The sequence below is a fragment of the Anneissia japonica genome, unplaced genomic scaffold (assembly GCF_011630105.1).
Source record: "Anneissia japonica isolate Jap-2015-1 unplaced genomic scaffold, ASM1163010v1 scaffold199_len4679917_cov187, whole genome shotgun sequence".
Lineage (NCBI taxonomy): Eukaryota > Metazoa > Echinodermata > Crinoidea > Comatulida > Comatulidae > Anneissia > Anneissia japonica.
Genome location: NW_022686322.1, coordinates 1,588,811 through 1,640,632, shown reverse-complemented (window position 1 = coordinate 1,640,632; position 51,822 = coordinate 1,588,811). Strand labels below are relative to the sequence as shown.

Below are 51,822 nucleotides of genomic sequence, written 5' to 3'. Positions count from 1 at the left end.
TTTAAACATTTTCTTAATGGTAATGTTCAAAATAAGTGTCAAGGAAAGTAAGTATGATTGTTGGAAAAAATGGTTAACATTTTATTTTGAATTCTCACCCTGACCTTTGCCTGGGCGCAGTGGGCGAAGGTCTAGATCCGCGTCTAGTTAGCATGAATTTTGTAAGCCAGGACCCATAGTATTTTGTTACGTTTCTTCACAGAGTGGGGTTCGTCCGAACCCCCTGAACCCCCCCCCCCGGATCCGCCACTGTAATGTGCTAATATAGCTTTTAACGATGCGAAGCGAAGACGAAGTCCCCCAATTTGGTAATTAAATCGGCAATGCCCTGAGAAAACTTCAAGCAACAAATTTAAATGCTTAAAAAAGAAAGTGCATGTTTTACTAGAGTGCACGAGAAGCACACACACAAGACGAGTGACCATTATTTTTTGTTCACGGTAAACAAAGGGTAGCCACCCTATTCAGTACCCCCCCCCCCCAGATCCGCCACTGATTGGGGTTTTGTATTTAAAAAAAAAGCAACCTATATTTGTAATTGAATTATATAATTTTGTAATTGTATTTATAGATTTACGATTTAGGCCTATATTTGTAAATGGGAGCAACTTTGATTGTGTAATTGTTAATCACCATAGGAATTTAAATTATTTTTACGTATGTATGTGTGTCAGAAGGTGCACAAATGAATGGTGTAGTAGTGTGAGACAAGGGCGATTTTTCACTATTTTTAAAATGTTAATGCATATTAATGGTATGTGCTACTCATTTATCTATTCTGGAACTGTTGTGTGCCCCCTCCCCCCTTTGAAAAATGTTGGATCCGCCCCTGTGACAAGTATCAACAGTACAGTAATAATGACATCATACCAACTTTCTTCTAAAGTTTAAAACCCACTGTTTTTTTTTTAACTTGTGAAAAGGATAACATTGACTAAGTTATAGTAGTATAGTATATAATAGTATATAAGTTATAATATAATTTAAGATATATCATTATTTTTATGAATGTGGGTATGTTTGTTTGTTTATTTATTTATTTACTCTAAGATAGAGATGGCAGGCTATAAAGGAAATTCCTATTCCCAATAGGATTCACTTACCATATACATTCAGAACAAATAGAACTTTATTGTTTGTTAACCTAAAAATCCATTAAATACGACTTGCTATACATAAGGCTATAGGCGTCTTCCCCGGAACCGACTGGGGCTTTCCCCCTGCCTCTCAGGCAAAGCTTGGCTTATACAAAAATAGAAATAATAGAAATTTTAAAGTAATTCGTATATAACTCGCACAGGTTGTTGTTCGCAAAAGTGGATCTTCTTCCGCTCGAACTAGCATCCGCTCGAAAAAAAAAATCCGCTCGAATTCGCCTTCGCTCAAAGTGGCAACCGCTCGAATTGACTGGTTCCCAGGCTGCTGGGACATGAAAGGTTGTTGTTTGTTGTTATTTCGCAATTCGCGACGTCATCAACGAGTACAATACATTCAATCCCGTAACATGATTGGTCTATTTTTTCTAATTTGCATAATGAATTTTTCCAACATTTTTGTCTATTTAAAAAAAAGTGTGTAAGTTATGGAGATGGTAACAATTATAAATCGATTATAAATTTAATTATACATTTTTAGACAAAAAATAAACCCTCTTGGCCTACGGCTCATTTTTTTGACACCATGACCATGCGTAATATTAACCTGTAGTGTATATATACAAAGAATTTTTTATAGTAGTAATAGAGTTGACTAACTGGTACTTGGTGTGGTACTAGGTTTATCGCATTTATGGCTTAGGGACCGCGGTTTACCTCCCTGCGTTTAGTCATGCTGGATCAGGAGTAGTAAACTCAGCGATCGTGGGTTCGATTCCCACACGGGGCAAGTTTTTTTTTTTTAATTTTTTAATTTTAATTTTTTTTTTAAGGTCGTGGGTTCGATTCCCACACAAACCAGTTTTTATTTTTTTTATTTTTTTAAGGCAGTTTAGTTGATGGTAGATAATGATAGCAAACTTGGAGGTTGTGTGTTCGATTCCCACACGAACCAATTTTTTTTTTTTTTTTTTAAGGCTGAAGGTGGATAATGAATATCAAACCTGGTGGTTGTGTGTTCAACTCCCACACAAACCAATTTTTTTAAAGGCGATTTAGTTGATGGTGGATAATGAATAGCAAACCTGGAGGTTGTGTGTTCGATTCCCACACTAACCAATTTTTTTTTTTTTTTTTTTTTTTTTTTTTGCGGGAGTAATTCCTAGACAGGATTGTTCATTTAATTCATATTGAAATTAGTGTTTTGATGGTGAATTTTTTTTTCATTCAATGGGAATTCATATATTTTATGGTATATGCGGAAAATTTATTAGTATTCAGCTTTCCGTTTACTGGATCCGCCACTGATTATAGCTCTGGAGTTGGAACATGACCGAAGTCCGTTTTGTTATACCAAATATACCTCGAGTGGATGCTAGTTCGAGCAGAAAAAAGATTCAATTGTGCGAACAACAGCCTGTGCAAGTTAGTACGAATTACTGTAAATTTTGAGCTAACAATCTGCATTCGGCCCCGAGTCAGGCTTTGCCTGGGAGCCAGGCACAGTGGCGTCAAGAGGGAGATCAGGGGGTCGCTGCCCCGGGGCGCGGGTCTATTGGGGGCCCGGACCAAGATGAAAAATTGATACTGATCTTAATCTTTATGATTGATTTTATATGTACTGCTCACTGCATGCAAAGTGGTATGTATATACTTGTATTATATATATAATTATTATCGTTTATTCATCAGATTATTCTGATACATCTACATTGCAAAAAAATAATCACATGGAATCATATTCATGTATGTGGGTTTGGACAAATAGGGTCTTAAGAGGAGACTTAATTTGGGGAGCGGCCGAGTGGGGGTCCCAAGTGAAGTGGGGGGGGGGCATGTGAGGTGTTGCCCCAGGACCCTTACTGGCTCTCGACGCCACTGGCCAGGCACTGGCGTATCTAGGGGGTACGTGGGGGTTTTCACAGGGATCTTTTGTTTTGTTTAGTACCAATACTTAAGCCTGTTTTCCACTTGGCGAATTTATTCGCGCGAATGGAAAGCGTCGGCTCATGCGCATTCACATTTCTATAGGAGTTTTTGCTAGCGAAAAAAATGCGCAACTAATCAGAACTCAGGAAGCGAACCGACGCTTTCCATTCGCGCGAATAAATTCGCCAAGGTGACATAATCCTTTTTTTAGACCCAGATGCGATCTGACCACCCTCAAAAGTTCGTCCACGACTCAAATATGGGTCGTGACCCATGGGTTGCCGACCGTAGGTGTAAAAATGTATAGACCCGTCCCCTACACTTTTTAAGGACTAAATTAAATATTGAGGTCGGTTACGGTACTGTTCATAGCGTTTTTGTCATTGGACAAAGCAGAAAATTAATACTTGGTAGGATCTTGTGGTAGTGAATGACTACTCTCTAAATGCAGTGGCGTATCTACAGGGGCGCAGGGGGGCGGACGCCTCTCCAAAAATACTCCCCCCCCCAACCTAAAGAAATCAATTGCAAGTAGTTAAAAATCACCTAAAATTACATTATTTTGCGAGTTAGCACCCCTCAACTGATCATCGAATCCCCCTACTTCACCTCGCGCCCCCAATCAGCACCCCCATTTAAGACTTCTAGATACGCCACTGGAGCCAGGGGAAAAGCCCCGGTGGGTTCCGGGGGAGAAGCCTATAGACTTATGTATAAAAAGTCGTATTGGCTGGAGGATCCAGAATTTTTCAAACGGCGGGGTGGGGGCACAAAAGTTTCACAATAGTTAAAGTGAGTAGCACATAACATTAATATGCATTGACATTTTTAAAATTTAGTGGCAAGACGAGGGGGGAACGTGCCTCCCCGTGTCCCCTACACGTCACTGGATCCGCCCCTGTGTCACACTACTACACCAATGATTTGTGCACCTTCTGATACCATATACGTAAAAATTATTTAAATTTCTATGGTGAATAAAAATTACATTTACAGTTACTCCCTTTTACAAATATAGGCCTAAATCGTAAATCTACTGATACTGTTACAACACTATATAATTCAACTAACTGGAGACACAAACCGTGAATTCTACGTGCGAAATTCTATAGTTTTAAAATATAGGGCCTAAGTGCTTTCTAGCGGCCATCTTTTAGTTGGATTTGCCAAGACTGTAATTAAAACATGGAATAATTATCAAAAAGTTCCAAAAACATTTCAGAACTTTAGTGCACAGAGCATTTTTTGCATTTAAAACAAACAAATACCTTGTTGTAGTTCGCACTAAATGTATTCGCTCGAACTGGCATCCACTCTAACTGACATCCGCTCGAACTGACATCCGCTCGAATTGACCGGCATTCATTGGTGGCAGTGGTGCAAATAGTAGTAGGCTAGGATGATCCATACTCAATATAAAAATAAATTTATTATTTTATACCTCCTTTTATTTATTAAAATTAATTTTTTTTAGTTTATACTTCCTTGCACATCTCAATACCGCGCAGAAACTAAGGTCTTGAATGATAGAATAATTATGTGCAGGCCGGGAAGCCCCTGTCCAGGCTCCCGAAAGGCCCCTGTTCTAGATTTGAAATCTTATCTGTAGCAACTCAAAGGATGTGTTAAATTGTTATGTTTGCAGAGTCCTAATGCATGATTTGAGACTCATGGTAGAAGAAGAAGCGCACTGTGGTTAAATCATAAGTAAACATAATTAAACTTTAGTTAAGTCTATTGGGTTTTATCGTCAATGACATTCGTACTTAATTTAACCAAAGAACAGTGTGCTAATAAAAATACATTTCGATTGTCCTACAAATAATGCTAGTCATAGGCCTACAGGACTCTTCTGATGATAAAATTCTAGGATAAAAACTACATTTATTTTCCTGAAGGCGATTGAAGCAACTCAATCGAAACGTCGAGACTTTATCAACTACAACAGTTCTTTTCAGAACTACCTACGTGGTGTACCGCAAGCTTAAACATATATGTTATTACTTCGCCATGCAAACCTTCAAACAATACTATTCTGATGTGCCGCCAAGTTTTGTCTCTGTTGTTTTGATCACTGTGTTTCGTCAATAGCCTTCTTTTCAAATCCTATTCACCACCTCCCCCCTAAATCCGCCATTGCCTGGGAACGAGAGTTCATATGCACTCTGCCCCAACACTTGGTTGGTGAGAAAATTTTGTATTACAACTGGATGCCCGAAAACGTGCCGATTCCTTATTCCCCTTCATTGGTGAATACATGATTGGGGGAGGGGACTAAAGGGCATAGGCCTATCCGAATTTGGTGCGCGAATTTTGGAAAATGGCATAGAAATATCCAATTCATACTTAGAAAATGAATGTCCTTCACTCTTTGTGTGTGGGATCGGTTAAAAGTAATTATATAACGAAATAACCAAATGCATGCATGATTGCCTTGTCTTTATTGAAAGCCTTTGCAGTACAAATATTTGCATGAAGTATATATACTGTCTCTTACATACATATATATATATAACTTGTTTGACGTCACGATCTGACATAGCACTAATACCACACGTGACTAGCCCCCCAAAGATCCATAAGAAATGCCCTCTTCTGATGCGATCGAGACATTTTGCGCGTCCCAAATTCGCTTAAAGAGGGTTTTCTTGGTGTCGATGACGAGTTGGCAGATATCGGTCGCGTTTTTGGCTAGAATAAAGTTAACTTGCTTAAACCCCCTTAAATGAGTTTTTGTAGCTTCCCCTCTCGTACAATTATCAATAAGCTGTTGATTAAGATTACGCAAATGTTCAAGATCTCGTTCAAAATCGTTTCCATATTCAGCAATCTTTCTCCAAAGTGTTTTATTAAAATGGTCATACAGCATCGCGTCAACGCTATTCCACCGGCGGATTTTACGATACAAATCGTCTCCCATGCTTTTCTTTTTTGCTTTCTGACGATTTTGAGAAGCATACATTATATCTTCGAAAGTCCAGCCAAATATTTCTTTTAGAATGAGCAACGATTCATCTAGGTAATCGCCTATCAGGATGAAATCAAATTCTTTATCAATTTCCTTTATCTTCCTTCTCACCAATGTGACATTGTCATGAAACTCATGCCTAAGCCCAAGATCGAACATTTGATTGTTGCGCGAATATTTCCAAAGTGCATTAGATTTTTCATATTTATTACGATAATATACAGGACTTTCCATGAATAATTCGAGTGCTACTGTATCGTTTTCAATTCCCACTACTTCCTTGAAGGCAAAATAACCGAATGCTGACACAAACTGATTTACCGGGTTTCGCAGAATAGTTATATACTTTGTCCTGCTGTCCATAAAGGTTTGAAATATTGCCCTGTTGTAAAGAATGTGCGCTGAAGAAATATTGTATCTGAAGTCTGAATAATTGGTGTGTTTGACACCTCTCGGTGGTAAAAGATATCTCGATGCTATTTTCTCATCCAACGAAGCGTAATAGAAGTGTCCACTTTTAGGAATATTTTTGTTCAAAACCAACGATAAATTGTTTAAATAACCAAAACGTTCAACAATACGTGATACTGTAGTACTAGCTGTTTTGTGGGTCTTGATAAATGCGACGTTTCTTACTACCTCAGACAAAGATGTTCTTTGTAAAGGACGAACAGACGTTGCTGGTTGGAATGTGTCTTTATTGATAAATATTGATTTGTACCTATAAATCAAAGTATTTAAACAAAATGGTTAAATATTTGTATAGATTTTGTGAAGTTTATGCGATAATAAATAAATGCTGGTAGTTGTTTAAGTCACTTACCGGTAACGCTTTTTAAAGTAAAATACACAGAAGCACAGCTATTACTATTACACCAATTTCAGCCCTATGATGTCACTATGGTTTCAGTGGGTGTTAGTGGTAGCAGGATGGGTGTCCAGTCACTTCGTATCAAAGCCAACCCGACCCAAACCAACTCGATCCAAAACCAATTCGTACCAAGAATAACTCGAGCCAAACTCAAATCGAACCAAACCAAGTCGACAGAAAGCAAATCGTTCCAAAACAATTCGACACATCCGACCAAACCCCGAGTCGGTTTTGGTTGGAAGTGTCTGGAAGTCTCCAGCTGCGTAGCTAGGTGCGAAAGGGCTTCAGTGTAAGATTATTTGCCGGGCCTTTTGATGTGATAGGGGAATTCCCTGAAGTTCTCGGACAATTCATTGTAAGAAGTGCTTCTTTAACCCCCTACTTCTAAAGGCCTAGGCTATAGTAATAATTACCAATTGTAATCGGATTCGTAACTATTTTAGGGTATATTCGGTCTCAGCAGCTGTTCTAAACTAATCGGGAAAATTGGCGGCACACGAAATTTAACAATTGCAGTGGCAGGTCAGGGAATTCGAAATAGAGGGGCCAGGGAGGAAGACCACCTCAACCCCATCATGGTTGAAACTGAGGTAAGAAAATTTATGATTATAGCACCTCTCAGACTTAAATTTTGATGTAATTCCCCCTTTTTTCCCATTTCTTTTATAATTTTTGAAAAAAAGTTGGGTGGAGCCGGGCCGACTGGAGTACCCTTGAATGCACCACATTTGATATCACCACAGTATAATTAATAATGAATCCCCTAAAAACTGAATATTATTGAGGGGCCCACTGGCCATTTTATTGTTCAAAAATATTAAGGTGAAAATTAATTTAAATTGTTATTATTCAGTCTATTGATGAATTGACCCCCAAATAGCCATGGGCCCCAGTGCTTTGCACTGGCTGCACTGCCCGTAGCTACGCCACTGGAAGTCACGAGGGTGGCCCTACTGATGTCATGGTAATGGTGAAGAGAATTTTTGTTGTGGTTGTGCTGGTGGTACACTAATGATTATGAGGGTGATGGATTGTGATGATGATGATGATGATGATGATGATGATGATGATGATGATGATGATGATGATTAATGGTGATGATGATGGTGATGATGATGATGATGATGGATGAGGATGATGATGATGGTGATGGTGGTAATAAGGTAGGTTGCAAGTACTTGTAGTTGTGGTGGTTGTAACATAAGGTAGAATACCAGTAACCCGTTTGGGCTATTGTAAAAAATTTAACATTTAAAAAATATGATTATGATGATCATATATACTTACGGGTATCCAAACAGCGTCTTGTCAGTCATGTATATCATTGAGCAAACAGATATTGAAAGAGCAGCTATAATGAAAAGAGCTGTTCCTTTCTGTAGAGAAAATATAACAATTATTTTCCACACATTCCAGCGAAACGCAATTTGACTACTTAATTTAATAAAGTCAAATACGATTGTACTTAAGTTGAATGTATTAAGGCCTGTTTATACTTGCAACGATAGCGATGACGATAAAAAGCTAAAAAGCAATTGTTCATGTAGAAAATAAAAGAACTGGGAGAAGTTTTTACACTAGGACGATTCGATAACAATTTATCGTGTATACGACAACAAAATATTTCGACAAATCAAATTAGATGACGTCATAATCATGGACAAAACGATAAAATCGTTGCTACTACTACGATTTTAACGTTTTCTATGATTATGACGTCATCTGATTTGATTTGTCAAAATATTTTGTTATCGCATAACCGATAACTCGTTATCGAATCATTCTAGTGTAAACACTTCTGTTATTTCTGTTATTTTCTATAGGCCTATGAACAATTGCCCTTTACCTTTTTATTGTTATCGTTATCGTTGCAAGTATAAACAGGCCTTTATACTTAAGTGTAATTTAAACGATATAAGTTGCACAATAGCATTTATATTCTGAAGAACTATTGTGTTAATAATAATATTTAAATTGAGAATTCTCGATAACTCGGATTATACATCGTAAAAATTGGTGTTTTTTTTTTTTGGTAAACAGATAGGCGAATTCCCTAATAATAATGTGAGTTAAAATAAACACGTAGAATATTTAATACTTTTTCCATTTATATTATAATATAATTATTAGGCCTACATTTAAAAAGTACATTGTTATTTTAATTTCGTTTATGTGTTGTAGAGTGGTGGTTGTGGTGGTCAGTAGGCCTATGATCGTGATTAGTTTTACAAATACTGTATGCGTTTAACATGAGCATGATTAGCCGCTATTTTTATGACATCTCGAGCGAGCAGTATTATAATTCTTCCAGATAGAATCTAGTGTTATTTCGACTATGTGTATATCCATTAAAACTATGACCAGAAAAAGAAGAAAAATGAATGCAATTTTAGTTCAGAACATGTAGGTCTATCACTACGTACCCTGAAGAGAATAAAGTGCGGGCAAAATGTCTTCTTGGCTGTAGTGTCCATGGTAAATCCCGATCCGTCAAAGAAATCTAGCGATAGTGTTACTTTCAGTGTAAACTTAAAAAATAACGTATCCACATTGAAGGAACATGATACAGAATATTAATTCCAAACGTAAAAATGTGCTAACCAGTCTTCAATCAGGACAATACTATTTGAAAACTAGGGGTGCCAATTACGTAGTATCATGTAAGCTGTTGACGTTTGTCTGTTTTTTAGCGTTCCATATAGTAGCGAACGCCTATCGGAGGGCGAAGCCCGTGCCCCCAGTCCAAATAAATAAAGGGCCTCAGTATCCCCTTCTACTAACACCTTGCACACTACTAGAGAGCTTTGACATTGAAACCAGTAGGACACCCACAACTAGCAATAAACAGTATAATTCCTGGTTGTTGAACGGTATTGGCATTGAATGCAGTCTTTTCAGCCTAATTATTATTCATAAACTTTTCACGACAGGGAGTTAAATTCATACAGTTCCCCTGCCACTTTTGTGACACTTACATGCATCCCCCTCACACACACACACAGACACACACCCCTACACACACCTTTCCGCCCCGGCCCCATGACGTCCTTATGCCACTTGTCCCGTCCCAGTTTTAATTGTTGGCATGTGAATGAACCCTGTCACTGCAGGATTTCTTCTGACTAAAATAACAACTACACTCCCAAAGTCCCATAAAAGTGTTTATAAAGCATCATTCCATTCTGTAAGTGGCGAGTGTAGGCCTACTTGATGTAGGATGTGAAGAAAATTTTAAAAAGTGGACATCACCCTTTCTTTTAGTGGTATAGTCTTGATAGAAGACAGTGGACGAAAACGGAATGAGTACCGCACCTTTTATGTTCCATTGAAAGTGTGTACCAAGTAAACAAAATAAGAATCGGTAAAGCACTCAACAAGAATAGAATTGATTCTTAGGCCAACACTCACCAAGGAAACACAACTAGTGAATTCATAGGTAAAACAGCGCCTTATTTACATACCGTTATTTATAAAACGTTATTCTCCCGGTCATTTGATCCATCTTTCTCCTCTCATTTGGAGAGTAGTCATTCACTGCCACAAGATTCTACCAAGTATCAATTTTCTGCCTTGTCCAATGACAAAAGCACCATGAACAATAACCGACCTCAATATCGTAGTCTTTAAAAAGTGTAGGGGGACAGCTCTATGCATTTTTACACCTACGGTCGGCAACCCATGGGTCACGACCCATATTTGAGTCGTGGACGAACTTTTGAGGGTCGTCAGATCGCATCTGGGTCTAAAAAAAGGATTTAAGTGTTGGTACTACACAAATAAAAGGATCCCTGTGAAAACATCGAAACTAAACTTGTTACAAAAATGTTTTATAAAATTACTATTTCCAGCGGCGCAGCGAGTTAGTCACGGGCCCCTCACAATTTAGTTGAAGCAACTTTAAAATTATCCTATCAATTGCTTTAGAAATATGCTTTCAAAAACATTTTAGTGCACTGTACCGTGGTACGAAGCATACGTATAACCAACACTATTTTGATTGAACATCCCAGCCCGTTTTTGTGTCTACTCCCCCAGTAGTGACACATTGCTGGCCTTGTAAGAGTAAATCCGGTGGCGGAATGATAGGATGGGTCATAAGTTAAAGATAAAAATAAAAAGCAAGTTTACGGAATATATGATAGCTTGCTGGATAATAACTGTCCTTGTTAAGTTATTAAAATGAATTTGTAATACAGAAAGCTGCTAGATAAGACCTGTCCTGGAAAGTTCACTTAAAAGTCAACAATCTGGTAATGGACAGTTGTTCAAAGTGAATTGCGAAGGCAAGACACAGAAATTGTGGGTCAGTTAATATGCAGTGCTCATCAGCTGCATCATTGCCCAAACATTGCTCCATTAAGAAGTCTACAAAAGCCAAAAATAAAACAAAAAAAAAAAAAAAAAAAAAAATAGAGTCTTATATCGAAAGTAATAAAAATTGAATGATGATGATGTTAAAACCAATTGTACTCAAATTGCAGAGTTCTTGATACAATATTTCACAACATGTTGTTAAGAGACACCACACAATATTTCGATATAATGTTGTATAAATAGCTGGTTTTTGATACGGCATTTCTGAAGGGTGGGGTAACTGGAGACATTGGGTCGTGGGAAGGTATGGCAATTTATGTTGGGTCACAGGATTTAAAAGGGTGCGACAGTAGGTTTACACCTTTCAACATTTTGCTTTAGGGTAAGAAAAAAAAAATAGATAAAATATTTTGATATGAAATTCTCTCTTTATTGATTCAGATAAAATAACGTGGGAATAACGAAGTCATAATGACAAAAGGAATGTGGGGCGCGACAAAACCATAATTATAGTTTACTTACAATATAAGAACATTATTAGCAGTGTCTCACCTTTGCCCCACCCCCCCCCAAAACCCCCCCAAAAAACACAGTTCAAGTTATAACGTAGACTCTAAATCTGGTGCAGATGACGTGATGCTCTATCAAGATAGCCGACTGATGGACACACATGTCCAGGTAAAACTGATGGTACATTCGTAGACGAGACACTTTTTGCATCTAGATGTTTAATTGGCGGAAGAATCTGGTGCAGATGACGTGATGCTCTATTAGGATAGCCGACGGATGGACACACATGTCCAGGTGAAACTGAAGTATAGCTGCTAGGCACATCAAAGTGTCCAGGTGCTGAGTTGAATTGGAACTTATTCAAATATTTTTTTCGAGGAGTGGATCTTGTCTTTAGAGGTTGATCAGCCAGTGTATGAAACACCGAAGACTTTCGTTTGGATCTGGTGCATGTTAGAGGCGAAGCTGGGGAGTTTGTTGTCTGATCTTCATTCGGGGCATTTTCTGGTGCATCGGCTGCTGTATCATCATTTCGTCGAATGCAAAAAAGTGCAAGGACAGCCGTCCAAACACGTTTGAATCTGTCTCTTATACACATCTAGATGTGTATGGCTGCACTGCCCATACCTACTCCACTGCCTAGGACCATTTTCACAGTCAACTAGAGGCAACAAATACGTTTTAGTGGTAGGGGAGTACCTGTCCAAATGGATGGAAGCATACGCTCTTCCAAACCAATGTGCCGAGACTGTGACTAAGAAATTTGTGGAAGAGTTTGTGTTGCGGTACAGGGTTCCTAAGCAGATTCACTCTGATCAGGGACGAAATTTTGAGTCAGCCGTTATTGCAGAAATGTATGTTTTGATAGAGGACCACAAAACTAGGACAACTCCGTATAATCCCAAGTCGGATGGATTAGTTGAACGATTCAAAAGGACTTTAGTGGATAGGCCTATGGTAACAATTAGGCCTATGCTACAACCATACTCCGAATGCTCCGACCAAAGCAATTGGGACGAGATGTTGCCATATGCAACTTTCGCTTACCGGACGACACCACAAGAATCAACGGGAGGGATACTGTTCATGATGATGTTCGGTCGAGAGGCCAGCAGTACCTGTGGACCTAATGGTCGAACCGGCGGAAGGCAATGAAACCACACCAGGAACCGGCTACAAATGGCTGCAGAAATGGCAAAGGACGCTTGAAAACCAGCGCCCGGTGACAGAAACAGAAATACTATTCGTTATCTCGAAATCAGGAGTGGCATGAAACACGTTATATTTTCATTGCGGATTTTTTGGGCCCAGTACGGACTCCAAAAGCATGGGAGTGGTGATATTGTTTGTTTGCTCGGTAGCTCCAGAACTTGTGCTGATATGAGCATGGAAGAATTAGTTTAGTCTGACTATCAACTAAAATAAACAAAGTGTAATTATTAGCTCATTCTTATTAACTTACATCCTGTACACTGATAGAAAACCTGGATCTTTATTTCACTATACACTGTATAATGGACATGGTTAGGCCTAATATATATTTCTGATATTCATTTTTGTTGTTGTTGTTGTTGATGTGATTCTTTAGTGAAGTCAGTGCTGCGACTTAGTCTAGAGCATGTTGCGTTTAGGTTTGTCTTATGAAAGGATATGCCACTTAGGAAAATGATTAGGTTCGCTGTTTGGCATATCCTTGTCCCTGGGCCTAAACAATAAAATACAAATGCAAATACTTTAAATGCAAAAATTACTAAATAAATAAATAATTGAATAAACATCGTACATTGTATCACAACATGCTGACCATTTTTACCTCCGCAAAGGAGGTTTAATTCTCATTCACTGATATTTTTCTGTTTGACAATGAGAGTCTAAGAAAGGCGTGATCAAATGCTGCAGTAAAAATTCAAAGGTCAGTGTCACAGAAAGTTAAAATAATCACATTAATACAGATTACGTAAACTAACGAAATGATCATCATGAAACTTAATGGAGTCGTACATAGTGCCTTAAAGAAGAGGTGATTAAATGTGAAAATGTTAAAAGTTAATGCCACTGAAATTCGAATATTTGTTTTCCCCATTTATTATTTGGTTTTCAGGCACAGGACGGATGTACGGTATGTAGGCCTACTCTAGAGAGCGACCGCTGTGTTGACTTTATAGTCAGGCTCCGGAGGAACAACATTTTTTGATATGTTGTAGAACTGATTTTCTAAGACAGAAAAAAGTTGTTTGACAAAAAACTGGGTAACGGTGAATGAGATACAGATTTTGAAATATTTAAAAACTGGGGGAATAAGGTGTAAAAATGGGCAGTTAACGCCCCCTTTTCCCCCAGTTTTTAAATATTAAAAAATCTGTATCTCATTCACCGTTACCCAGTTTTTTTTTTAACACCTTTTTTCTGTCTTAGAAAAATCAGTTCTACAACATATCAAAATTTTTTTTTCCTCCGGAGCCTGACTTTATAGTATAAAAACACATTGGACAGAATGCAATGTTGTGGGCCATTCTTTTGTCATCGCAGGCTCGTCCGCCGAAGAGAAAATGTCAGAATACAAAATTTGGCAAAACCAGTCGCTAGTAATAGTATGACTTCGAAAACAATATTGTACTGTATAATAAATAGAAAGTGACTACTGTAGCATCTAATTCCAAAATGATTTTCATTCATTCTAACTTTCGATAATGACGTCAGTTACGTGATGGTTTCAAAATGTTCTGCGCGTCCCAAATACGTCTAAAGAGTGTACTTCTTGTGTCAATAACGAGTTTGCAGAGGTCAGTTGCGTTCTTAGCTAGAAGAAATTTAGTCTGTTTGAACCCTCTAAAATGTATTTTCGTAACTTCTCCGCTGGTGCAATTATCAATAAGCTGTTGATTAAGATTACGCAAATGTTCAAGATCTCGTTCAAAATCGTTTCCATATTCAGCAATCTTTCTCCAAAGTGTTTTATTAAAATGATCATACAACATCGCATCAACACCATTCCACTGGCGGATTTTACGTTGCAAATCGTCCCCTATGCTTTCCTTTTTAGTTTTCCGACGATTTTGTGAAGCATACATTATGTCTTCGAAACTCCAGCAAAACATTTTTCGTAGAATAAGCAATGATTCGTCCAGGTAATCTCCTATTAGTATAAAATCAAATTCTTCATCAATTTCTTTTATCTTTTCCTTTACCAATGTGACATTTGTATGGAACTTGTGTTCAAGTCCGAGATCGAACATTTGATTGTTGCGCGAGTACCTCCAAAGGGCGCTAGAATTTCCAAATCTGTTTCGATAAAACGTTGGCCTTTCCATAAATATGTCCAGTGCTTTTGAATCGTTTGCAATTTTCACTACTTTCTTGAAGGAAAAATATCCAAATGCTGATACAAACTGATCTATAGGGTTGCGTAAAATAGTTATATACTTCGTCCTGTTGTCCATGAAGGTTTCGAAGATTGTCCTATTGTAAAGAACGTGTACCGTAGAGATATTGTATCTGTAATTGGAATATTCGGTGGACCAGTTACCTCTCTGTGGTAGAAAATATCCTTTTCTTAGTATTTCATTCAACGAAATGTAATAAAAATGTCCGTTTTTTGGAATATTTCGGTTCAAAACGAACGATAAATTGTTTAGATAACCAAAACGTTCAACAATACGTGATACTGTAGTACTTGCTGTCTTGTGGGTTTTGATGAATGCGACGTTTCTTACTACCTCTGACGAACATGTTCTTTGAGGCGGATTAACAGATGATGCTGGATGAATGACCTCATCAATAAATTTCAAAGTGTGTCTATAATTAAAAGCAATTGGTATGAATACATCAATGTTGGTTTTTTATTCTCTTTAAATATTATTATTATTAACAGTATAAGAGTCACCTTACTGTACACATCATTATAAATTAGGGGTATTTTTCAAATAAAAATAAATCATTTGATATAAAAATGAAAACTACTATTATAACGGTAGTGTGTTGGTGATAATGATATGAATAATAATAAATTGATGATGAATCTAAAAATGCACGGGGGATGGGGATGACATAGGCCCTATGACATTTACATTGATTATTATTATTATAACATTGTCATATCATAAAATAAATTCATTAAACTTATTTCTGAAAATCTCATTGAATTACTGAGAAACAAATCATAATGCTGTTGATGAGAATTATGATGATGATGATGATGATGACGATAATGTCGTTCCTGATGATGAAGATGATGACGAACACGATAATGATGATGACAATTATATTGATTATTAAAGACATAAGGAAAAGACGGTCATGATCATCGTCATCATGACTACATGAAAAACTCATGTAGGATGGTTATAGCTGCTGAATTAGATATGCTGATGGTGATTACAAATAATGTGGATAGGCCCTACATACGTTGCGTTGTGAGTACGTTTCTGGTATATAGACCTAAACGGTGCCGTCGGAGAACACGTAGAAGTTGACAAAAAAGATACATGTAGGCATATTGAAAGAGCAAGTAATGTGACCAAAATAGCTGTTGTTTTCTGTCGACAAAATAAAATGTAAATAACATTTATTACCATTTAATATTGGCTTTTCCCAGCACTTTTCATGCTTGGATCTTTTCCAAGACGTTGGACAAGCATAAACCATATATCAATGATGTGCCTCCTAAAATTTAATGAAAATTCAGGTTGGGGTGTGGATGTGAGGACCATTTAAAAGAAAACAGCTCACATTAAATATTTCAAAAGGAACCAACTGATCTGAATGAAGCTTTAACTATGCTTTAACGAAGCTACAAGGACGATATTAAATTTTAGTAACGATCTAGATTTGGGTGTGAATTTGAGAGTCATTTACATTTCTAACGTCCCAGACCTAAATGTGTCATACCAAACACTCCCTGTATCTTTCACTTAGATCTATGCAGCCGTTTTTGAGATATGTTGAACAAACACACACACACACACACACCAACACCAAAACGTCACACACACACTAAAACGACTGACAAAATACTCCTAACGGAGATAATAATAATAATAATAATAATAATAATAATAATAATACTGATAATTACGATAATAAGTAGAATACTAATTAAAATAATCAAAACAATCATAGAATAAATTTGAATACAAATTTGAATTGAGAAACACGCCCAGCTTCCAAGGTACCGTTTTGTTGTAGGCCTTAGTATAGGCCTACTATACCTGTAATTTCGATGTAATAAAGTACACCGTATTCACTTACCTGGTGCATCTTCTCGCTGCATGGCTCGAATGAAAAAATAACGGGTCAGTTAGACCTGTGGTGAAATATAGAAAAAAAAGAATACAATCATTGAACAAAATGTTACTTTTCATACAGATAGGTCACAAGTTATCAATATGTACAATTAATAACTTATTTCTCGGTGTAATGTTCATGTACTGATGTATCCTTTAGTTTTATAAATGTATTTTATTTTCAGATAAGTACAGTATGTCTTTGAGGAAAATAATATTATATTTTTAAAGCTAGAACTACATCTTGATTAATTTATATAACCAAGGATTCTGATTGTAGGCCTATATACAGATGCAAGAGATAGATTACTTGACCTTGTAAAGTAAAATATTTTGTCATGCAGTCAAGCGGACGGATATGAGCTTGATTTGGAAAAATTAATTTTAGGACTAGGCTATCTGGATATAATATAGGCCTAGACCACAGACCTAGACTATGGATCAAATGCAATCATGAAAGGTTTCGAAGATAAGATACTGATATTTACCTGGACTTTATAATGTGTGGGCGAACGGTTAAGTATTGGGCCTTCGACTATTGCATACAATTATGGGCTAGGAAAGGGAAAGGACGGGGACTGAAAATGGACCAGTAAACCGGGGTAACCCCCTACTCTTCTCGAATGATGTACTGGGTTCTTTAAAGTGCACACGAGCCAATTGAGTACACTGGCCCTACGATTTAGAGTCCTTATCCGAGAAGACTTGTTTCACCACCGGAACCATGAACGCCGATAGTATGGCTGTATGTCACGGTTCCCCTGTCTAAACCGCTCGGCCAACCGACTCGCCTTATGACTGAACTAATAACACTCTATTCCTAAACTTATAGAATCAGGTATTTTATTCTCGTTTTGTTGACGACAGAATAGTACTAACTAAAACAAATTATTTCCATCACATTCTACGTCATTTTAATGCTTTTCATAGACAGAAACCTTTATCTTTGAATTAGGTACATTGCTGTCTCTTATACACATCTAGATGTGTATAAGAGACAGACTGTTAATATCTAGGCCTGTTTTTTTATATTGTTTACGGTGCTACACAGTAACTTGATATAACAAGTCATATATATTTTTAAAACAAATCATAATGCCTACTGTATATAGTCTGTTTATTTTTTCATTTATCGTTATCATCATTATCATAATTATCCTTATTATCATTACTATTATTAGGCATATATTTATTTAATTCCTTGTATTGACACTAGGCATAGTAATATTATTTCATTTTTGCTGTTATTAGTGTTCCAGATCTAACCAAGATGCGCCATCGTCTTCGTTAGATTAGATCTTTATTAGCTTAAATTAAAATTATGTATTGATAACTTATTTCTCGGTGTAATGTTCATGTACTGATGTATCATTTAGTTTTATAAATGTATTTTATTTTCAGGTAAGTACAATATGTCTTTGAGGAAAATAATATTATATTTTTAAAGCTAGAACTACATCTTGATTAATTTATATAACCAAGGATTCTGATTGTAGGTCTGTATACAGATGCAAGAGAGAGATTACTTGACCATGTAAAGTAAAATAGTTTGCCATGCAGTCAAGCGGACGGATATGAGCTTGATTTGGAAAAATTAATTTTAGGACTAGGCTATCTGGATATAATATAGGCCTAGACTACAGGCCTAGACTATGGATGCAATGCAATCATGAAAGGTTTCGAAGATAAGATACTGATATTTACCTGGACTTTATAATGTGTGGGTGAACGGTTAAGTATTGGGCCTTCGACTACTGCATACAATTATGGGCAGGAAAGGGAAAGTGAATCTCATTTTCCTGTTTTATGCCTGTTTTACAGTATCTCAATTATCATTAGCCTGTATAATATCTTGAAATTTTGAGCCTTTTAGGCGAGTTTAAGTGTGAACCAGCATTTATGATATGATAGGAATAGATAATCGACGGTGTTATGTTGAAATTTTGACCAGACCTTTTATAATAAAGTCATTACAACTGTACCGGTACCGTATACAATCAATCCGGTAAATACTATTTACCGGATTGACAACATTTATTTTTGAAAAATAAATGTTGTCTGACGTATTGTCGATGTATTATATACTGAGTCTCATGCCTAAATTGATATTGTCATATAGCTAGACCGAATAAAATGTGCAGGCTTCTTTGTAGTACCCAACTCAATAAAGAAAATAAAAATAAGAGCATGAGTATAAAGCAGGTGCAAAAGGATAGCCCATATCTATAGGCGTTTTACGGCATTTCCAATGGGGGTTCTTAAAATGAAATGTAAGAAAAACAAGGGCAAAAACTAAACACCGTACGATATACGAAAGATGCAGAAGCATCCTCGAAACATAGAAACGAGACGTTAAAAATCAACAGAACCTATAGGAAAAAATTTCCCCGTCGTCATTCGGTTCACTCATAACAACTCCCAGAATTTATACCTACCTTTAAAACTCTCCTCTCCGCGTCTGTCCTGCAAATTCAGGCTGAAATAATAAACCAATCAAACTAATTAACATGGAAAAAATCTGTTTGATTTTTACCATCAGATGCTTATATGATCATGTCACCAAGAATGACCTTGGTCAATGTATCAGTCAGTAATAATATGAGGGCGTTTATTAATATTATTATGTGTTATCTCTCTTGTTTACAATAGCTATGTTTACCTGTAAAACAAGCCCAGCCCAAGCATCTATACTGTAATTTAAGTTCGCCACTAAAATGGATGAAGGTAGTTAATAGGCAAATAGTGTACCATGCTAAGATCTTCATGGTGTAGGGCCTATATAAAATGATCAATTTGATGATAAAATTAGTGTTGACAATTATATTATGCCTATTATGTTACTTCAAAATGAGAAATTTAATTTCAAAATTGAATTTACAGGTAAAAGCGACGGATGCGGAAAAAATACCAAACCTCTGCAGTCTGTGAGGACCGAGATTCTTATCATCGCAATGTTCTTTAACAAAATGATTAGCTTCTCCTCGCCAGTGAAGTTCCTTTACTTACCACTTCCACAGGGGGAGAATCCAGGACTTTTCTTTAAAGATAGCTCAAAATGTATATTTAAAAAAATTCTTCATGCATGTAGAAATGTTAGAAAATATTTATTGTCCCCTGATCTAAACCGATAGTCGTTGTAATTTCAGTGGCGCACGCCCCTCCAAAAATTACTCATACTCCCCACCACCACCCCCTCCCTTTCAGTCGCCCCCACTCAAAAAAATCATGGTCAAGTAGTAAAAAATCACCTAAAATCACCTTATTTTATAGCGTCCCTCATCTGATCATCGAGCCCCTCCCCCACCCCCTCCCTCAACTTCACGCCCTTCCCCATCAGCGCCTATGATTTCGAGCGGAAATTTCATCTATTTTTTTGTGTGTAGACACATTTCTCAAGGGGGCAGTAGACAGTCAATGCTATCGTCTGGCAATTGACCTGGTAGAGTAAATCCGGTGGAGGAATGATGAGATGAGTCATAAGCTAAATATTAAGAAGTAAAATAAATTTACGAAATATAATTCTAGTTCTAGTTAAGATATTTAAGTGAATTGCCAACACAGAAAGCTGAGATAAGACCTGTCCTAGAAAGTTCACTAAAAAGTAAAAAAATGTGGTATATACTTGTACAGTTATTCAAGGGAATTGCCAACGCAGAAAGCATGGATGAGTTAAAACACACATTGTTAGTGAACTATTACTATAATACTTCTGTGGTTAAAATTCGCCACAAAAAAATAAAAAAATAAAAAAACAAGAAAAAAAACCAAAAAACAAAACAATGTCAAACAGTAGACAAACGCTCACGCCGGAAGGCTAATTTTATCAAAATAGACATTAAACAATTCACTGTACCAGAGTTGACGCTAGATTATTCCGATCTTGGATCATGGAGTTATAATTATTTTAATTATAACTCTATGCTTGGATGGAGGGGGTAATACAGTTCTCGTATATTGTTTTAGTATTTATCCAAAATTGTTTTCAAGCATTAGGGCACAATATGGCACAAATTACCAATAATGTGTATGCAAAAATTCATAACCAACAGTTAAATGGAAATTAAAGTTTGATTGTTTACAAACTTTCGACGAATTTTATGACGAAAACCAGGCCATTGCAAAGGTTACTTTACAGAAAAACGAATATGAATATGAATTTAAAGTCCGAGGCGAAGGCGGAAGTGCGCACGGCGCACTATACAAAAACTAATGTGAATTTATTTATACTCCATCGCTCCATATGCCCTCTCATATGAACATTCCACGTTCCACGCTCCTACGTTATTATAAAATGTTGAACTATACGATATTATTTAGAAAGTAATAAAAAATTATCAAAACATAGTAAGAGACTATTTTTGTAAACAGATACAATACTATTACGACAAAAATTAAGTTTGTTTTTCAAAATCAATGCATATTATATGCATGTACAGTATATAGAACATTATGCATACAAAATATCAAAACTGAAATTACAATTAATTACGACAACACAAGTACTAACCCGTTAAACTGTGACATACAACAGAATATAATAGAAAAGTTTAAAATATCATATCATGCGGCTTTATGGAATTATTTCCTGCTGGCCTGAAGTTAGAAAGTTAAAGGAAGAAACGATTCTCCTGTTTTCCCGTTTGGTTGTATTTACCATCTAATTTTCTGAGACATCTCACATTCAGTTAAGGTTGAAAAAAATGAGGAATCGCACTCTGTTTCGTCTCGGTCGGAGAGACCGACAGTATCTTATATTTTATTTTCGAATTTCACCGAGTAGGCCTACAGGTGCATATGTAGTAAGTAGGCCTACAGTAGGCATATATTATATGGGAGACAACAATCCTGATGATGACATAATTAATGTCGATATATTGAATCCCAACACGATGGCGTGTATTTCAATACTTGGAGTATGTATTATACTTTCTTACAACAGTTTTTTGTCAAAGAAAATTTGTTAATCTGGGCAGAGCTAAATGAATGTAGAAGCACGTCATTCGGGGAAATGAAATCGTTAAAATGCTTGAAACCACGTGCACAAAAACAATTGATGAAGCTATTGAAGATGTTTGTGATGAGCTAAAAAAAATTCTTAATATAATAAACTCTGTCTCTTATACACATCTAGATGTGTATAAGAGACAGGGCTATGATTCTCGCCCTGAAAGCGAGAGGTCGCAGGTGCGAATCCTCGGAGACATTTTATTACACAATGTATTTACTTAATTTACAGAACAATTTCGTTGAGAGCTATGCTACACGTTGTACCATATGTCCTTTATTTGAACACTGTAGGCCTATTTACCTTTTTTGATGATTTATTAATTAATTACCTTTTTTATTCAGAAGTGACGATAAACTGCACATTTTTTAACTATACTAAAAACCATCAAATCTGAAACTAAATATTGTTCAAAAGAAGAAACTGCGTATGAATTACACTAAAAGGAGGAGAAACCAGATCATATACAATAGACTATTCTGACTAATACAGATATAGATGCCATTTAACGAGAATCGGAAAACATTCTACAGTTACTATTTAGAAACTCAACAGCGCCCTCTTCATAAACGCCATCTATCGTATGTAAAAAGAGGAGCCATATTGAAGAATTATCTGGATTGGTGTTTTGAGTTGGTAATGTGTTTTTGTTTTAATATTCGGCAATTTGTGATTACTATGACCATTTGAAACATCAGTGTTAATGCAACAGTAGTTTTTATTCATTTTGCTGGAAAATATTTGTTTTCCTTTATGATTATTGTAAAAGGCTAGGCACAACATTTTACTCTTCAATCGGGTTCTTGACACTATGACAGCGACCCAAGCCAACTGGGAAGTGCCCAATTTGGTCAACGAACAATAATTGTCCACCACGAAGGGCCTAGCAGTAGTGTCCTAGCCTTAGATAGGCCTAGACTGTGTTAACTGTATGCAACTATAACAGACTGTAGATGGGTGCATTGTGTCAATTGCACATGTGTTTTATTTACTTGAATAATAAGGTGGAGGGGCGCTAATTCACTTTTTTTTGTACTCCAACCTAACCTTAACAATAACATCCTAGCAAGACTGTAGTTGAGGTTAAGGTTAGGGTGGAGTACTAAAGTGTATTAGAGCTGGCCTTAGGCCTAGGCTAGCCTAGTACGCTAACAATGTAGTATGAATTTGCCATGAAATAATTTTTTGCGAAGGTGGGAGGGGGTAGCTAGGCCTAGGTAGGTATGTAGCTACTACAGTAAGCTAGGTCATGTGTTTACTCATTACCCTAGTTCAGCCCACAAATTTCATGTCGGCAATCGGCAATTGCCGAGCCAGAATTGCTACAGGACGTCAATTTTTTGACGACCTAGGCCTAGATTTCTTTGCTTCAAAAACTGCTTGGAAAGTCAAAAACTTTGACTGAAACAGGCTGTAGCAGACGTTAAATTTCATGTACGTCGTCAAACCAAGGAAATTGGTGGTCCATAAAACAGATTTGTTTGTACAATAACTATTTCTAATAGGCATGCAGTACGTACGATTTTTGTACAATCGTCTGGTCTTTCTGTACTGTGTGGATGATCCCTGATCATTCTGGGCATACGCATGAACATGCATGGGCAGTTTTGAAGCAGCCTGTGATGATACGATCGTAGCTTTTAGGAAAGTGATATTTACCATGCCAAAGATAACGATAAAACGAACGTTAAAACGAAATTTAGTTGGCAATTTTCTTATGTAAAACATGTATTATACTACACTATTAAATTTATACTACGACCATTTTTCACCAGCAATATATTGATTTAATAGAGAAATTAAACAAAATCACAATCTGTAGATGACGATGTATAGGTCGAGCATTCAGAAAAATCGTAGTTTATACTATATAGGCCTAGGTTAAAAAATTGCCGAGTCTGCCGACCTCGGAGAATTTGAGGTCGGTAAATTTTTGCCGACCTAATTTTTTCCAAATTTCATGGGCTGCTAATTTGTGTTCTAGTCCAAGCCTATCTTTTCACGCCGATACTGAAGTAGGTCTATTTTATTTGCAAAGGGATACCTCAAATTTGCATGGAAAAATGCTTGGAAAATAGGTGCGCAGAATCATAAATACTATGTAGTAAATAATACATTGGCTGTATATTGAGGAGTAGGCCAAAGCCTAATTTTTTGCAGCATTTGCATCAAATTTGGTCCCTAAGTTTAGACAGATTTCTAGTGTATTTGGGCCTCATTTTACAGTCTGGCATTACTACTAGACCTAGCTCAAGTGTGCGCTAGAAAAGTAGCGAGATAAACATACACAAGATGCTCTTCATAAACTTAAGGCTTTGGAAGTGGAGTTACAGGGGTCCTAATTCTCCCGGAAGTCACTGTAATCAGGATGACCTCATGCAAGCATGCAAGAATCTCCCGGAAAATAACCCATCTCCTGTAAATATTATATTTGCAGGAGAAATAATATTTCCTCTAACATGGGACCCTTGGAGTTGTCTTTCGTCTTCAGCAAAAATCCTGTCACTGACAAGAATTGAACGTAGGACCCTTGGATTGGAAGGCAAACATCTTAACCACTAAGATATAATGAAACTCCACTCCTCTTTGTACAATCCATCTGCACATTTCTGAAGGGCCAACTTTCTTGCAAATTTTGCAGAGAAAGTGGTTCTGATTTTGTGCACCTGTTTTTCCTAGGGAGGAGGTTTGTTGGCATCTCTCCTGTATGTTTTAAGAGTAAATCCGGTTGGAGGAACGATGGGATACGTCATAAGAAACAGTCTTCCAGAAGTAAGCCTACAAAATATGATGCCATGCCTGGAACTGTCCTAGAAAGAACTAAAAAGTCAACAATCTGTTAACTGTACAGTTATTCATGTGAATTGCCAAGGCGGAAATCATCGATGGGTTATGATTTAAAAGTAGCCAAACAAATAACTAATGTAAATGTAACGCTCCTGCTGGGAGCCTGTATTTTCTTTAACTGTTTGTATATTGTTTAGGTAACTATTTCAATTAAAAATCTTCCACTACTGTTGTATTATAGCCTGGTAGAATTTGTTATCTTTCCTGTTGATTTAGGTCCAACGAGGGGGTGGGGCGGGTGAGAGGGGGAATTTTTGAACACAAACTTGCTGATTTATGATTTTTTCCTATTAAAAAATTGTGGAAATTCGATTCTTTATACAGTATTTTTATAATACTATCTTATTTTCAGAATTTCAGATGTCGAATTTAATGGGATATGGCCAGTAAGTAAATTTAATAATTATATTTGCTTTCATTTACTAATCTAAATCTAAATTTAATTTAATAATATGTGATTACTGTATAACATATTTATCTTTCTCTGATTGGCTAACCTACACAGTAGTTAATGGCTGCTTAATAATTAAAAAAAACCAATCCTATTGTTGTTTTACTCCTTAGTTTTACTGTAGTTCATGATAATTTTATAGCACTAATGCTGTTTTGATGGAAATGTATTTTTAATGTGTATGTGTTGGAAATTCAGTGTGGTACTGTATTAACCAGGTGTGTAGTCATATTTTGATGCGAATCATATGCACAGGTTGTCTAGTCATTATATCATGCAGGCTCATTATCATGGTATAGTTTGTACCATAGGCTGGAACATTATTTACATAGCTATGCTTTATATTAGGTTATTATTATGCTAGTTTGCTGGTGTTTTTTTTTTTTATTTATTTAACTTAGAGAGATGTGTGAGTGTTGTCTTATTTATCATTTTTAGGGTGTTTAGTGTACAAATCGTCGCTCACATCACGAACTAACACAATCAAAGTAGATTGTGTTAGTTCGTGAAATCACAGTAGCGCGTCAAAACGAGCGCGTATTGGTTGTCAAGCAATTTTGTATTCTTTACCACACAAAAAGTCCTTAACAATAACAGCGCGTATTTTGACGCGCTTTTTTGATTTCACGAACTAACACAATTGAATTTTAATTGTGTTAGTTCGTGATGTGAGCGACGAAATCTGCATGTTACATTACTTAATACAATAACATATTTTCTATAATTTCACAACCAGATTTGGGTTATCCCAACTACCAAACGATAGGAAAGGCCAGCCAGATTTAAATCAAGGTAAGAAACAAGTACACGTTTTATGATAACTTTTAGTAATAAAGGAAATTTATGTATGACAATATATAAATTACCAGGTCATTTATATAATGTAGATACCTAGAAATATTACAAAGACTGATATTACCACCTTTGACCTTTGAGGAGAATTTAAAAAGATGTGTACAATGGAAAAGGGCATACCGTAGTCTGTAGTAAAATTTGTTTGAGAAAATAAAACAAAATTACATAACTATGCAGTAATTATAATTGATGAGGTTGTACAGGGAATGGTTTCTTTTTTCTCCATTATTGTAAAGTTTTTGAAAATTGTATTGAGGTCTCTTTTTAAAATGTATTTAAAATGTTAAGTTGATTTATGTTAAATTGTTCATTTGCTGTTATTGCCTAAGTATTTTATGTTTGAAATAAAAAAAATTAATTCTTCTGATAATGATTCAAATGAAAATAAAGCCTGTTAGTACACTTGTGTCACCATTAAAAGAAATTTCGGAAACAAATGCAAGTTTCAATTATTTTTTTATTATGCCCGCTGCCACCATAAAATTTTCCCAATGTAAATTCTGAATTTCTTTTGAAAAAAATATACCGGTATGCTTTTTAAAATTTGATTACTGAACTGTTTGCATCACAGCATCACATTCTTTGCAAATACACAATAGATCTCAAACAAGAGAATATTTATATTTATCAATACAATTATGTTTTTATTTTCATTTTGCTAAATGAGGAACACAATCTTACTTACATAATAATTATTTGTATACACTCTATGCTTTCAGATATTAATTTGTTAGGAAAGAAAAGTAAAATGGGATTTTTTGGAGGAGAAGACAAAGATATGAATGACCCAGCAAGTATATATTTTCCAGCACACAGATCTGAAAAAGATGTATGTACAGATATTATTATTATTATTATTATTATTATTATTATTATTATTATTATTATTATTATTATTATGTTAATAAAACCTATTTTAAGGGGAGCTTAGACACTTAGACAATGGGGAAATTAAAGAACAATTAAAAAACGACGTTAAGGGGAAAATAACATGACGTTAAGTGGACAATAACACAAAACATATTCCCCTTAAGTCAGACTTGGCGCATATTATGATCATTTATTATTATTATTGTTATTATTATTATTATTATTATTATTATTATTATTATTATTATTATTATTATTATTATTACTATTACAACTTTATTTTAACATGGAAGCTAGTCTCACCCAAAGGGTGCTATTTACAAGGCCGTGTTGCCATTGTTGAAAATTGAAATGAAACTAAAAGTGCAAAACAAAAGAATTCAAAATGAAAAAGCATTACAAAACAAAGCTGTTAAAGCTGGAAATCAATTTTTGTAGGCTGTAACTTCAAAATTGTTATATTTCAGTAAAAAATATTGAAATATTTCTTTTTATGTTTTTTTTCTTTTTTTGTGTGTGCATTTTGTATTGCTTAATTTCATGAGAATTGATTTTATTTCGCAGTCAATTATTCACAAAAAGCTATGTACCATATTCTCAAGTATAAGACTAGGCTTAAAATAGCAAATTACGATAAAAAAAAAAAACAGGCCGTCGTCTTATACGTGCAACACCTACAAATTTTTTATTTTGAAATCATGTTCATCTTATATGCGGATCTTATGTAACACACAAATTTGCTACTGATATGAAGCTAGTAATAATGAACGCAATTAATGTGGGGAAATAAGATTTTGATGAAATATTTAAAAGTTTTGTTTTTAGCCAGCTAGATGCAGTATGAAGACCATAAAAAGCAGCAAAAATTCTGACGGTGAGATAGGGAGGTCATCTTAATACGCCCAACATACAAATATTGTTCAAAAATCTTCTCAAATTTGGGGGTCGTCTTATAACGCGAGTATATATGGTGCCTCTTTCTTATTATTAATATTGGTAATTGTCATTCTATAACTATGCAGGTATTATCATCACAGTTTGGTGTTGGTGGTTTTGGCCAAAGTAAGTGTCATTTTAAATTTCTTTATGTACACCATATCATGAGTGTTTGTCATGTCTATTGAAAGTAGTAATATTTTTGAAAAAAAAAAAAAGATTTAATTCTTACTGTTGAAGTACTTTTATACTTTCCTATAAGGTATGCAAAATCTTCCACGAGGAATGCCCACACCGCAACCACAGTTCCCTCCAAGGAGTTTATCGAGTCACCATGGTAACCTTCCAGGTCACGTAACACCTACAAGTGCATCGTTATCATCAGGAATGCAGCAAATGAATCCCGGATCACCTAGCAGGTGAGAGATACAACAATTGCTACACCCCCAAGTGTACACCTTCCTCCATAAAAAACAAAAATTTATCTTTTTAAATAAAAACATGTGCAGCCGCATTATTATGCACCGCTTTCTTTTAAAGCCAGGCTCTGGAAGAAAATAAATTTGTTGATATATTGTACAGTTGATTTTTTTAAGACAAAAAAGGTGTATATGTTATTTGTCTAACCTAACCTATTGACCTTATAACAGTTAACAGGAATACTGTTTGTATTAGAGAATATTGCATCCTTAGCATTTAAGGACTTGACTTGCCATTTAATTTACATCTATTTTTACACGCTAATTTTAGGACAGGACTAGAACTTATTGTATAATAACGCTGCTATTTTTAATGTGGGTGTTCTCAAATATCTTTCAGGGGAATCTTATCTGTAGGTCATAGGGGTCTGAGTAGTCCAAGTCGAACGTCACCAAGCTTACTAGCAATGCATCAGAAACAACAACAGCAGCAGCATCAACAACAACAGCAGCAACAGCAACAACAAAGGGCAATTGGGACGTAAGTATTGTGATAGTTGCTCTAGTCTTTTTTTGAAAGGTATTATTTTTAAATTTGAATAAATTAATAAAGGACTAGCACTGCAATGATTTTTATTAGCCTATATATTCATAATCCATTCATATTAAAATACCCATACTGACACCCATACAACCAAACCCATTCACATGCAATTGAGACATAGAACCACTTCATGTAAACAAAGGTTTGGGGTAGCGAATGTGGTTCTACTCCTCAATCTTAAAGTTGGAGGAGGTTCAATCTTTTGCTCTGCATTTTGCTTGTATCCTTTAGCAGGGCACTTTAATACGGTTGTCTCTCCCCATCCAGGAGTACAAGTGGGTACCTGTAGGCTCAAACACAAAATGTGCTGACTACAGCGGCAAAATTATGGAATTCTTCCCAGGGACCTGAGTATGTGTTCCCTAGTGCTTGATCCAGTGACTGGGTACAATAATGTGAAGTGCTTAAAGGCCTTGTTGGCATGAAGCTCTATATAAGTCAAAAATGTTATTATTATACAACCATAATTTTGACATGCACATATTAATTTTGTAGGATATCTGGGACTTATCAAGATAGGACGACACCTACGAGCATGAACAGTTTTGGTATCTCACGGCAACTCATCTTAGCACAACAGAACAACCTCCTCGGCAATATTAACAATCAAAATTTAACAAACAGTTACAACAACGTAACAAATAAGGCACAAAATTGGTTGCAGTTTAACAGTAATACCAGGAGCAAAGATCAGAGTTCAAGGTTCCCATTTGATCATTGGTGTAAGTATAAATTTATTAGAAAGTATATTAATATATAATGTAATGTATAATATTATTATATACAGTAGATTATAATTAACTTCATAAATTAAATCTCCAAATTCAGCTTGTGATTACTACGAATTGTAATTGTTGATGTTGCATAATTAATGAATAAATGATACCAAGATATTTGTATATATTTAAAATAATTATATTTTTTACCATGGTATAAGTGTACCGAGAATTTATTTATAAATATATGATTTGTTTAATATTTATGATAAATAAAAAAAAAAACAGTGTAACAAAATGCTTCTTTTTAATGCCATGTATATTTTGTACACAGAATTTCCGGTTTATGCACAAAACAGGTCTGAAAAAATGGAATACTTAGCTTGTGGCAAAGCAATACCGGTACTTCTATCAGTTAATCATGTACATATTTAAGATTTTTGTACTCTGATTTTGAATAATTTTTTTCTCTACCTAAACAGCAAGCGACTCATCACCTTCATTAGACTTGAGCGACTTCCCCGCACTTGCAAATAGAGGGCGACAGAATGATCTGAGTGCCTTCCAGTTACCAAATCCAATGGCAGGAAGACCGCAGTATGGTGAGTACCGAAACTTGCTTATTACACAAAAGTTTTTTATTTACCGTCATTCATCTAAAACTAACGAACGTATCAAAATTGAGTGGAGAATTACATATTGGTCTAAGGAAGTGGTGGCTAAATTTGGTTGTAATAAGGTTAAAGGTCAAGGGTAAAGCCCATAGAAAGTCGAAACTTCACAGGGAACTTTCAATTTGCAATGACGTGTAGACCGTAATAACGTTGTACATTCAGGCCAGAACAAAGAGTGTACTGTATTAAACATGGGTGGGTCAGTCTTTGCGTTTGTGACGTATCCCCTTAAAGTATCAAAATCGACGCACACAATGACAGTCACGGATGAGTAAATTTGTTCTACGTTGTCAATCAAAAGCTTCCTACTTATAATTTAGTGTGGCGGGGTAATGCATGATATTGAGTGTACTTCAGTTTGAATGAATTTATTAAATTTTCAGGTTTAAAAGTAACATAGTAGCAAAGAAATTCTTCACCCTGTAGATTGTGGGAAGCTGTCAATCTATGTACTGCAGACCTTGGGTAAAACAATAACATATATAAAAGCACTAGTTGTAACAATTTTTCTTATCATATTTAATTAATATTCTTAATTAAAATGGATAAATCTGTTTACAGTTGGCATGGTGAACAAAACAGCAGAGCCAACACCTGAATTTCAAATCCAGAATGAGGATTTCCCAGCATTACCAGGTTCAAACAATAAGCAAGGTAAATGTTATATATATCGTTAGAGACGAGTGGGGGGGGGGCTACCCCGGTGTACTGGCCCATTCAACCCCTTTTGTGGACAGACGAGTAGCTGGTAGCTCAGTCACGAGGAGACCCTTAGGGGAGAAGCAAGTTACTGTAAGAGCCAGTCAGTTTCGGTATAAAGTGCTATGTAAATCTAACTACATATAACATAATATATGAGGCCTGTTGTGACAAAATGGCTAAGTTGTAGCAAAAATTGAAATTCAAGTTATTGGTATTTTCAGATACCTGAATATGTGATCTTTAAAATGAGGGGTCATTCATTGAAATTGGACATTTCAGCCAAAGTTATTGAAAAGTGAAAGTAACAGTACTCTTAGAATCAAGATAAACATGATTTTGAGTAATTGCTTTTCAAAGTTATTTGTGCGTACATTGTTAATAAAATGAACTATTAAAATAACATTAAATAAACAACTTGTTGACCACTTCCAGAACTAATACTTTTGTACATGATTAACAAGACATTAAACTGTTGATCTATAATGAAAAACAAATTTGGATTTTTAGGCAATTTTTTGAGCTCCCATGTTTTATAGCTCATTTACTCAATACTAGCCTGTGCGACAACTTAACCATTTCGCCATGACATGCCTCATATATTATAAGTCAGTCGTTACTTTCCTATTCCCAACTGTGCACTAGCTTTTCATTAGTGCACGGCTTGCTTGATCTTTTTTTCGGTTCGTGTGCAAAGGTAATAAAAATTTGTACAGCATGTATGAATTCTAAGCTAGTGTTTTACAACTAGCACTTCTACGTGTGTCTGGAAATTTTGTCCAACAAAAATCTCTTTTTTCTCACTTTCAGGGTCGGAACAGCAAAACAATAACAGTATGGATAGCCCCAGGTTTCCAGGCGATAACACATCAAAACAAACTAACAATGTCAAGAAAGGTGTTCAAATACATCCTGATGGTAAGCTGCCAAAGTAATTATAATGTAATACCCTCTGCTTAAATCTGGAAAAACCAAAATTAAATGAATTGATACATTATTCATTTACAAGTAACATTATCAGAAAAGAATATAGGAATGTTATTATTAGCTATTGGTGGTGGTGGTTCCGAAAATTTGCCAACAAGGGCCACATTTTCTTCTAATGAATTCTTTTGTATTGTAGTATTTTCATACTTCTAGTAGTAATCCACCAATGAATTGTTTGTATTTTCCAGGCAAGATAACCAACATTCCTGCTGGTATGGTCACAGATCCATTCGGTATGGTTGGACTGTTAACATTTATCCGAGCTGCTGAAACCGATGCTAACCTTGTCCAACTTGCTCTGGGAAGTGATTTAACTACATTAGGTCTCAATTTAAACTCACCGGAGTAAGTAATATCTTCTAACTAAGCTTTGCAGCATGGTATTGTGTTGGGTGCCTGTTAAATTTCCGTGACCCAAGATCTTACTTTACCTGAGTCCCAGAGTTTAGTGTACTTTAAATGCTGGAATAAGCACCGCTGTCGAATGAGTGCTCCACCATGCCCACGGTGTTTAATCAAGAGTATTATGTTACCCTGTGTGTACTAGTGAAACACTTTCAGAAGCAGGGTTTTAAATACAATGTATACAGTGTTAAGATGAATAATGTATACAGTGTTAAGATGAATAAATAACACAATTGAAGACACAAGCATTTCTCTATAAACGTTTATTTACGATGACGTAGGACCTATTATAGCCCTAATGAACTACAGGTATATGTGAGATAAGTAACATGGAACAGGCAAGACCGATATCTTATTAAATTATACTTACATATATGCAATAGGATAATGGTGATATTTTAGTCATATGTAAGGGTGTTATATCTACTTTGATCATGCAGGAGATATGTTATTACATTTTTTTGTGCAGAAATTTGTATGGTACGTTCCAGTCACCGTGGGCTGATGGTCCATGCCGGCCACAAGACATTGACTTTCACGTTCCATCAGAGTACTTGACTAATCTCCATATTAAAGATAAGGTATTCTTCAACTTTAATTTTATTATTATAACTACTATGCTTTTTTTAAAGATTTTTTAAATATTGAATTTTTAGGTTAGGATACTTGAATTTTCATATTTGATTGATCTTTATTAAAATTTGTATTGTTATTTTTAGTTTGTGTTTTTATATCTACTGTTTTGCTGAATATATGTTCCATATGTGTTTAATCCAATGACCGGGGGTAATATTGTCGAGTGCTTAGAAGCCTTTTTGGCATGAAGTACTATATATGTCTTAATTAATTTTGTATTGTTCTCGTTTGTTACGTTTTCCATTATGTAATTGGCAGGCTTCCCACTGTTGATTGTGAAGTGAAGTTTTTGCTATCCATTTTGAGCTAGGAAAATGTGTAGACCTATCCATCCAGTATTCAGTCTGATGAACAAAAGCAGTTGTAGAAAGAACAAATATAAATAATATAATCAAGCTCCACTCTGTGCCTAAGTGCAGAATAATAAAAAAAAAAAGTGTCTTCTGAAATTTGGCTTTACTTGAACTTTGACCCCCAAATTTAATCACTTCAGATTATTATGTAATTTTTAATGATCCAACTGTCAGTTTTTTGCATAATTCTTAATGATTTTTTCACATTTTGTTGACCTTGACCTTTGACATTTTCAACCCAAGATATAATCACCTTGCGCCAATATATAAATTTTATGATGATCCATTAATTATTTTGTTTGCATAATCCCACTAACAAACAGCGATGAATACCTAAAAGCCAATTCGTAGTTTGAACCATGCATGCTCATATGAAGGTCAATCGACGTAAACAGACATACACACAACATAAGTTGATTGACCTCGGATTACACTGGATATGCAGGCAGTTCAAACCATGAATTGGCTTATTGGCGTAGGTAACAATGTGCAGTGACTACGTTCTACATTGCATTATTTCTTGCAGCATTTCTTATTACAAATTTTCCCAATGCATTTTTTTCCCCCTCCATTCTCAGTTGGCCCCAATCAAGCTAAGTAGATATGGAGAGGATCTTTTATTCTATTTGTACTACACGCATGGGGGTGAGGTTCTTCAACTAGCAGCAGCAGCTGAATTGTAAGTAATTATTAGTTATATAGTCTGTATTATAAGCAGAATCTTTCTATATAACTAATTTTTTAGTTTTGTTCTATTGCTTCTGTAGTTGCAGCCTTAGATCATGTAAGGTCTCACCAAAAAAATATGATGCATTATTGGTGAGATCATAGTGGGATATATCAACATCGGTCAAAAATATTTACATAAAATTTTAGATAATTTTCAATACTTAAATACCTATTTTTTTTTTTATGATGATAAACTAATAAATAAATCACAATACTTAAGTGAATTTAAAGATGAAAATATCTTCTTTTCTTTACCAATTTTTTAGACAGAATTTTCTAACTATAAACCAATCCAAGGCTGATAAACTTCGCCTCTAACCAATGTATTGATGTTGTCGGTCATCATAGAAAGTATACATACACAAGATTTTGATTGGATTGCAAAAGCCTAATAGAATAATAATGATTACATCTTGAGTTTAACATATGAGCTAGGAGAAGAGAGGCTATTGTTGTTTTCCAACATTTTGTTTCAGATTGGGATACCTTATTATATTAAGCAATTTGTATATTTGTGTGTCATACACTAGTGGAAATTATTATACAAATGTTAGAGTAATGCATGAAAAAATTCCTTAGGGCCTGAAAAAAAAGTTCAATCAAACCAAGCACTAAAGAAAAATTAGTACATGATTTGTGATAGAAAAAATAACATTGGGAGTAGTTGTGATTATGATTGACATATTATTGTCATTATGTTATAGATACAATCGTGATTGGAGGTACCACAAGGATGAGCGAGTGTGGATCACAAGAGGACCTGGAATGGAGCCGTCTGTGAAAACGAACTCCTACGAAATGGGAATGTACTACTACTTTGATTGTCACCGATGGTGTAAGGTTCCTAAGGAATTTCACCTGGACTATGATAAGCTAGAAGAGCGCCCTCACTTGCCAGCGTCCTTCCATCATAACGTTTCAACCAATCAGGTTGTGCACTAGTAGTGTCCCACTTACGGAAAATATGTCATTTTAAACCATTGATCAAAATATAACCATAATGCTTGTTTTCATCAATATTGTTTAGCGGTGCGAAGGGTCCTCGTTTAATTTTTCTATCTGCTCTTATATTAAACTTTTTTTTCTCTTAGTCAAATTAAGTTTACAATTTGTAGACAAATTGTAATTGCAAATTTTACTCAAAGATTTCACAAAATTACCATTAATTATAATTATTGATATTTGAATAATTTTATTATTCGATTTGATTAATAGATATAAAAAAAATTCCAGTTGAAGGGACATAGAAATTTAAACATGAGGAAAAAGCCACCAAAACAAACTATTTTCTCAATTCAGGTGATTCATACAATTTCGTTTCCACTATTGGTGGATTTTAATCCTTTCTTAGAAACTAAAATCTAATATAAGAAAGCAGATATTTTGACTCCAAACCCATCTTTCACTGCTATTTATTTTTAAAAGTCTCTTTTAGTCCCAGTTAGCAGAAGATGATGATGAAGAAATTGTTTTTGGAGACTCAAGAGGTATAAAGCATTTATGCAGTGTACCCCGATGCCTGCACCCTGCATAGCTGCTGCGTGAAATAAAAAACTTAAGAATTCTATTTATTGTTTATTGATAATCAATTGACCAAACCCTTAATGAGGTCGTGAGCAGTATAACGTGGAATGTTTATCGGTATTGTAGTAACACTAGGTGGCGCTAGTCATTTATCACTGACTATGCAGCACTACATTATTATACGAGCTCCATCTAATGCGCAATTACCGAGTAGTACTGCACAAAATAAACATGCTGGTGACGTCATTAAAGCGATGGTTAAATTGCATTAATCATCTCACAAGGGCGCTGCAAAAGGACTTACTTGTTTTGATTTGTCCTGGTTATTGTTATTATTATACTTTATTTTTTTTATTGTTATTGATAGTTTGATAAACTTGTAAATAGGCCTCTAAACTAGTTCACCATAGACGTATTTGTATCGAACTGTATATTTCGTCATTTTCATTGTAAGTTTTCTTGTATCAGGAACAATTTTGAGTAACGTAAAACATTTTCACGATGGCTTCTTTATTGATGAGAAAAAATTATTTCTTCAGGGGGGGTGGGGGGGGTGGGTCTATTAAAACCAATGGATATACTTTGTTGTTTAAATTCATATTTCAAAAAAGTATTTAAAAATATCAGAAATTAATATATCCATATTTATGGAAAGACGCATTTTGAAAGGACACAAGTAATTCCAGCGTTAAGAAACTCAGTTCGGTGCGATCATCATCTTTCAAAGATTTTGATCATCTAAAAACTTCTCATTTGTACTAAAATTTACCTATGATGCAATCAGAAAAAAAACAAACAATTTATTCATGTATCTTATTACTGTATATCAGAGTTTATAAACTTCCACAATATCTGTCATACTACTTGATTTGATATCTTTTAAACTGTTTTATTGCCAGTGCTGGGTTTATTTACTTGTCAGGTACTCAAAACTCACAAAAAATCTGTTATTAGGGAGATTTTGCAACCTTATGAAAATGATAGCGAATAAGTAATTATAATTATCATTCGTGCCTCAAACATTCTTGATAATATGCTGTACAAGCTGAGTGTGATCCTTGATTTATGCAGACGACATGAATCGCCTACGCTGAGACAGATATACTACTGTAGGGGAAGGATTGTCTAAAAATTTAATGACGTAACCGTATTCGTTATCACTTTTGTAAGCTTGCGAAAACTCCCTAATATTTAAAACACTTCAGTATTTTAAAATGCTGAAACCAAATAATCCCAACACAGTATATTTTTGTCATGGCTGTTTCACTTAAGAATTTTCATAGCTTATAAATGTCATCATCATAGTTATGCTAACTGTGATTTTTGTTATTGTAAAATTATTTTCCCAAAGAAAATCTCACTATTTTTACTAGTTTTGTAATGCATGTCACCTATACTGAAGTTAACATGTTAAAAAGTGAATATTATTGAATTGTTTTTAAGGCATTTCTAAACCATGCATTCTTGCAACCAAAATACATATACACTCATACAATTTTCAATACCTTATTATATTTTAATATTTAGAAACCAAAAATGCCATTTTTTATAAACCATGTGATCATAGTTCTATGATCTTAGTTCCTATTAGGAGATTAATAAGCTGTGTTAGTTATTCTTCAAGGTGTTACAAGAAAACAATTTTTTTTTTATACCAAATACAGTATTTCCCTCTGATGGTTCCAATATACTTTTTCAAAATTTAAAAATATTTTATTGTAAGATTTTATTTGAATGCAAGCTTTATGTATGTATACATTTTCAAAAGTGGCTGTTTTCTATCCCATAATACTCAGTGGAAATACCTAATAAGAGTTTTGTGTACCTGACTTTTGAACTGGGGGAGTTTCACATTCTTCATAGCGATGACATTATGATGCAATACAGGCTAAATAAAGACTAAAAGAGAAAAATTTATCACATGTTTACGTTGTCTTGTATTTGCAGATGTTAAATTTTATTTCAATGCAGTCTCAATGGGGTGGCTACTTTTCATTTATTCAACCATTTAATGATTGACAACAATAACGTGTTAATAATTGTGTTGCCCCTGGCAAATAATCAATCTACTTGTATTGAAATAATATTTGCAGAAATGCTATGCTGTAAGGCGAAAGGGGATTGATGACCTATTTAATGCATAATGTAACATTTAAACCTCCTGATTGTGTTAGTAAAGATGATTTCTGTAATAATGATTGTAAAAATGATACGGATGGGTGTGGTGTTGATGATTATTGCATGATTACAGGGGTCCCAAGTCTACTCTCAAGGAGGCAGGGGGGCTTAAGCCCCCCCACCAGACAGGTCAAGGCCCCCCGCCGGACAGAGCTCGTTGGGCAATCAGACCATAAAACATAAAAATAGGCCCACACCAAGCCAACATGTGCCATTTTCAGCCATATATAGGTTGATATTCTTTAAAAAGATCTCATTTGGGAGGGGAACCCCTCTTAACCCCTCCTCGAGCACAAATCTCCCTGTCGGACAACTTAGCCCCCCCCCAGAAAATATATCCTAGAGGCGACACTGCCTCCCACAAGCAAGAAGAATCTCAAGGAAAATATTTGCATGTTTGTACTACTGTATAGCCATTTTCAGACAGAGGCTCTGGCAATATTGCGGTAATTATACCGTTACACTTAACATAAACCATACCAACCAAATATTGCTGAATTGAATTGAACCAGCACGCTGAGCATTTGTTAATCTTTTTAGTCGGCACGGACTGCAAAGGACAGTAAATATGATAATGGCAAGGCTATGCTTTATAGTCATTTCCTTGATATTATTCTACCTTTGCTGCAACAAGTAAGTTTTCGAGAACAGATAACGTGTAAATTTATATAGGCCTAATAGGAATATCTTATTTTTGATAATTTCAAATTTTTTCATAGCTGACTGGAAAAAAATACAATTTTATTTTTATTCGAAATAATAATTAATGGCGGTCGGAGGATTCGCCAAACAATGTATAAAAGTCTCGTCTAAATATTGCGGGAATGTTACCATCTTTCGTTCCAGACACGCCGGAACGCAACTTGGGACCCCTGGGATTATGATGTTAATTATGATGATTTGACTGGTGCTTGTGAAAAAACATTTTACAAAAAGAATGTCAATTATGACAAAATGCAAATTCCACAAAAATCACGACAGTATCCTTGTATTCAGCAGTACATGTATTCAAGACAAAAAATGGCCAAAAAATTAGTTTAAAATGTTTTTATTCATAACTGTTTTTAAACATCATCTGGTTATCATACATTTTTTATATAATGTAAGCAATAACTATAAAACCAACTATATAACATTTATACATGAAGTGCATAAATATAGAAAACGTAATATTAATAAAAAAATACAACATAAAGCATACAATATATAGACGTGTCTTTAAAAATAAAAGGAAAAACATTTTTTGGCAATATCTATTATAACTGAAAGCAATATCTTCAGATTTACAATATCTTCATATTTTAGGGCCTGGTTGGAAAAGTTTTAAATTTAATACAGTATAATACAATGTTTCTAAAATCAGAAAAACATTGTTGTAATAGTTATGATACTAATTTTCTGGGCTACCTGCATATATTTACCTAAATGGTTTTTGTTAGTAGACCATCTGAAGAAACTTTTTTTTTAGTAGGTAGGTTTATTTTATTTTAACCTCACAGGCTTAGGACAATCAGGCACTGGTACCCAAATCTTGTATATGTGCTTTATGTTCTTCTTCAAACAATACTTTATATTCTATTGTCCAAGTTAACCCCCACTCCCAGACTAATCTATCCAACCAGTGTTAGATGTCTCAAGTAGAGTTCTATGCATTTGTGGTTTTTAACAACAAAGATAATGGACACTTTTCTCAAGTAGGGATGTGACGATCAAGAATTTTTTTTTCACGTGGCCGCCTTAATATACTTCTTTTACTAATCTTATATTAGTTTTATTCATTGATCTTGCTAGTAGGAAAATCTTAGTTTCCATGGTTTATTTAGTTGGTTCTTGGTTGGTAGTCTTATAGATGGTTTCTAATCAAATCATTCTAACCAAACCTCCTACCACAAAATTTGTAATTTACATATTTTCAAAGTGAAATCAAATGATATTATATGCTCAATATTTTAATGGCCAAATTAAAAAAAAAAAACTGTTTCTCATTTTCTCTCTCTTATTATTTTGTTTAGGGCCACTTTTATTTTTACCTCCAAAAGCAAAAAGATACTAAAAATTCTGCAGATAACCAAACATCCATATAAGCAATGAGTATCTATGTGTGTACATAGACTGTACTCCATATATGGACATAATGTTAAACCATACCCATATATGGGAAAATTCATTAGGTCATTGTATGTGACAGAGTCAATGGAGCCTAATAGGCCTATATATATATATACTGTGACCTTTTCCTCCTAGTTTTTAAAAAACTTGATCAACAAACATGTTTTTCTTCATATTATTTAGGCTCGGTAAAGTTTCTTTATATTCACATGTTTATAAAGTTTACAGTAGGACCTTTCAAACACAGCATGCCTTACATCTCCTTAAAGACAATGCCAGATGGCAAGTTTCTATGAAGAAATGTATAAACCTACTCATTAAATGATATAAATTTGGTCAGTTATTGAAACACCGCCTCTATAGATTCTATTAAATATTTTTTATAAAAAAAACCTAAAATAAGAAACATTATAAATATAGTATATGTTTATCCAGATCACTTAAAGATATATTATGATTGTGGATTCAGAATAATATTAACAAAAACAGTAATAATGCTAAAATAAAATAATAATACAAATAAATTATATAATAAAAAATGTAACAGACAAGGTGTATAATCATCGGAATTGGGTTCTACAATGAATATAACTTTTTTTCAACAAGATAGGTTTACTTCCATCTTGCACCATGTTATTCTTAAATCGAAGATTTTTTTTTAACCAACCAGCACTGACCAAGGGGATGGACAAGTGGATGAAAGTGAGAACTGTTCTTCATACAACGCAGAGTGTCATCCGGCAGAGTTCACTTGACATTGTTTCTGGGAGCATGCTCCATTGGTTTGCCTCGGGGTCATACACCTCAACAGAATTTAAAACATTGCTATTTCCACCTTCTTCGCTGCTATTTGATTTTCCTAGAACGAAAAACAACATATTTCATATAGTATCTCATTCTCACTTAAAATTTTGTGTTCAGCAATTGTCCAGGTTCTGCTGAAAACAAAATCTCCCTCTTTGGAGTGCTAGGTAGAATTATTGTATGCATTTTACATTCAAAACTTGTTCAACAATAATAGTATATGCCAGATAAAATAAGTAAAGAGAAAGAACAGTACTGCAAGTTATGATACCTAGTAAGATGGCAAGAGCCAAGTGCCTATAAAGGGGGGGGGGAGCCTCTGGGTTTAAAATTCCTGTTAAAATATATATAGAACAGTCAGTTAGCACCTTGCTAATGAGATTTTCACAGGTGTTTGGAGAACAGTAGTGCAGAATGAGCACTGCTAACTGGGTCCCTAAATACAACTGGTGGCAATTATCAAATTACACAGTGTATTAACATAGGAAAATGGAAATCCCTAAAATGGACTAACTTTCGAAGGCTTGCTTAAGAAAACACACTCATTTTATCAATGTTTTTATCAGTGCTTTTATCCCTTGCTTCAAAGCCAAAAAAATGACAATATAATATAGGAGTATTCCAAAGAAGGGGTTCTACACTATTATATAAATAACTGCAAAAGGGTTCCATTAGCATTCCTTGTTGAAATATATGACAAGATTTGTTTTTAAATGCTATCCACAAAAAAACTTACCCCCTACTGCATATATACATCCCCCTGCTGTCACAACACCATGGTAGGCGCGGGCTCGGTTCATGTTTCCAACAGCACTCCACGTGTTTGTCCTTGGATTATAGCGTTCTACTGTCTTTTGTCTAGCTACCATGTTTGTTCCTCCAATTGCATATAAATGCCCATCTAAGAAGACAAAGCATGAGTCAATGTTATCAGTGTAATACAGTATTGATAGCTTCCCCCATCGGAACTCAATAAGGGTTTTACAGTATCCTCTGTTACTTTTCCAGATGCACTCACATTTTTATATTTATCAACAAAATTTTATTTTCCCTTCCACTAAGATGCTTTTTATAGAACTATTTTGCTAAATGAGAAAACAAACTCTATAAAGATAGTTAAAATAAATAGATTGACAAGGTAAATACTCTACAATTTCATTATAATTATTATTGGAATATTTTTTATTATTTCTGTTTTATTTATTACTTACTCAAAGTGGTTAATCCAGCTGCAATTCGTTTAACGTTCATCATCTGTTTGTCCACCCATTCCTCCTTCTCTTGGTCTAGCATTAATACACCTGCTTTTGCCTCATTCTTCCAATCTGTTCCCCCAACAACATACAGGGAACCATCCATCACAATCGCACTGTGATAGAATCTGTTAGAATATAAATTCTCTTAGTTCAAAAAGTGCATCATCGGACAATTCTTAATCACACTCAATTCATGTATCATAAAAACTATGGCGGCAGCAATTGGGTGTCCAGAAGACACAGGACCCCATCGAAGAGCACCCTAGGCCCAGTCAGGGAAGAAGCCGATCACTTATTCGGGGACAATACTTTAAAAAAGCATTTTTAGAGTCCGAGAGTGCAATTTACCAGGTATCGAAAGGCATCTAAATTTATAATAATGCACGGCCATCCCATGGCAAAAACAACGTAACTGCTTTTATATTTTTGTTAAGTTACGTTGTTTTGCCTTGGAAGAGCCGTGTGGTAATTGTCACTCAACAAAAAGTATAGAACTGCAAGGTCCAACTATCTATATTTTAAATGCACACAATGAAATAAAATGTGAAGTACCACCACGAGATAGGGGGCACCCTATTAGACTTTGAATGCATTCTACAGATGCAGCATGTGCTCGATACGTATGCCTTGTACATTCTTTTGAAGGGTGCCCTCTAGTTTGTAGTAGTGCTTTTCAAAATAGGATTCCGTTTCAGGGAAACCCTGACAGTTGTGACCTCTAGCAGTTCTACACTCTTTGCAGTCAGCTATTAAATATATAAGCTTACTTTACCTATTATCTGGAAGGGGTGGTAATTCTTTACATGTGTTTGAGTTCATATCGAGCCTAAGAACTCTTCGGCAACTTTTGCTTCCTTTATTACCACCCTCTCTCCATGTACCATACCCACAGAGATACACGTAATTATGCTGATGATCTACAGCTCGCACAAAATCCACATGTTCTCCAATCATGTACCACATGGAATCTTCCTCGACCTTCTTTGTAAGGGTCCATGAATGTTCTAAGAGGTCGTATTGGTACAATTCATACTCGTTTTTAATGTTGGTACTCAGGATATAAACTTCATGGTTTAATGCAAGTGCAGTGTGGTGGTTCATGCCGACCCTTAGTATTGTTCCTCCGACCCATGTTGCCTCTCTGTCAGTTATCTTTAGCACCTCGATTGTTCTCCCTTCTGAACGAGCATTACTGTAGATGGTAATTAAAAAAATTATGAGTTCTGCTATCACGATAGAGCAATTGCTACATAACTGTAAAATTAATCATTTGTCATTCTTTAAAATGAGAAAAATTCTCCTCTCCTGTAAAAAGCTATTTATTTAAAAAGCCACATTTCCTATGTATTTTTCTTCACTCACAACTTCATATATCCTTCCAAATGGAAATGATACCTATCCTCCCACAGGGCAACAGGGAAAACACTATCCACTGTTGTTACTTGAGAGCAGCTTAGCTCAATTGGCTAAACTGGTGGTAGCCCCTGTGTGTGTGGTAAACCATTTAGATCTTTTGGTCCCCCGGTTCAATTCCCATCACTGCTCTCCTTGTATTTCAACTGGAGGGCTGAATCACCAGTTACGATAGCAAACTGTCTTTCGGATGAGACATTTACGCCGTCCTCAGTGCATTATGGCCCATGTGCATATGTTAAAGAACATAGTACACTCTTTGGAAAAGAGTAGGGGAATGTCTCCCAGTGTACTGCCCAATCACCACAAAAAGGACTCACTGGAAATAAGTCTTCTTATCCATGGAAAGTGATTTTAACTACCCATCATTACCTTACACGCGGTGATTGCTTGTAACCTCCTATGATGCACACATGCGTTGATGGCGAACGTGGATGTAAATCGTACACACGCATTTGGCAGTTTGGAAATTGTGTAGCAAACTTCTCAATAATTTCGGCACATTCTATAAATTTAAGAGAACAGAAACATACTGTGCTATTCACAGAAATGTAATCAGTAATAGAAGTAATGATAATACAATATAAATACAGTATTACAAGTTCAAAATAATAACAATAAATATTCATAAAAAAAACTTTGCATAAAATATTATCATTATTATACCCTCATAGAAATAATGGAATAGCCCGTCCTATTCAGGCAAATTATTTTCCAGAGTGCTGCCTGAATATGAGAGGGGCGATTCCAAAAAATTGAATTTCTATAACCTGTCCTTTGATCTGTCGTTTAGAAAATTAAATGGTGTCTTTCGTTGATTATTATGTACTATTCCACTAAATTTTATGATGACCATTCATTAGTTTTTGAGTAATATTGCTAACAAAAAAGATAGAAATACATAAATAGAATACATAACCTCCTTTGGCGGAGGTATTATCAATATTAAAACATGCATACTTGGATTATTGGACAAAATTCCACTTGTATGAATACTCTTAAGTAGATTGGATGATGTACGACCTAGGCGGACACTCAATAGGACAAGGTCAAATTGCGGAAGGCGTTTGTTGTGGTCGTAATTCAGCCAATCAAGTGCAGCACGTAGGATGATATCCTCATCTTGCACTAGACCTGCCAACAGAAAAAGAATGTTAAAGTTGGTTAACTCAATGGAATGGAAAGATAAGGTTCTAACCTCAGTAAGTAAATGACTGCAACAAAATGACTGTATTGTCCAAGCATATTTGGAAATGACAGTGATTTGGTTGGATTTTTTTACTTTAGGCCTAGGCCTAATTTCAGAGCTGACGACATGATAAAGGGTCCAACGTGTCCGATGAAGGGGTTCCGAACCATAGGGCCGACTAGAGCCTTGACCGACGGCCCAGAATAAAAAATCCCTTGTAGGCTTAACAGGGGGAGAGTTTTTATGGCTTAGTATGGTCCAAAATGTGATTTGAGACCACAATATTAGGGATTGGCAATCAAAATAACGTTATTTAGATAGGCAAATTATTATTTTTTTTAAATTTTTGATGCGACGAACTAGTCGTGCGTCTGACAACAGGGAGTCCAGGCCTGTCTGATGGGGGAGCCATCACTGGTTCTCTCAGCAGACAAGCAAACCTACCAGTACTTAGCGATGGCCATTGCAATATAACTGCTAGCTTTTTTGCCTCTAACGCAAGAAAATCTTCATGGTGCATGATGGCAGCAAACTTGAGGCAGATAATCTTCTCAGCTTTGTCTTTGAGTGTCGTTAAGTTTAACATATCAGCCAGTGTATGAATCCCTGAAATTGAGAATGCAATGAAAAATATTAATTAGAAAATATGTTTTATATCATCCAGTTTTATAGGATGATCATTGAAGATGTAAAGAAATAAAAAATCCCAGAGGAGAATATGTAGGGATGTCTGACTGTGTTATCTTCATTGACAAAATTGTCAAATGTATTCATGTGCTATCAACCATGACATCATCATTGTACAGTAACTGTTATTCTCCTATTCCAAAACTGTGCACTATTTTGTCATTACTGAACTGTTGTGGGTGAAAAAGGTAAAAAAAATGTGCATGTATCGTGACCCGCAAGGTATATTCTAGGCTCTAGCACTCTCTTGAAGACGGGGCAAACCCATTTTAAAACAATCCTATGGGTTTAAAGGGTTATCCAGTGCTCATTTCTTGAAATTGTTTCATGCATTGATCTAGCCTTCATATAATAATTGTCATCTAGTGTATGATATGCACCTATACTAATTGCTTATTATTAAATAGTATTGTTTTATAACCTAATACAGTATAACCCAATCAAGGGTACACATTCAGGACCATGGGAAAAAGGGTAATCATAATAATAATACAGGTGTCCCTTGAAAAGGTGCCATAATTTTAAAAGATATTTTTCAGTTGGTTTGTAAACAAAATAGTATCAACTTATTGGGCTGCCAACTTTAACAGGGATGTCCAAAAGGAGAGGGGCTCTACTATTTTCTACAACATTTCTACTGGATATTATTTCAAATATATGAAGGACTCACTAAGACAGTTTGTGGCTCGCAAGTCTTTTTCAAATGTCTTGACACAAATAGACTGTAACTCCTTCATTTGAAACATGCAAGAAGCAGCAAGTAGTTCATCTAATTTTTCATCTTCAATTCTGAAGGATCCAGTGTAAAGGAAATCTACAACAGCTGCCAACGCATCGTAATCAATGTCGTGCAATTCAATCTCACTTTTACGACTTTCAGCCATGTCGATAGTAAACATTGTGCGGAAGTAATCGCAGTGACCCGCAAGAACAGATTTGTGTGCTCTGATTATCTGTCCCTGAGCTTTCAGCACAACGTCGCAGAACAGCCCGGTTTTTCTCATCTTGTTCTGTTCCAACATCGTCTTCCTTCTGAATTCAGTCAGAGTGTCTCTGTTCAATGTGTATTTTGAATTGCAGGGTTTGAAGCGGTTCTTTGATGAAGTCACAGAAAACTTCGATGAACTAGAACTGCAAGTCTTTTTAATCTTGTTTTTCTTTGGTGCCATCTCTTACTACTAGCTAACCTAAATGCACTCTGAAAAGAGAAATTAAATATATAATCAAGTATGCAATATGAAGTACAGAAAATACAAAAGAAGAATTGCTTATTGAATTAAAATCTTTTATAATTTTGTTTATTGGATTTGTACTTTTGAAAGAGAACCTTGCATTGACTAGAAAGTGCAAAAGGAATTTATTACACTGCTTTCAAAACTGTGCACAGTTTCAAAGGGATTGAGCAAATATATCCTAATGTGTATTTCAATGTTGCATATTGTCTTATTTATCATCCTTGTTTTTACTCTAAACTGAAATACCTGCAGTTTGATATTACTAATTGAAAACATAATCATTTATAATAATTTTATCGTCGTTGTTAAAACTTACCTTATCAGAGTATTTTTTCAGCATGATTAATAATTTTTGTGCAAATTTGACAATTATATTCTTATAAAACTCGTTAAAATTGAATGTAAAATTGTTTGTGGCTATTTAAGTCTAGGACTAATCCCTCTGTAGGCTGAATTGTTTATACGTGGGTGCTTTTGAGATTCCAAAAGTGTGGACATGGAGTAAAACTGTTTTAAGTACATACATGTCAAGGTCGGTGTGGCAGACAAAAAAAAAGAATGTTGGAGAACCCAATTGGTGCAAGTAAAACTATAATAAATACTTGCTGGCCCATCCTATAATTTTAAATACAAGCTAGGAGCGGGCGTAAAATATGTGACGAATATACTTTACTTGGCATTGCCCAGGATCAGGCCTAGGGCCAAGCTACTGCCCTTATCTATGATGTAGCATGAAACAGCGGGCCTTTAAATTAGCACCTTACTTACTTCCTCTGCTTTCTCCTCCTGCTGATAAAAGGGCAGTGGGTGGGCCTAGCCTAATAAGTAAAGAAAAACGAATATCTTGTTGTCATCAAATCGAGTCAACTACCATTCCAACAGAAAATTACATAACTTACATAGGGTGGCACTCTTAAAATTTTATTGCATTAAAGTACTTCCTTACGTCGTCTTCTCTTATCCCTAGGCATCGGCATAATCTCCGTCACAACAAAGTTTGACTAGACTGACCATGGACGACACACAACACACAACGATCTACGAGGTTTGTTGTGATCCTGAACGTGTATTTTTTACCTGGAGAAGTAATGGAAGTATCCACACGCATGTGCAGAGATCTCATGGATATCACACGGTCCAACACGATTATCGACGGCTGGTCCGATCTGTTGAGATCATCGATGATGATAATGCAGCTGAAGTTATTGCGGTTAACTTGGCGGTGTTTCATAGGAGTTGCATACACAACAAAGAAACTTTACAAAAAGGAATTTCGTTGAATTTCGACTCTGACACTCTACTCCTGTATTAGAAATGGGTATGGAAATAATAATTATTTATTCCTAAATTATATGTTTTATTTCATTGGTCTTCGAACTTGTAAACAACATTGTTTATTTAGGCTAGACAGGTCGTCTAGGCGTCTAGCTAGCTAAAGTAGCAGCTAGGCCCGGCTATGCCTGTTGAGTCTTCGATACTTTAAACTTGTTGTATCTGTATGCATCGGCTTTATATAGGTCGGGATAAAATGCAATCTTGTTATTACAGTACTACTAAAAGCCTAGTATAATTCCGTAAGTACTCTCGGCGATAATTTGGAATAGACCAACTTAGGCCCCTACTAGTAGTAGTAGGTATATTAATTATTACATCCTAGCTAGGCCTAGGCCTACTACTACTAGTACTAGGCCTAGTATAGTAGTAGTAGGCCCCCTAGGCCTAGGCCTATTTATACTCATTTATTAGGCCTAGTACTAATTAATTTACAACAATATTTACTGTAAGTGTTTAATGAATATAATGACTGTGCATGCATGCAGATTGAAAATTCTTTGTGTTTTTTCATTGTAGATTAGCTTTTTTCTATTGATTATAGTTGCTGTATATTTTTCACTTCATCATTTGATCTTGAAAATGACACCATGAAGGAGTCGAAACGTCGATCTTTTCTTTTTAGCGTTATTTTTATATTAAATGTTTTTTTTTAGTTTGTTTAATTGTATTCCAGTTATTATTTGTTTGATCAGGGAGAGTTTCTCCTTGGTTTGTCAAAACAGATAGATAAAATTAAAATATAATTATTTATTATTATTTGTTATTATCTTACATCTCCCTTGTCAAATATGTGTTTGTTAAAAATCTTCCAATTTGGAGCCATTCTGGTTTGAATTGGGCAGTACCAATGTGTAAAACCGGGGACTGAGACAGTCCCCCTGCATTCCTATGACATGCATCCATGGGCCATTTTATTGCACACAGGACCAACGGCTTAAACATTCAAAAGACGGTCCACTATCATAAATCACATTTCAGCCCTTCAGTTCAAACATATTGAGATCAGATGGAATTGAACCAAGCAAACAAAGCTTTGGAAGGGTCACTACAGTTTTGCAACCACGTACTGGCTATTTAACCTGATTACCACGGAATCTGATCGCAACGAATCACAACGAATTCTACAGGCACTGTTTGGCTGAGGTCAGGCCTAGGCCCTAGAATGTAAAGTTTGTTTGTGTTGGTCTGAATGCGTTCGTTGATTGCGATCGGGAGTAATCAGTTTTGGATTACCACCGATTACATCGCAACCGATCGCAAGCGAGTGTAGTCTGAATAGGGTATAATTGAGAATGTTCCTAAATAATATTTATCAGCTGTTGTTGTGCATGTACTATTATGATTTACGTTGATACTCATTTTATTGAATCAATATGTTTTGGCACATACTTCGCCCGACTCCCTGGAGAGATCAGCACATAGGCATGTGAACATACCAGGAACATTTGTTTTAAATCTTTATTGAAATTTTCAATGATATAAGATTAATTGCTATACTCTATAACTGTATGATTTTGTCTCAATGATTAATAATAAAACTTAAAACTTATTTAAAATTATTGAAATATATTACAATTGCATACAGTAATTTATGATTTAGATAATAATTAAAATCTGACAAAATTAAAATAATATTACTGTTGGTTTCTTGAATTATTTCCCAATTATTTTGAAGAGAAATTTATTGTGGCTACTGTATGACTGAATTATTGTAATTTTTAATGATAATAGTTATTATGATGATGATTATGATGGTAATGATGATGACGATGGTGATGCAGATGATGATGGTAATTCGATGTTGATGATGAAGATAATGATGATGAGTTCAAAAATTCAGATACTGTGTAACTGACTATATGGAGATGATATTCATTTTATCACTTTATAGTGCCCTGAAAAAATGCATGTTTTATATAATTATAAAATACATTGTTGTCAGGCCATCAGTATGTAGAAGAATAACTTTAATAATAATAATACTTACATTTATATAGCACATATTGCGCAGTGCCTCTATGCGCTTTACATATAATTATAAAGGAAAAAACATGTTGACTATACAATAATATAATAAGGTAACTTTACCATGCTTCCTCTACAGAAAACTCAGTCCTAGAAGATGATTGCAATTCTATGGAAGAAGATAACGATAGCTTGGACTCAAGCCCTGGTCAATGGATGAAACAAAGGCGATCATCGGTTCTGACAGGGCGTGGAGTCACTCTAAAGATGCTGATGGATGATCATATAGTTGAGCCTGGAAATGGCTGCTTGTCCATAGATTACTTGGTATGATATAACAATTACAAAATATGCCTTATATGCCTAATACTGTTAAAGACTATGATTAGTTAAAAGAAATTAAATGATTAAATTTTTTTATTGTGAAAAAGAATGTGGGAGTGAATGTGTTATTTTATATTATATTTTTGGGTTAATTTAATAGTAGATAAAAAAGATGGTGGCAGATTTAAGCAGCCAATGTAAATTATACTGTACTTGAATGTTCCATAATATCTGCCTTTTATGATAAACACATGATCTATAATTTCACCACTTAACTTGTAAATTTGTGGCCTGCAAGTGCAGACTATTCTGAAGCAACTTGATGCAAGATGGTAATGGATATGTGAATGCATACAGTTGAACCCTTCCTTAAAATCACTTTGTTAGCCATGAAATGAATAAAAGTATCATTTAACACTACAGCCAACTCCTAGGAGACATCCCTATTATTAGAATTTAAGGGCACATTTTTTTTTGTCCTGGAGGTACTGTATCCCCTTAATAAGGATTCTAACTTCTGCATTTGTGTACAGTATGTGAGTACCAGTACTGTACATTATGTATTGTGTGTGTATAATATACAGAGCAATAGTAATATAAAAAAAAAAATGTAGTTCAGATTCAAGATTCAATTTTGGTTGCCACACCTTACCGTACAGTATTGTAACTATTACTGTATATCTGTCTAGACTGTAACCAGTCAAATAGCATGAATTACTGTAATAATAAAGTCAAATTATAGTATGTAGCACAATTACATTATTATAAAATTCAAATCAGAAAAAGTCTTACCAATTGTTTTGGGCTCCAACTCTAGTCTACAACTGAACTTTCTGGTGTCTGAATTCTTACAATTTTCTCTGGTACTGAAGTTGCTATGACAATGGTGCCTATAATTGTTTTACCATAAGTTCTGGAGTGCCCACTGCCACAAAGACACTGACCTCGGGAGGTAGCCCTATAAATAAAATACTGGATGGCACTGGGGTATTATTTGTGATTATAATTTTATCAAAAATTTGAAGCTTCTTACAGACTATATTATTTTTATTTATTCATATTATTGTTGTTGTCACCGCTGCCATTGTTATTTCTAATTTTATTGTTGTGGTATTTTCCAAATTATTATTTATTGATGTTTTTGTCAGTATCATATACAGTATTTAGTTCAAGTTTATTGTGCACTTTTTATTTATTTTTTGTGTACTTTTTGTATTTCTTTTGCCCTTGGTGAGGCTATTTTTTAAATAAAATGAAATTATCAGTACTATTATACTCTGCCCCTCCATGTTTTCAACAAATTTTAAGAATATAAGGCTTGCCATCTCAAAACCAGTGTACTCTCGCTAAATGTTAAACTGAAAATGTGATAGCATTGTATGATTTAATGCAGTGAAAAAAAAAGCTGTAATACTTTTACTCTTAACTTTGGCAATATTAAGTTGATTCTGGTAAATGACCCATCATTTTAAAGCTTATACTGTAATGTGAAGAATATTAATATATAAAAGTAAATTTTCTTGTTTTGATCAATGATGACGCTTTTGTCATGACAGCCCTATATGCTTCTCTACGTAAGTGCCAAGAAATAAATTTTCAGGCTGTAAAAATGCTTTTTCAAATCAGTTTTCCCCCCAAAAAATGATTGG

At 35.1% G+C, this 51,822-nt stretch overlaps 5 protein-coding genes across 10 annotated transcripts in view; 2 read left to right on the top strand and 3 right to left on the bottom strand.

Annotated features, from left to right (window-relative positions):
* Positions 1–5,530: 5,530 nt before the first annotated feature.
* Positions 5,531–8,242, bottom strand: LOC117114271 (galactose-3-O-sulfotransferase 3-like). Its single transcript, XM_033257884.1, has 2 exons — positions 8,150–8,242; positions 5,531–6,712 (listed from the first exon to the last, which is right to left on the bottom strand). The coding sequence occupies exons 1-2, from the start codon at positions 8,185–8,187 to the stop codon at positions 5,584–5,586; spliced, it is 1,167 nt and encodes a 388-aa protein (XP_033113775.1). The 5' UTR covers positions 8,188–8,242; the 3' UTR covers positions 5,531–5,583.
* Positions 8,243–14,111: 5,869 nt separating this feature from the next.
* On the bottom strand, positions 14,112–20,852 carry LOC117114257 (galactose-3-O-sulfotransferase 2-like). Of its 2 annotated transcripts, XM_033257872.1 has the most exons (5): positions 20,822–20,852; positions 19,404–19,444; positions 16,934–16,988; positions 16,091–16,221; positions 14,112–15,481 (listed from the first exon to the last, which is right to left on the bottom strand). In XM_033257872.1, the coding sequence occupies exons 3-5, from the start codon at positions 16,940–16,942 to the stop codon at positions 14,383–14,385; spliced, it is 1,239 nt and encodes a 412-aa protein (XP_033113763.1). In that variant the 5' UTR covers positions 16,943–16,988; positions 19,404–19,444; positions 20,822–20,852; the 3' UTR covers positions 14,112–14,382. The 2 variants fall into 2 exon arrangements, with proteins under 2 accessions (XP_033113763.1, XP_033113755.1); XM_033257864.1 differs by lacking the exon at positions 20,822–20,852 and having other exon boundaries at positions 19,404–20,133.
* Positions 20,853–22,538: 1,686 nt separating this feature from the next.
* Positions 22,539–37,595, top strand: LOC117115352 (CCR4-NOT transcription complex subunit 2-like). Of its 2 annotated transcripts, none has more exons than XM_033259109.1 (15): positions 22,539–22,609; positions 25,173–25,206; positions 26,008–26,063; positions 26,846–26,955; positions 28,019–28,058; positions 28,195–28,351; positions 28,752–28,892; positions 29,451–29,677; positions 30,154–30,273; positions 30,907–30,999; positions 31,855–31,962; positions 32,220–32,376; positions 32,906–33,017; positions 34,004–34,104; positions 34,859–37,595. In XM_033259109.1, exons 2-15 carry the CDS (start codon positions 25,181–25,183, stop codon positions 35,094–35,096), a joined length of 1,686 nt encoding a protein of 561 aa, XP_033115000.1. In that variant the 5' UTR covers positions 22,539–22,609; positions 25,173–25,180; the 3' UTR covers positions 35,097–37,595. The 2 variants fall into 2 exon arrangements, with proteins under 2 accessions (XP_033115000.1, XP_033115008.1); XM_033259117.1 differs by lacking the exon at positions 22,539–22,609 and adding an exon at positions 24,538–24,745.
* Positions 37,596–39,644: 2,049 nt separating this feature from the next.
* Positions 39,645–47,598, bottom strand: LOC117115320 (kelch-like protein diablo). Of its 3 annotated transcripts, none has more exons than XM_033259082.1 (9): positions 47,496–47,598; positions 45,985–46,512; positions 45,072–45,233; positions 44,399–44,572; positions 43,811–43,943; positions 42,798–43,217; positions 41,981–42,150; positions 41,506–41,670; positions 39,645–40,824 (listed from the first exon to the last, which is right to left on the bottom strand). In XM_033259082.1, the coding sequence occupies exons 2-9, from the start codon at positions 46,481–46,483 to the stop codon at positions 40,682–40,684; spliced, it is 1,866 nt and encodes a 621-aa protein (XP_033114973.1). In that variant the 5' UTR covers positions 46,484–46,512; positions 47,496–47,598; the 3' UTR covers positions 39,645–40,681. The 3 variants fall into 3 exon arrangements, with proteins under 3 accessions (XP_033114973.1, XP_033114955.1, XP_033114965.1); XM_033259064.1 differs by having other exon boundaries at positions 47,449–47,595; XM_033259074.1 differs by lacking the exon at positions 47,496–47,598 and adding an exon at positions 47,318–47,432.
* A 77-nt stretch (positions 47,599–47,675) lies between these two features.
* The window catches only part of LOC117115338 (MPN domain-containing protein-like), an 18,739-nt gene continuing 14,592 nt past the window's right edge, over positions 47,676–51,822 (top strand). For both annotated transcript variants that reach the window (XM_033259098.1, XM_033259091.1), the window contains exons 1-2: positions 47,676–47,867; positions 49,989–50,176. In XM_033259098.1, coding sequence (XP_033114989.1) covers positions 47,864–47,867; positions 49,989–50,176 — 192 coding nt within the window. In that variant the 5' untranslated portion in view covers positions 47,676–47,863. The remainder of the gene's footprint in view (positions 47,868–49,988; positions 50,177–51,822) is intronic.

What these genes read in the sequence shown, in the direction of transcription:
- LOC117114271 (XM_033257884.1), bottom strand. Translation starts at nt 8,187, where the DNA reads ATGATATACATGACTGACAAGACGCTGTTTGGATACCC. An exon ending in AAGACGCTGTTTGGATACCC is followed by an intron (nt 6,713 to 8,149) that starts GTAAGTATATAT and finishes TTTGATTTATAG; the next exon opens with GTACAAATCAATATTTATCA.
- LOC117114257 (XM_033257872.1), bottom strand. An exon ending in AAACGTACTCACAACGCAAC is followed by an intron (nt 15,482 to 16,090) that starts GTATGTAGGGCC and finishes TTTTAATTATAG; the next exon opens with ACACACTTTGAAATTTATTG.
- LOC117115352 (XM_033259109.1), top strand. Translation starts at nt 25,181, where the DNA reads ATGTCGAATTTAATGGGATATGGCCA. An exon ending in AATTTAATGGGATATGGCCA is followed by an intron (nt 25,207 to 26,007) that starts GTAAGTAAATTT and finishes TTTCACAACCAG; the next exon opens with ATTTGGGTTATCCCAACTAC. An exon ending in CTAGCAGCAGCAGCTGAATT is followed by an intron (nt 34,105 to 34,858) that starts GTAAGTAATTAT and finishes ATTATGTTATAG; the next exon opens with ATACAATCGTGATTGGAGGT.
- LOC117115320 (XM_033259082.1), bottom strand. Translation starts at nt 46,483, where the DNA reads ATGGCACCAAAGAAAAACAAGATTAAAAAGACTTGCAGTTCTAGTTCA. An exon ending in ATGGCCATCGCTAAGTACTG is followed by an intron (nt 44,573 to 45,071) that starts GTAGGTTTGCTT and finishes TTCTGTTGGCAG; the next exon opens with GTCTAGTGCAAGATGAGGAT. An exon ending in ATGTATATATGCAGTAGGGG is followed by an intron (nt 40,825 to 41,505) that starts GTAAGTTTTTTT and finishes TTTTCGTTCTAG; the next exon opens with GAAAATCAAATAGCAGCGAA.